General features: G+C 41.7%; 2 protein-coding genes across 10 annotated transcripts; both read left to right on the forward strand.

Moving 5' to 3' along the window:
- The first annotated feature begins 11,339 nt into the window (after positions 1-11,339).
- Positions 11,340-31,478, forward strand: SGPP1 (sphingosine-1-phosphate phosphatase 1). The gene is made up of 3 exons (XM_027716661.2): positions 11,340-12,159; positions 22,787-22,876; positions 25,106-31,478. Exons 1-3 carry the CDS (start codon positions 11,554-11,556, stop codon positions 25,655-25,657), a joined length of 1,248 nt encoding a protein of 415 aa, XP_027572462.1. The 5' UTR covers positions 11,340-11,553; the 3' UTR covers positions 25,658-31,478.
- Positions 31,479-38,743: 7,265 nt separating this feature from the next.
- On the forward strand, positions 38,744-58,926 carry WDR89 (WD repeat domain 89). 9 transcript variants are annotated; one of them, XM_027716663.2, is made up of 3 exons: positions 38,744-38,900; positions 39,897-39,979; positions 54,815-58,926. In XM_027716663.2, exon 3 carries the CDS (start codon positions 54,846-54,848, stop codon positions 56,013-56,015), a length of 1,170 nt encoding a protein of 389 aa, XP_027572464.1. In that variant the 5' UTR covers positions 38,744-38,900; positions 39,897-39,979; positions 54,815-54,845; the 3' UTR covers positions 56,016-58,926. The 9 variants fall into 9 exon arrangements, with proteins under 9 accessions (XP_027572464.1, XP_027572472.1, XP_027572476.1 ...); XM_027716664.2 differs by lacking the exon at positions 38,744-38,900 and adding an exon at positions 39,625-39,800; XM_027716667.2 differs by lacking the exon at positions 38,744-38,900 and adding an exon at positions 39,650-39,686.
- The last annotated feature ends 2,022 nt before the right edge of the window (positions 58,927-60,948 follow it).

Here is a 60,948-nt window from a genome sequence, read left to right on the forward strand (position 1 = left end):
AACAAAAAAACTACCACATCTTCATTACAAGTCTTGCAGGCAGCTGTCTTTTAAACAATAGGGTCTGCCATTTGGGTGAAGTCCTATTTGCCAGGATGTCATTAACATGGCATGCAGTAGCAGCATGATGATGATTAACAATCTCTTGCAGAGTTTAGATGCCATTTCTGTCTAGATACACAAGTTCTGGTCCCATTTTAGTGAGGGCTTTGTTGGAGGGTGGTGATTTTGGACTGAGAAGGTGTTCTTGTTACATATGCACCTGAAATACATCTGTTAGTCATTGTTACACCATGTTTGTCTAGTTCTCTCCATTATTCTTTTGTCACACCACTACTAGCATGAAAGCCAAATCCTGCGGACTCAGCGGGTGGAAATTTCTCTAGGACAGGATGGGAAGTTCTATTCACACACTGGATAATACTCAGAAACCTATGATTCTATCTGTGAAGATTTAAAATTTTACTTGGGCTTTGTTTATGATTTGCTTGTGTGAACAATATTGGATAATTATTGTCATTTTCATCCAAGGACATATGATATACACATCCTCAAGCACCTGTGTCACTCTGTGTCTCCAGTTTCGTAATGAAATCCATGTTCACTAGGAAAAATGAGGAAGAGTCCTGTACTAGGTAGGACTTACAAGCCATATCCCACAACATAATGTCTGTACTAAAGGAGTGATTCTCTCTGGGTTTTATTTTTTCCAGAACAAACCCAATTTTGTCCTTTTTACTGGCATTGTCAAGAGGACTCAGCCAGTGCTTTTCTTCAGCTACCACTTAAAGGGTGAGAAAAATATGGTGAAATATAGTTACATGACCCTGGTACCACCATATGACCAGAAGTGTGAGCATTCCACTGGTGCTGGTAGGATTAAAGAGTAGGACAGAAGTGGTTGCACAGTTTATGGCTGCAGAAGCTGTGCCAGGCATACTATGCACACAAAACCAAAGGGACTTTTAAGATTTCTTCTGACTTTACTCATAGGATAAGTGTCAACCAAACAAATGGAGATAAGAAGACAGACAGAGCTAATGAGTACAAGGCATATTAAAAAAGGTGCATGTGCATACATATGCATCATACCGAGGGGGACAGTAGGACAGTCATAAGGCAAAATCACATTCCAGAATGTGAGCATCTCTAGCCTACAAGAAATAAGGAGAAAACCATCTGATTAGCCAGAAAACCTGCAAAATTTAAGACAAAGTGAGTGTGACAACTCCAGCCCCCTCATGAATAGTATCCTGTGTTCCTTTGTTGTCTGGCTAAGCTGGTTTGAAAAGCCCCTTCATCAGCTGTATGTAGCTTCCAGCACAATGAAGGTGCAAAACTACACAATCCTTAGAACACTCGGGTTCTTCACTGATGAACCTACATTGCAAGTTCCTCCAGTTTTGTTATAAACATCTTTTTTCCTAAAATACAGTGATCAAAAGGTTATGCAGTCCCCTACTGCCTCCAAAATGAATAGCTTCTTTAAAAAATGCGTGTCTTACTATAAATAATCTTTTATTGTTTGCCTTTCAGCAGCCACAGCAGATCACGAGGGTGGTATCAGAAGATGTACCGGCAAACTAACACAGAGCTCCTGCATCCTGAAGTTATGCTTCAAGCACGGTTGCTCCACAGCTCTGTGAATCAGCAATCTTGTGTTCTTGGCCAGTTTCTACCATTTACATATCCTGACTCCAAATCTACAGCTGCATGACTTAGTTGCATGACTAATCTCACTGAACTCCAGGGGCAAGACTGGGGGCCTGCAATACAAGTGTTGCAACTCCCAATACCTGTGGAGTCAGGTTACCTGATCAAGTGCCTCTGCTCCCTTTTCAGCCAAAGCAGTTAAGCTCCATCTGATGTGGACTTCCTACAACCCAATCACCAAACTACATGTCCTGCTGGATCTCTTTCTATTCCTCTGTGTTTTACAGACAGGAGGACTAAACTCAGGAGGAGGGATGGAAGATGCAATTCCCCAGATTATGCCATAATCTAGTGGCTACAGCAGCCTTCTTAGTCATGAGTGGGTTGCATCCCAGCAGGACAAGGTGAAGCTGAATTGAGATTTCCACCCTCCTACATTTATTAAGACATTATGGGAAGGAAGCTCTGGTGCTTCTCTTCCCTCATCTTTTTCACAGAAGCCTCTGGTTTCTCTGTGAACAACACTGGACTCAGCCTTATGAGGCTCCAAGTGTGCACAGTAGCGTAGGTTTCTCCAGGTATTCAGGTGGAATATAGACCTGTCTTTGCTGTGTTCCCGAACCATGGCAGGATTCAATGGGAGCCTGGCCATACCAGTCACTGACACCAGCGCAGTCATGGGCACTCCAGTTTAATGACCTGTGGAACTTTCAGAACAAATGAGTAGGTGGTAGGAATTTTACCTACTTCTAGGATCAGACAGCTGCCACAGCAGAAGATTTATAGGTAGCTTCCTTGAACTTGGCCAGAGGAATCCACCTGAGTCCCATTTCCAGAGCCCAAAGTAAATATTGTAGAATTTACCCATCACGACAATGCACTTATTTAAGGCCTTGAATGTTTGAGGGCAAGTCACATAACCCTGTGTATTTTAACTCAGCACCACAAAAATGTTAATTACTTCCCTCATGATGATATTTTAAGGGTTAATTTACATTTGAGGAAATGGCTCAGGCTTCCCTGGGAAGGGGTCACAGCACCAAGCCTGACAGAGTTCAAGCGTTTGGACAACATCCTCAGGCACATGGTGGGATTCTGGGGGTGTCCTGTGCAGGGCCAAGAGTTGGACCTTGATGATCCTGATGGGTTTCTTGCAGCTCAGGATATTCTGTGATTCTGTGAAATGTCACAGGCACCCACATAATTCTGAGCACTTTCTGTGTCATCAAGAAGAGCAGCAGTGCTCGCTCTACCCTGGGAGCGAGAGGCGGCAGAACCACCGGCTACATCCAAAATACTTGTCATACAGGTTCTGAATCGCCCTGGGATGCACAGGTTGTATTACCTGGAAAAGGGCGCAGCAGTAAGGCAAGCAAGTTGTTCTGAGTGTCATCATGTGTGTTGAGCACACCTGCTCTTTTCCTGAGAACCTTCCCAGGACTGGGAGTATGTAACACCCCGAAGATGGAACACTGAGGGAGGTGCATCACTGGCATTTTCATCAGATTGGAAAACTGGTGATGTCGTGGATGTTCTCAATTCACCTGCAACAAACAGGAGCAGTGAATTAGTATTGGCTATCACATTGTTAAAAGGTCTTAGAAAGGTCCTTCCCAGGCAAGAGCTCTGACCACTAGACATTTACATCAAAAATGGGCATCCTATATTGTTAAAAAGTGAGGTCTATCCCATTATTTATAAAAGCAGTCGTAACTGACTACCATCAGTAGATCCTGCATTGCACTGAATTCAAGGTATCTCACTTTTAGTCCTGCCTGAGGTGTGGGATGGAGCTTCAGAGCCATCCTCCCATTTGGTTTGTTATCAGCCAACTCCACACAGCTCTCTCATCCTCTGTAGATCTCTTCTGTCTGCCAAGGTATCTGCCTTTTCCGTTGAATGATCCTATGAATTACGAACACATTCCCTAAATTGTGGCTTCTCTTCCATCTCAGAATTGAAAATGAGCAAATGTTGTCAGAAATAACCCTAGGGAAGCTTTCACTCCTCCTACTCTACTGGTGAGTAACTTGACACACCCTTGAACATGAATCTGCTCCATTTCATAATCTTGGCAATTCGGGATTTTCCAAGGAAAAAAGTCCAGAACTGATTAAAACACGATCTGTGCATTCTAAGGCAAATTCCCATCAGCTGTGTATCTTATACTTTGCATCCTGATTCTCTCATCATACCAATCCGTCTACCCTAGGGATTTATTTGGCATGTACATGCCTTGCTTAGTTACCTACACATGAACTTTTCAGCCTGATGGTAGGATTTGAACATGCTCCTCCCTTTCATGTCAGGATGCCACAAGGTAAACTCTCTGCTCCTGCTATTCAGGTTGATTCCCATGCATTCCTTCCCATTCCTGTGGTGTGGAGTGCATCCCTTTGATGACTCTCAGGAATCAGAACGGGTCTGGCTTCTTGAAAAGGTGCTTTTTTTCTTTTTGTTCCATGGAGCTGTAACTCCTAGGATGTGATCACTCTGATGGGAGTCCTAGGCACCCCTGCAACTCTATGATGCCCTATGGAGAGGCTTGTTTTCACCCTTGGACTGGGGGTATGCCCTTTGAACAGGGTTCTGCTGCTGGGGAACCAGGAGCTGGGATCCCTGTTACTCTCAGCATGCTCCAACAAGAAGCCTCCTGCTCCCAGGAGTTCTCAGCAGCTGTTTGCCCCTGGAGCACCGCTGGCTTTCAGACACGGATGTAGCTCCCACTCCTGCACATAAAATTTGATCCAATGCGCAATAATTGCAGCTGACTCAGGCCAGCGTGAAAGAGCTCATTCCTTTCTTAAATGAGTAATACGTTTAAGAGATCTACAGAAATCACAGTGATAAAAAGGCTGCAAGTTGGGCATGACCACCAAAGTCCAGACAATGTGTGGAAGAAGGAACCCTCTACTTCTGGGCTCCAGGTTGATGAAAGGCTGTGCACAAGTTTTGGTTGTTTTTTTGTTTAATTCTACCCCTCCTCTGCCGTCTTGCTAGTAATAAAATACAGCTATAAAATAAGGCAGTGATGGCACCCAAACACATGCAGGCACAGGTTAGGAACTTGTCACAGACAAACAGTGTGGATAATAAAGGAAAGCATGGGAATGAAGGCACATTATTCCAAAACAAGCAATTCTATAATTTAATTCCTGGTAGCCAGAGTGAAGAAACAACTTCCAGAAATGAGAGCTTCATGCCCACAACGAGGTAGTTCAAAACCCAAACTTTTGAAACAGCAGGAATCTAAACCTCCTCTTTTTTGACTTCTTGTTTCTGAAAAAGAGCAAACAAACCCCTATCCACCCACAGAGCAACCAGCCTCTCACCCAGTTTCCCAAATTCATTTGTTTTCAATTCCAAATCCTGGGACGAAGAGGCAAAAAGACCAAGGTTTTTTTGTTGCTTTGGGATTTGTTAGTCTCTTTGAAAACCATAGGGGGAAAAACCCCAATCTCCATTTTCTCACTACGCAAACATCAGATTACTAAATTAAAAAATTAAAATTACAGGAACCTGGGAAAATGGAAGAAATGGAATTACAATGAAACTGTTACCCAATCTGTATCTCTTTCCCAGTAGTAAAATTAAGGGGGTGGTAATCACATGTTCCACTCCCTCACAGAATTGTTCTGACAAGCTGCCAATTAATGACTGCAAGACACTCTCATGCTATAATTGAGGATATAAAATACCTTAAGATAATGTTTAAAATGGAATTATCTCATTTTTAACACAATAGAAACGCACCTTAAACAATGTCATCTTATCTGAATTATGTTTAGAATGGTTAAACACATGGATTTAGGTTCAGAGAAGAATGAAAGGACTATAACAACTGCAGTCCTGAAACAACTTTACAGAGGAGACCCCACCACTGCAGTCTCTTGTATTTTCAACTTCTTACTCTTGTTTGCTGTAACAAATCTCGACATTGCACACCTTGCATCTGCATATAATGCCTAGTCACTAAAATTCTGTGCCTGTCCCAGATTATGTGCAATACAGACATGTGAAGAAAATACAAAACCCAACCCAGGCAGGCTGGGCAGACTCTGGAATAATGGGCACACTTGGCTCTCATCTAAATGAGGCAGCAGTATAATAAGAAATACGTCTTGTGACATGAGAACATAACGCTGCTGCGCCACCCCGGGCTAAAATAGCAACACACCAAAGCCACCTGATTCCATTCCCTGGAAAATCCAAGCTTGTAACTCTGAAGCAAAACACCCACCATTTAAACAAAGCCTGTGTTTTCTGCTTTTGTTGCTCATGATGCTATTGCTAAGTTAATGTTATTTGGGCCTTAGCCTTTCAATTTATCCAGGCTGCCAAGGGATCAGATTTCTGAGGTAACTAGTGACCTTTCCCTATCATACCCAAATGCCACAGCATTGTGTGTGCACAATTTAACAGATTTACAAAGTAAATAATACAGGCAAAGTGTTACAAAACCAACAACAACAACAAAAGGCTCTCTTACATACAGAACTTTGAGCATTATCCTGCAGAAATAAATGCATAGCCAGGCTAAAATGAAATCAGGGGATTGCAGCAAGTCATTGAACTAATTTTTTATTCCAGCTGTAAAGTTTTTAGCATAGCAATCAGAATATCAACAAAAAAAGATACAAGAACCAAGCCTTATTCTTTCCAAAATACTGAATCTTTTTTTACCCACGCAGAATAACATAGTTGTTAGACCTTATCTAAAATAATTGGTTCATTAAATACATTTTTACTAAAGACAGCTAAATTCTTTTAAGTTCCATTGAAAAAGCTTTCACTGGGATTCATGAGCAGCAACTTTTACAGAGATAAGCAACATTTTAATACCTGAAATTGCTTACTAAGAAAGTACTGTGCAGAACTCAGGAATGACTGGGTGCAGCATAAATGAGCTGAAAACCCTTTAGCATGTTCTTTCTCCTACTCCTGTAACAGAACTTGTGCAGCTCCTTCACTGAGCTATTGCAATAGCTCATACTCAAGAACAAATTAAAACACTCTTGGGTTTTTTTTTTCCTTACAGCAATAAGTATTAATTGGAAATAAAATCCATTTTTCCTTATTCTCCCATGTATTTTTCAAGACTTAGAATAAACCTTATAATAAATAAATTCTTGCCTTCTCAAATCTGGGCACTCAAGTCACCAATTTCTTTTAAAATCAATAATAAACACTTTATGGTTAGTACATTTTATTCATTTACATTCAAAATCATCTAAAATGAAGCTTTCCTCTGACTGTAGGCACTTTAACATCACTAATAATAATACAAAACACTAGCAGCGTTTGAATAATTATTTCAATGGGAAAGCAGCTCTTCAGACCTCTATGAATGCTCCTTTCCATCCTTCATCATGCTGGGAAATAATCTTAATTCTCTTCACAAAATGCTATCAAACATATCTTTTGCACAAAAAGATGACCAGATTCAAGCTATTTCTGATGCTGACAGAAGTCCTGGAGAACATCCTGCCACCTACTTTAGTTTTACTAGGACAGAAAAACAACTGGCTGCTGCTGACTTGGATAAACTAAGCTGTTAAAAGCTTTACAAGGCAGAACCACGATGTTAAATACACTCAGTAGCCAGTGGCCATCCAAATAGACACCAAGCAGGATGTTCTGCTTCAGAAAGGGACTCCTGGTGCTGCTGCTGTCACACAGGCAGGGCAGTGACAGCAGCAGCTGTGAGTGTGATGTGTTCTGCACCTCATTTGCCGTCGATTCCCACAGCTGTCTTGTCAAATACTCACGGCCTGGAGAACACGGCTGGTTTGCCAGGCATCCTTGGAATTGCCTGTGTTACGGGTGTCATGCTCAGTCAGCCCTTGTGTGCTGAGCTGACACGGATCCAGCACAGCTCTGGGGCCATCTTCTGCAGATGGTACAAAGAAACACGTTCTCTGTCGAAGTTCAGTTTTAGGGTGCGCTCCACACTCCTCTTGGAGTGCCCACTGCAATCCTTATTCACCTTAAAATGCACAAAGGTAATTTAAAAGCTACTTCAGTATTAATGTCATGTAGTTTTCACACTAACAGTTCAAAGTCAAAGTAAACAAGTTTCAACCACACACACACAAACACTTTCTGCTTTTTTAAGTTACCAAGCACATACCATACAGACAAGTCTTGCTTTATCCTTTGTAATCACTGTGATTTTTTTTTCACTGTACAGTTATTCAGATCTCATTCCAGAATTCATCATCAAGTTAATTAACAGATTTCAGTTTGTTCTGTGTTTAAGGGGAGATTGTTTGTGGCTTGACTCTGGGAAAATGCACAAAAGAGGCAGCAGCTTGTTTTTCAGCTCCTGTCTTTGCATTTTCTGCCCAAGAGCCAGGGAAGCATGTAAATTAGGAAGCACATGTATCTTGCAGGATTAGCATTTCTCAGAAGGCAGAGAAATGACAGCACACCTTCCAATCTCAAGATAGAAAAATTGATCATGTACCATTTCAAGGGTGGATTTTTTTCACGTTTCCCTGCCAAGCTGCTGATCTGAAATCTTATTTATATTTCATTCATCCCTCTTTCAGTAACAGCAGCTCCTCTGTTGGTAATATAATTGTTCATATTATAATGCCTCAAGTGAGGTTAAGACTCAACGATGAAAACATATGCCACGTACGAATATACATAATGTACAATATAGGAAATCTATCAGGATTCATTTGGTGCAGTTACCTGAGCACTCTGGATAATAATCCTCTATGAAATATTTCACAATGCGAATATCAAATACGTAAAACTGCCTCAAGGCCAAGAGAATCAGAATGCACCAAATGAATTTTCTTGTAAAGATCTTCTCCTTCAGAAATTTAAATGAAAATGCAGAGAAATTTTTCCAAGTAATCACAAGAGAGTAAATTTAGGAAGGAAAAGGCCAAACCCCTTGTCTTAGTAAGTAAGTTTTGGAGCCAAAAGCTTAATTCAGATCAGCTTTTTTATGGTGCATAAGTATTTTGAGGCAAAAAAAATTGATTCTAATGCTCATGGTTACTAATGAAATGTCTGCTTCTGGCACTTAGAATTTAAAACACGATGGTCCCACTAGATCACCCCGGTGCTGTGCTCACAGACCATCAGATTTTAACCTGTATTCATCCAATAACATAAAGCATAACGTCTGCTCAGCTAAAAAATAATTTTCAGAAATACATCTAATCTTCAACAGAAGACATGAAACGATGGCATATCCTCAGCTTCTCTTGGGAATGTATTCTGGTGGTTAACCATGGAAAAAAGGTATGTCTTATTTCCTATTTGAATTCGTCTGGCTTTTGCCTCTGGCCATTACTTCCCATTATGCCTTTCTTCAATAGATAAAAGAGCCCTTTAATATCCTGTATTTCCCTCCAGGAATGTTCCTATACACCACAATCAAGTCACCTCCCAATTCTCTTTCAGATAACTTTTAACAGCATGAGCTCTTAAAACATTCCAGTGTAATGCATTTTCTCCAACCACCAGAACACTTTGCCTCATTCTTTTGCTCTCTCTTCTATTCCAACATGCTCCTTAAAATCTGAAAACCAGTGCTGTGTGCACTACCCTGTGACAACATTGTTGAGGCCAAACATGAGAGGTAAAATAAACATTTTTTAATTCCTTTGTTTATACATTGATTAATCCTTTTCTGCCGTGGCAACATACAGGAGAGCCCTTATCTGATTGCTTTCTTATCTGACCCTTAAATCCTTCTCAAAGTCACTACCTTCCCAGGCTATAGTCTTCTATTCTCCAGTTATGGCCTCCACACTTGGTTCCTAAGATCGACAACTATATATTTTGATGAATTAAAATTCACTACGTTTGAACAGGCTGCTTCTACCAACTGTTCTCATCAGTGTCCCGTGCTCATCATTATTTACGATTCCATTAATCCTGGAGCCAAATTTTTGCAGCAGCAGCGAAAACTATAGCAGGACACAGGACCTGCTACTGGAACTTTTTTAGACACCATCTCTTTCAACTAAGTGTTTGTATAGCTTTCTTCTTGACACCTGGCAGCAAATCCCATTTGCATGGGTTTATTGGCACAGCAGGCACCTAATGTTAATGAGAATATCATGCAGCACTGAGCCTTGAGTCAAGTACCTCCTCAAAACAGTATTGATATCTATTTTTACCAAAACACTGTGTAGATTTGCATCATTTTCCTTCATTTCAACTTTTCATTACCTGAATTTCACAAAAGATTTTTTATTTTGATTAGGATAACTATGAAGTTAACCAGTCACAGGGGTCATATTACTTACCCTTTTCAAAAATGGCACAAAGTAACATTTTATCACTTGTTTAACCTCCTAATTTTAAGGCAAGAGCTGGAGCATTAGCAAACCACAGATCAGCACCCGTTGGACAGGCCGAAGCATCAGAGAGCAGAAGTGACCAGAGCTTGCATTTCCCACAGCACTTCCAGCATGGAAACCCCAGCAACTGTGGACTTTCAACGTACCTGTTTACAAATATTCCAGTCCTGCTGAACTTCCAGCCTTGCATGCACTCAGAAGGAGATGTGGAAACTATGGAGATGGGTCAGGCACGACTCTGCCTCAGGCATGGCAGAAACCTTCCAAGCAGCTCCACAGCCCTGCGGGTCACTCACTGCCTAAACCGGCCTGACTGCCGGGGCTACGACCACTCGCAGCCTCAGCTTCCACCTCATGTTTACACCACCAGATTTAGGCTTCTGGGGGCAAAGAGGAGGCAGAGGGCAGGGGCAGTAGGCACGGAATTTGGGGGTGCTGAAGCCAGACATGGTGGCTGTGGTTGAGGGCAGCAGCAGCTCACCCTGTGTTAGAATCATAGAATATCCTCAATTGGAAGGGACCCACAGGGAACATCGAGTCCAGCTCCTGGCCCTGCACAGGACCTCCCAAGAATCACACCACATGCCTGAGAGCGTTGTCCAAATGCTCCTTAAGCTCTCTTCAGGGTTGGGGCCATGCCCACTTCCTTGGGAAGGCTGTTCCAGTGCCCAACCACCCTCTGAGTGAAGAACCTTTTCCTAATATCCAACCTAAACCTCCCCTGACACAGCTGGCAGCCTCTTATCATACACATTTCAAAACAAAAGGATGTTTGAATTTCAAGTTCCTCCTGCCTGTAGGTCTACAGAAGGAAAGGCAACTAATTTACTGGGGGCCAACTGCTCTGTAAGTCTGATGCTCAAGTTGGACATTAGGAGGAATTTCTTCACAGAATGGGTGACTAAGACATTGGGCTGCCCAGGGAGGCGGCGGAGTCACCGTCCCTGGAGGTGTTTAAGGAAAGACTGGATGTGGCACTTGGTGCCATGGTCTGGTTGACACGGTAGTGTTGGGTCACAGGTTGGACTCGATGATCTCAAGAGGTCTTTTCCAACTCAACTGATTCTGTAACGAGGAGGAGGAGGAGGACGAAGTGAAGAAGGAGAAGGCTCCAAGGTGCACCCACACAGACCCGCCACCTCCCCGACTCCTGCCCCTCACGCTCGAGGCCGCCTCGCGCCGCCCGCCGCCTCGCGTAGCGCCGGGTCGCGATTGGCTGCGCCGCCCGTGGGGGCGGGACCTCGAGGGGACCGCGGCCAATCCGCGCGCGGTGGGGACGTCCCGGGAGGAGGGTCCCGGCCGCGCTGAGGGGGGGAGCTGCGCGCAGGCGCGGTGGGGCGGGGCCGGCGCGGGCGTGAGGGAGGGAGCGAGAGCGGGGCCGGAGCGGCGGAGGAGCCGCGCTGAGGCGAGGGGCAGCCCCGCCGCGTCCGTCGCTCCCCGGCGCCTCGCCCTCCAGCGCGTTTCTCGTCAGGGAACGGCTCTCCTCCCCCGCGGAGCCCCCGTCCCCTCCCGCCGCCCATCAGGAGAAGTCCCCCCCGCCGCCCTAAGCGCGCCGCCGGTCCCACCGCTCGCTATGTCCGTGGGCCGGCGCCTGGCCCGCCTGGCCGCCCACCTGCAGGACCCGCGCAAAGTGGCCGCGTTCCAGCGGCTCTGCGGCGTGGAGGGGCCCTCGGGCTGGGCCGGCGCGGGGCAGCGGGGGCCGGTGGCGAACGGCGGCCCCGCGGGCGGGCAGGCGCATCCCGCCGGGAACACCGCCGGGAACGGCGCCGTGCCCGGCGCGGCGGGACCCCCGCGGCCCTGGAGTAGGAGGCCGCGCCGCAACTCGCTGACGGAGGAGGAGGACGGCAGCCAGGAGTTCGCCACCCGCAGCCGCTTCCTCTACTATCTTTTCAGCCTGGGCACGGAGCTGGGCAACGAGCTCTTCTACATCCTCTTCTTCCCCTTCTGCATCTGGAACCTGGACGCCTGGCTGGGCCGGAGGCTCATCATCATCTGGGTGTGGGTGATGTACCTGGGGCAGTGCACCAAGGATGTGATCCGCTGGCCGCGTCCCGCCTCGCCGCCCGTGGTGAAGCTGGAGGTGTTCTACAACTCGGAGTACAGCATGCCCTCCACCCACGCCATGTCGGGCACCGCCATCCCCCTGGCGCTGCTGCTGCTCAGCTACGGCCGCTGGCAGGTAAAGCTCGCACCTCCGCGTCCTCAGCCGTGCGCTCTCCGGCCCCGGGGTGTGAGGATGCGACAGTCCTGATTTATTTTGGGAGGGCAGGTGGCTGAGTTTGTTCGGGAAAAATGTGAAATTTGTGCCTTTCCCCCTCCCCCCTTTATTTATATTTTTTTTTTCTGCGATCTAAGCGAGTGCTCAGGTAACAAGAACTGTTTTAGTAATTCTGTCCTGTTGAATGGAAGTCCTGCCGGCTTTGTGGATTAGCTCAGCTGGCACGAAAAGTCTGCGGTAACAATCTGCATTTTGTTCTTATGAGGTTTTTTTCCAACTTGTCCCTTCTTCGCGCGAAGTTTGGATAGGCATCTGATGTTTTTACAGGCATTTGGTTTTACAGAGTGAGAATTTGGTGGAGAGCCAGCAAGTAAAGCACTTTTTGCTGATCGTTCTTTACCACGAGTCACTTTGTAGCCTCAGTCAGTCTGTAGCTTTAGCTTTCCTTTAACGATTTTAGTTTCATTAACGACAAACTGTAAATGATTATTTCTGGGTTTTGTACTTTCAGGCGATCTTACAACCTATCAGTGTGCTCTTAATTAGCAGGAATTGATAATCTCTGATCTTTTCAGCACCTTCATTCAGCAGAATCTCTAAGATCTGCCTGTGGCACTTTGGGTCAATAGATGAAGTTAAAATAACACTGTTGATCATCTGGTTTACGCAAGCAGTGGCGTGTGCTTCGGCACTTGCTGTTAGAAGTACGGCAACAGCAGCGACTCCAAGGGAAGCACATCATGTATCCAGCTTTAAATCACTGCACCAGTGTCAGCAGTAACTGAGGGATAAGGCTTTCCCAGGCAGCAAATGTCCAGTGTAGAGTTTTGAGGACTGTGTGTGTAATGTTGAAGAAGTTATGCAATAATTCCAGTCTTAAGTTGTTAATGTTTACAAATCCTTATTATAATACCTGCCTGGTTTAAGTGGGATGTAATCTCGGCAGAGAGAACTAACGTCTCGTTCTAAGCTTTAGGCAGGGGCTGAACTCTTGTCTTCCCAGTCACTGATAACAATCACCAGTTGTCGGCTGTCACAGGCTGACACTCTGTGGCTCTATCTCAGTGTCTAGAGTGGGTGGCTGAAAGGAAAGAGATAGTTAAAGGTTAGAGATTGTATTTGGCCTCTCTTTAACCAAAGCTTCTGTATCTATTTTCTGCAACGTGATAAAATGTACCCAAAAGAAAGCTATTAGGGATTCATATTCTTTGCTAGGAAAATGTGAAGTATCACTCTGCTAGAGTTGTGCAGGGATAGTAATATATAATATATATATGATATATAAATAATAGTCATGTTTTACGGGTGTTGAAATAAATGATTTTCACTGAGATTGTTAATCTCAAAGTTGTTTTGATCATGTTTTGTCATGATCAATGTTCGATCATTTGAATATTTGATTATTACTTGTTGGGTGTGTAGGGCTGATGTCAGTTGGAAGAGCAAACTGGATTTCTCTTTCTTTGCATGTGGGAAACCTCATTTAGCAGCAGCAGTCGATCAGCTTTGCAGAGACTGATGTCATGTGTGCAGAGGAGAGCCCGTCCCGATTGCTTTTACAGAACCAGCACAGTGACAGTTTGTGAAATGTGTTTTTGCCAATGAACCAAGTTCGATCTTTGGTTTGCCAGCCCTGTGACTGCAGTCTGTGAACCACCGTGCTGATTGACTGAACATATATATAATGAATGCATATTAAGAAATCATAAACATTCAGCCTTGTTACTTGTCCAGAACTGTGCTTAGGAAATGAGGAAACAAAGTGTTTGAGTCTTAATTTTAATTCCTTTTTTCTGTGAAATGGGTATGAATAACAGACCTTGAAGCTTCTACCATTTCAAAATATTCGTGTAAAAAAAATCTCTTCTGATTTTTAAATTATCTTCAAATATTAATCAGAAATTAACCTATGGTGTGTCAAGAATCTCTTGATTCACCTCTGGAGTTAAGCTTTCATCTAATGCTTCTTCTGTTCTTCATATTTTACTGGTGTTGAAAGGGAGTAGAATCTATGTGACATCTTTTTGTCATGCTTTTCTGGAAATAGATGGTGTCAAAAAAGACTGACCTTAGAACTTCTTGGAAAGCTATTAATAATAAATGATTTTTATTTAATTATAAAAATTTAGCAGTAGATACAGATGGTTAGATTTAAACTTTTTGGCAAATGTTGGGGTACAGTCTTTCTGTATATATTCAGTGTGAAGAAGCATTACACGTACCCTGATGGTGACCAGTCCACATCTTGGGACTGCTGGTTGAGAAAATCCCAGTGGAGTGAGGCTGAGTGTGAATTGAAGCAGATACAAGTGTGACTTTCTGCAGGGACTTTATTCTGCAATACAAGTGACTTTGAGTTTGTCACTTTGAAGTTTATACTCAACCAAAGAAAGCTGCTCGTGCTCTAAAAGATGTTATTCCAGTGAGAAGGGAATCTCTTTCCTGTATAGCTTATTTGGAGTTTGCTTTCAGTGAGCTATGACTTCCTACTATTGTGTGATAGTTCTTTTCTATCAAAGACAATCTATTTGAGTCTTTTCCTTGAATAACAGAGAATAGAGCAAATCTGCTGTTATTTTTCTACATATGGCCCAGATTGTCCATTTAAAATCATGTTTTGATTGCAGTAGGGTTTTTTTAACCTGTTGAATTTGTGCTTTCCATGTTTTCAATGACTATAAGTAATGCCGTTACAATTATTTTCCTTTCACATGGTGTTCAAAAGTACCTTTGACTATATACAGTACGAGTGAAATAGTTGCTATAAATGCAATTGCTCAAGTAAAATATTTTCAGAGATGATGTATTTTAAAGATGGTTTGGGCATCGGGAATATTCAATGAAACTTTCAGAGAGAAACAAGTTATATATTGACATAACTTTCATAATGTCTGACTGTTCTGTCCATTGTGGAATAGAATTTTTCAGTTTCCCCTTCTATTATGAGAGCTTACCTGAAGCTTTTGATTCTACTTACATAATCCCTATTTGTTTATTTAATATGCTACATTTCAGCAGGGAAAACCACTTGTTTCAAAGATATTTCAGTACCCTTGAAATATAAAGCTCATGCCAAAGACTCACAAGAGTTTAGGAATGTTACAGATGCTGGTTCTTTTTTTTCCTGTCTTTGATGTTCTGATGCCCTGAAAGAGGAGGACAAACACTTAAAAGGCAGTGGGATTATAATTCTTAATATGATGTAGGAAAAAGTAACCTTTATCACTTTGAGGAAAACCTGCTTTCTTTGAAATATTGACAGTTTGAGCCAGGCTGGCTTATCATGTCCTGAATGGGGAGGAAGAAAGAGTGTGAACTGCTAATTATCTACAAAATCTCCAAAGACTCAGGCTGAGACTACTAGAAAAAGTATTTTTTATATTTTGTTTGATTACATTGAACCACTAATTTCTAATAGATATAAAAACATATTTTATTAGAAATAGTGCTTGAGTTGGGATGGCACCTGAACGTGCCATAACCCTGCTGGCTTATTTTGAGGAGGACAAAAAAAATAGCATCCAGAGAGACAGAAAACACAGTTTTCTCCCATTGTTCCTCCAGGATGCAGCCTGGCTCTGGCAGTAGCTGTCTGCATTAGGAAGTGATGGGTTTGCACTCTTTCCTGAGCTCTGCATTAATGAGCTGAGTCAGGAACTGCTGACTCTCGCTGCAGGCCGCTGAGCAAACTTCGCTCAGTCGATGTTCAGCAGGAGCCCAGAGCCTGGCTTGATGAGTAGCAGTTCCTCTGTAACTAAATGAGCCAACGTTCTTAGCATGGCTTCCCCTGTGAAGCAGCTGATGGTGCTGAATATGACAACACTGCCCTCCCTGTGTACGGGTCTGCCAGTGTTTGATGTGCAAAGCCTCTCATCAGTGACTGTCTTTCCACCCTTCTGGTGCTAATGGTGACCTGGATAAACACCACTGCTAAACCCACAGCAGATGCATTTATTCTGCAATGGTTTCTCTGATGTATTTTTCAGTTTTCAGTTAATTAGTGCTCTGTTGACTCTGTGGTACCAATTGTGTAAAACTGTCACGTGGTACCACATCAAACTCCCTTCCAGAAATCTTTTGTCTGCGCCAAGACTTTTATCAAGGCTGATGAATCTAATCAAATGAGATGGGTTTGACAGGATCTGTATTGGGATTTCTGGGAGATCTGATCGCTCTCTGATTCTGATTGACCACTACTGAGTGTTACCTCTAGAATTGTCTGCCTGCTCTTTCATTTCAAAAGGCTAAATTCCCACAGGAACAGGGAATAATTGATTATTGGGAGTGAATGAATAGTCTAATCACAACATTGCTACAGTGAGAATTTTACAGAAAGGGGCAAATCCTAGTTTTAAGTGTCTGCCCTTGTTGAAAGGCTTTCATTATTAGTGAGATTAATGTAGTCATAAACTGCAAGCTACACACAGGAAGCCATCTCTTATGTACAAAATCTGTGTGTGAGAGCAAGTATAGACTGCTTGCAGAAGGGGACACCTCACCTCTGGGACGAGCCCAAATGGATTTTTGGCTGAAATACTAAAATGTTTGGAAGAAACCTTGGCAAAGAGATGTGTGCTTGTTTAATTGTTTTTCTCTACACATGTTTCTTAAACAGTCAACACTTCTGACATGAGAAGCACAACTGAAGGGATGATCTGAAAACACAGAATTACCCCCACAATCGAGAACACTTGAGAAAGAGAGATTGGAACTTGGAGGGTCTCAACACTGGCCTTGTCTCTTGGATTTGAAATGTGAGGTCTTCTTTTGTGGGCCATATTAATGCCTGAAGTTGGTAAAGGAAGCTAAAAAAAGTTGTGTGGCCTGTTTGATTTAGGTATTCTTAAAAGTTTGAAAAGAGCACAGCCAGTTCTTAGAAATCTCACTGGGGAATCTGTGCCAGAGGAATACAGCAGCCTGTCCTATTAAACCCTGTTGATTGGCATTAAATATATTTTTCAGCTTTGCCTAAGCAAATCTTTAATTACTGTAAAGGATCTTTAGGGGAAATATGTAAAAACAAATGTTGCAAGGTTGGATACAGAGTTTTTGATGAAAAAGGATTCAAAGGAAATAGTTCTCAAGCGGTTTCTTTTTTCTTAGTGGATTGTACACATGTAAAGCACTACTTGTTCTTTCAAATGGGGTGTGTTGTTTAAGCCTGAGAAAACACTTTGCAGAAAAACTATAGTTTTAGGTGTAGGGGCATAAACAGAGCAAGCCATAAGATTCTTGCTGGCTGTGTTCAGAGAAGGGTTATTTTTTAATGACTGCAAGGAAAAGAAGTTAGAGGCTAATTCCTATTGTTACTCCTTAATTTCTTTTCAGATTACATGTGGCAGAAAATTAAATATTTTAACTCCCTGCAGGACTGGCATTGAAAACCTTACCTTGGAATTTAAAGAAGTAGTTCTTGTAGTGACATATAACACTGAGGTCTTCATGCCTTTTGGTATTAAGGTTGGTCAGTGGAAGAAAGAAGGAAATTATTGATAAATGCAGCTTAACCAGTAGTGCTTACCACTTGGCCAATTTTGAAAAAAAGTCTTTGTTTATTTTTCTTAAAATTACTGATAAGTGATCTTTCTAACAATCCTCTTCTCCCTTTTCTTCTGCTCCTTGCACAAAACCGTTTTTATGCTGTGCTTTTTGTACTCCTCTGTCCAACCAGGGTCTCGGAGTCATTCCCATAAACTCTGATCATGGCTTTTCATATGATTGTTGCCAGTGCACGGCCCACATACCTTATTGAAAGCCTGGTGCTGCAAGTGCTGCTTGGATTCTTTCCATGGACTCTGGCCCAAAATAATTGTCTCAAACTCAAGTTGAACTTCTGAGTTATGATACGATTAAAAAAGATCATTGAGTAATAATGTAGGACCCTGAAAATATTAGAAAATGATTTTGGAATCCTTTGTAGGTGCTGGAAACTTCTCCAGTGTAGAATGTGCTTTAAAAAAGTAAAGAAATGAGCATCTAGAGTGTCTTTTAATAGTGTTTCATTATGAAAGAAGAAATTTTCTGACCTAGGTCAAAGCTTTTGGGACAGATTGTTTCCTTACGAGCATTTTTAAACAATAGTTATGTTATTAAGACTCTTGGCAAAAAGTCAGATTAAGGGGAGGGAGGAGGATGGGGAAAGGTTTTGTGAGGAATCCAGTCAGAAGCTTGCAAGCCCGTTTTGGAGGATGTAATGGAATTTTCTATTGGATGGGAATTTTTTGTTAAAAACACAGGGCATAAAATTCTCAAAGACTTCCTGGGAACAGTTTTACTGCTGTTTTCTAAATCCGATGAATTTAATTCAGTTTCTTTGAAACAAGATTCTGGATATGAGTTGAGGTCTGAGAAATGATGAGTAGTTTATTCAGTCAGTTTTATTCCTAGCTTTATCTTAATGTCTGAAGTGAAGAAATCAGTGTGTTTTTTTTTAATTTTAAATAACATGCTTGTTTTTTGGAAGGTTTTTATTTAGACAAAAGAAAGCAGTGTGCAGTTCAAAAAATATCCCTCATACTCAGAATTGTTGAGGTGGCACGATGGCTATGGAGGCATAATGGGTTTTTGAGGATATACTTAAGATGGTCTTAGTTGAGGACAAGGAGACAGGGTTTGAGGTGTTTGTGTCCAAACTGAGCTGTTCCTGAATGTCTGACTGACAGCGACACTAAGTGCGGTCAAGAACGATGATATGACAATTTTTTTATCAAAAAGAACAAGCTGAGAGAATGAAACCTGGTTTTTATGTTTACCTCTCCCAGCTGTGATCTCTGACAGCCTTTCAGGCCGTCACCTGAAAGGACATTTGGTGCCAGTCTGCCTTCTGATGCCTAAATCAGTAAAAACAGCAGTGAACTGGGGAAGAGGGCAGAAGTGCAGCTGTCCTTTGTCCCTCTGTAGGTCTGATTTGACATGCCAGGACCCATGGGAATAAAACTGCTGGAATTCAGCAATTCATGCTTTAATATCTCTCATTTGTCTAGAGCCTGTCAGTGTGTCTACATACAACTATACAGAGAAGATCTAAATGTTTGTACCTCAGAGGTAATTGATAGCTGTTAATTTTCGAATTCATGAATGCAGTATTTTCCAAAATAAGAGACCCAAGTCAAGATAGCAAAATAAGAAAGTGCTTATGGCTTTCTTCCATGAACACTTGAGATAAACTTATACTAAAATTGTCGCCGTGGTCTTTCATAAAATGTGACTATTTTAAGTAAAAAACATAGTAAAAGCTGCTTGTTTCATTTTTTTTTCTTTGAAGATTCAGTTGTGATTAGGAGATAAGTTTTGTGAAATACAGTATTATAAAGAAAAACAAATATTAATACTCTTAAGGTACTATATTAACAGCAAATATTTGTTATTTGGGGGTATTTTGCAGGCCTAGACAGTGGGAGGTTACAGATACACAGCCATGGTATATACCACTATATGTGCAAAATACAGGCTGTCATTTTCTAGATGAAACAACATTTAGGAAATGCTTGCTGGTACCTCAATATTGCATTATTTTCAGACAGCAATTTAGAAGTACATTTATGGCATCAGCTTTTTTGTAAGGATCAAGGTGATGTCCTCTGTTGGTGGTATGACTTGGCATTGCTGCTGAGCACTCTGCTGTGTGGCAGTGTTAATATTCTCCTCTAGTCACCTTGTGCACTTAGCCCTACATGTGAGGAGAAAATACCTGTTTATTTTACCACCCCAAGGCAGAGTTTAAGCAGGTGCTACCAGTCTGGTGTCCTGGGAATTCTCGAACCCAGTGGCTGCCTTGATGAGATATAGTGAAAACAGGCCAAGGAGGAGGCAGAGTGTTGTGCTTTATTTGTGATCAGTACTTAAAGGGCACCTGTAAGAAATTTGGGAGCCAACTTTTTAGGGCCTGTTGTGATAGGAGAAGGGGTGATGTTTTTAAACTAAAGGAGGGTCAGTTTAGATTAGATTAAAAAAAAAAAAAGAACTTTTTTAGAGCGTGGTGAAATGCTGGCACAGGTTGCCCAGAGAGGTGGTGGCTGCCCCATCCCTGGAAACACTCAAGGCCAGGTTGGATGGGCTCTGAGCAACCTGATCTAGTTGAGGATGTCCCTGCCCATGGCAGGGGGGGTTGGACTAGATGGTCTTTAAAGGTCCCTTCCAACCCAAACTATTCTGCTATGTTTTGCTACAGAGGAACTAAGCTGGCCCATATTTTCAGATGGTTTAAAGGGTATTTATTCAGAATTAGAATGAGATATGACAGAGACAAATACTCTTTCCAAAATATTCTTCAAAGTTGGAGTTTCTGACAGTTTCCTTCTTCCCAAACACCCCAGCCTTGAGATTTCTTAACTGAGAGCAAGCATTTATTTTTTCATTTTCAGAATCCTTTCCCTGCTGTTTACAATGACCTGCTCAGGACTCTTAAAACAAGACTCCTCACCTAACTTTTTCCTTCATACTCCTTGTTCTCGGGATCTTGCTGTTAAAGCTGCTCTGACCTCTTCCCTCCCACAATCCCAGCTTCTTACCCACAGGATCATTAACTGCTGTAGCCCTGCTGAGCCTGGCACTGCATTGGTCTTCCTGCTAAAGATCCAGCTTCTGTTTCTGTCAGGTATTTCAGAAACAGGACAAGTCTATATTTATTAAAGAAAATCCTTACCCCTGATTGGACCCTGAAAGCGCCAAAGATGTGTGCCAGGAAACAAGGATGGCCACGTGGTATCAAGGGATGGGCAACTCAGAGCTCCTCTTCATGGGACATAGGGTATAGCTATCCCTGCATATACAGCATTCCTGCTTTGGGAGCCCTCTGGGAGGGAGTGGGGAGCAGCCCCATGCAGGGAGGTTGTGTGGCTTGACTGTCCTCCTGGCGCAGGCAGCATTCCTTCTTTCCTGAGGTCAGTGGCAAGGAAGGGAGAAGCATCATGAGGAAGAGCGATGGGGCTGCACTTGTTGGTACAGGGTTGGTTTCTGTGGGCACCGTAACAACGTCGGCATCTGCTAACCCTGCAATCCTGTCTGAGTGTGACCGAGTCCCTGCTGGTTTGCCCGTTATTAGCACACTTCTGAAAGGCAGGAAACTGGATTTGTTCCTTCATCATTTCAGCTAGAAATGAGTCACAAGTTTGTAATCTTGTTTAGGTCCAATTTGTAGATGAATGTAGTAGAAACAAAGGCAAATATTGATACAGGAATTAGTTTAGCCTGGATGTAACACAACTGTGAGCTGGGCATTTAGAATTTGTTTTAATGTGAAATCTTTATGTGAAATCTAAGCTTAGTGATATGCTGTCAGTTTGAGAAAATTATTTTAGGTTTGTCATGCTAACTTGGTTCTGGAGCTGAGAATTCAAACAACACTGGAATAATGCAGAAGACTGATAATCTTCTCTCAAACCTTTCACTGAAAGACTGATTTAGGAACTTGTCAGTCAGTTCAGTGGCCTTCACAGAGGGCACAGGACTTTCTCCAGTAATGTTAAAGATACTTTCTCTAATTTGTTGGATATTCTACCCTTTAGGTTACCCATAAAAGGGACAAGGGAAAGGGCAAGAAAACTGCCTGTAGTTCTTAGATTTTATCCCTAAGTTTGAGTACATCTAGACTGCCTGTTTATATTGAAAATGATTTATCATAGGAAGTGAAGCAATTTTGGAAACATGCCATTTTGTCTCGTGACTGCTTCTTTTAAAGAACTAATAATTATTTTTAATACAGAAAAAAAGGAAGCTGTATCCTGTCTTGTACAACATTTTGCAATATGTTAGTGGAGAAGGTGTAATATGTTAATATAGCATAGTTTTATCCAAAACCTAAGAAAGTTAAGGAACTAAGTTTCTACTTGTGTTGGCATGTGCTTATTAAAGCAAAGTGTTTCATTTCTTCCTGGTAAACAGTCCTTATTAATAAAAAAAAAATCTATGAGAAGATGGAAATAATTGCAAATACTTATTTGATGTTTTTTGTTTAACAAATGTGGACTGTGAGAGGAAATTTATATGGGTTTGGAGAGAACAAAAGAGATTACTGTTTTAGGAGTTTCATACTGATGTCCAGACGTGGAGTCAGGGATTGCAGAAGCTCTAAAATAAAGGACTGAGGAAGGATTGAATTTATTTGTAATTTTATGATGAGTTCCTCCTTTTCAGGAAGAAAACGTGAAGCCACTAGGTTCTGTCTGGATAATTGCTAAGAATACTAGTATGTGATGTAGCTGCTTCACTCAGTGTAAAACTGTTACACAGTTTATAGCACACACTTGTCTCTTCCCATGTGGCCAATTTAGGGTATCTCAGCATGGCAAGACAACTGCTACAGAGCTGGATACATTTCTTAGTGCTTTGAAAAGGTATGACCCCAGCACTGAAATTCATATATTCTGAATGCAAAGGAAGACAAGGGAGAATTTGAAAGCTTGACTTAACATTTTGAGTTTATGAAAAGCTGCTCTAATAGGCTTGAGGGAAAGGAAAGGGCAAGGAAAAGGGTAAGCATAAGTGGCATTAATTGGAATTAATTATAGAATTCTCATAGAGTGATTTTTTTTGTAATTTATTTTTTTCCAAATTCTAATACAATTTCTCCATTTTTATTCCCTACCAGTATCCTTTTATGTTTGGACTGATCCTTGCACTCTGCTGGTGTTCCTTGGTTTGCTGTAGTCGAATTTATATGGGAATGCATTCAATTTTGGTAAGAAAATAATCCTACTAAGCTTCTGTTTTAATGCTGTTCTGATTTCATAAACTGCCATCACATTGAAGGTTTTACAGTGCAATAATTGTATATAGATGTATTTTTTTGAATGTCCTACCATACAGGAACAGAATACTTACATTTCTTCAGCACAGAAATTGATACAATAGCTAAAAGTGAATATCATGGTTAATTTATACTTGTCTTTTATTAACTCAGTCTGCAGTTGAAACTTAAGAGCTATTTAATATCAGGGTTTAGTGCAGAAATTGATGACTACTCTGAAGTGTAGACTAAATTTTCCTCTACAGAGTAGAAATAATTTTGCAGAATGAGAAAGTGGCTGTTAATGTTCACTTGGGTTCCATCTCAGCCTCTCAAAGCACATTCATTTCAGAGCACCACACTACCTGCTGGGGTTTCACTTGCCAGAGTTTCTAGAACCAAATAACAAAGTTGTCATCTTTGAAAAACAAACTCATTTTTTAAACAGGGTTAACCCCCCCCCCCCCCCAAACTGAAACACAAATGTATGCAATGTTAAAATGGGAAAACAAGAACACTACAAAGGGGTAACTGGAATGCAAGACTGCTAATGAGGATGGTTTTTGAGGATCATGTGCTAGAAGGAGAAAAGCTAACAGACAGAAAAGAGTAAGCCTGGTAGGGAGTAGAAAAGCTGCTAGATGAACACACTGTGAAGGGAGCATGTGAAAATAAGGCAGCTCAGAAAAACTGAATGGCATTTTTGCATCACTAATTAGGAGACTTCCCAAATTAGAACCACTTGTGTGGAGGATGATGTGATAGACTGATAGTTCAACTGACACATAATGTCTTAGAACAAAGTAGTGCAATAAATAGTGACCAGACTGGGTATTTGGCAGTTTCACACCTGAATCCTCTGCAGTGTTTGAGGGAATGCAGTTCACCACGTGTTGCCTGCAAGAAACATCAACCATGGTGCCTGAGTCTGGGGGGAATAGGATGGCAAATAGAGCAGACAGTTGTGGTTGCTTCAGAACTGAGCAAGTCTGATGTTCATATCAGTCAATTGTATTAGAGCTTTTAGCAAGCATTCAGTTAGTGGAAGTGAAAAAAAATGATCCATTGAAGAGGGAGCACTACAAACCCTGCTGATCCAAGTCCCACCTCCTGGCTCATATGGAAGAGCTGCTAAGCATGAGAATGAAGGGGATCCACTTTTTAGTTTTTGGCTTAGTGTAGTGCTTGTTCTTCATTAACAACTAAGGTGACAAAAGTTGCAGATAATTCCATGCAACTGAGTGATTAATCAACAGTAACTGAATTTTAACACTAAATTAAAAAATAGAGTAGTCTTTTAACTAAGAAAAGACTTTTTAAAATCAGTAATAAAACTGAAAATCAAGTATGAAGCCATGGAAGTTACCTCTTCCTCTCCTTTAATAGCTGGAATCAGTTCTCTATTCTTGCCCCACTGTTAATTTTGAAGCTGGAGTGGAAAGTTGAAGCTGCAGTGCCTGGCTGCAGTGGTCCTCAACTGCCAGCGTGCCTGTGGGTTGGCACCCAAGCACTGAGATCCACTGTTGAGCTGTTTCAGCAAACTTAAGTTGGCAGAATGTATTTAGCTGGGCTGGATTTGTGCTGGCTGTAGGTTGGAATGCCCTGACCCTGGACAAGGGCTATTGTTGCCAGCAGACAGAATCCTATAAGAATAACTGGATGGTTTGGGTTGGAAGGGACCTTTCAAGGCCATCTAGTCCAACCCTTCCTGCAGTGAGCAAGGCCATCTTTAACTAGCCCAGGTTGCTTAGAACCTTGTCCAACCTGACCTTGAATGTTTCCAGGGATGGGGCATCCACCACCTCTCTGGGCAACTTGTGCCAGTGCCTCATCACCCACATTGAAAAAATGCCTCCCTTATATCTAGTCTCAGTCTATCCTCTTTTAGTTTAAAACTGTCACCCCTTGTCCTGTCACAACAGGCCTTACTAAAATGTCTAGATCTGCAACTTTGATCATGGATCATTTCATTGTAACTTCGTTCATGATCTGGTCAGGATGCAGGTGACTTGTTAATAGGTGGTCAAATGCAATTCTTTACCTTATCTTTAAAAAGAAAAAAAGGGAATCCACAAGTCACTTTTAGCATTACAGCAGTCTAGGCTCGTGTTCTTGTTAATGTAATTTAAATTATTTTTTTTAATTGTTATTACACTGAAACCATGTCTTTCTCTTCAACAGGATGTTATTGCTGGCTTTCTGTATGCTATTCTTATCTTGGTTGTCTTCCATCCAGTTGTGGACCTGATTGATAACTTCAACTTGACTTACAAATATGCACCCTTAATTATCATCAGTCTCCATTTGGCCCTGGGCATCTTCTCCTTTACCCTGGACACCTGGAGCACGTCGCGAGGAGACACGGCTCAGATCCTGGGCTGTGGTGCCGGCGTGGCCTGCGGCTCTCACGTCAACTACATAACGGGCCTGCAGCTGGATCCTCCTCCCCACGCCTTACCGTTATCCCTGTCCTCTCTCACCGTGACTGTGTTTGGAAAAGCCATACTGCGGCTGTTGATCGGGGTGATAGTTCTGCTGTTAACAAAAGTCGCGATGAAAAAAGCCACGATTCCACTGGCCTGTAAAATATTCCGCATCCCGCACGACGACGTACGGAAAGCACGGCAGCGCATGGAGGTTGAGCTTCCCTATCGCTACATCACGTATGGAATGGTTGGGTTCTCCCTCATGTTTATTGTTCCTTGCCTCTTCCATTTCATTGGTCTTTCCTGATGCAGTTTGAGCACGTTAAATAGGGAGAACAGAGCTAGTTGCTTTTTGGAGGTGCACTAGTTTGCTACGGGAAGGCCAGCGAGCTTGGCTTTAGCAGGGTCTTCACATTAACAGCAATAGAAAGCAGGCAAAGCATTTAGAGGGCTTTGCACATCTCTGGGGATGCTGTAGGGCCAGCAGTCAAGTATCAGTCCAGGAGAGGTGCTGAACTCTGTAAATGCTGTGTCTAGACTTATTGCTGTAACAAAGTCTGTGTGTGTGTGTGCTGCAGTGAATGTATCTGGGATGTCTGTCAGTCTGTACCTGTGTACACTGACACTTTAACAGGTATGTCTGACAACTAATCAGAAGGCTCCATTCATCATCTGTTTGCCATTTCACAGTAATTTACTCAAGTTGTTGGACCATAGACTGCTAAATTTGCTTTCTTCTATTCTTTCCTGAAGTCCTGCTTCAAGATGTTTCAGCTAATAGGTATTTCTAATGGACCAAACTTGTAATGAGGTTGAATTTTTCTAAATAAGCAAGCAGAAGCCTTTTTCTTTAGCCCCCTCTACAGAGTAAAATGTCTCTATTAGCACTGGTAGATATCACTAGAGTATACATAATTCAGGTACTGTATTTTATGGTTTAATAACTGTGCCTTTCTGTTGCTAAATTAAGAAATGCCATATATACTGTGATGTAAAAACGCCTAATTTTTATTTAAAATCTTACATAATTAGGCAGATATTTTGAAATGTTAGATTGTCCATGTTGCTGACATGGTTCAAGTTAACCGGAATATTCAGTTTTGCCTGATCAAAATTGAGTAATGAAATAGCCCAAAAATTGTGTCTGTGAGCTCAAGATGTTGTAAATGAACAATAATCCCTTTTGTAAGTATTTTTAATGTGTATTGTAAGTTACTGGAAGAGGATATATTTTTCTGGAGATTGTTTATACAGTGGACAGATATTCAAAATTAATTATTTAAACGTATAAACAATAAAAACACCCCATTCTGCAAAGAAATGGGCTTCACTTATTATTCCAAACTAATCTAGAAGGACCACTGCTTTTAGGTATTTGGTTAGAAAATATAATCCTTATTCTAGAAAATATATGTATTTTTATGCATTAACATACTATATTTAAAGGTGATAGTCACTTTTACCCAGTTTAGATAGCTATAAGACAATGTAAAGATCAAGTTAAATTTTTAATCATTCTGATTGACAGACTGTGAGCAGTCAAGACAGTATGGTCAATGCATGAACTGTTTGTGCATATCTAAATTTCACAGCTTTTCATGGTCCTTTTTCCAGTGATGAGTAGGATATGACCCTTCAGCTGTAATTTCATGTGCCTATTTCTGTTTCATTTTGTCTTGTTCATGTGTTGCCCGATCTGTTCTTTCCATGTCAGGAACTGTTATTCCAGGGAGCTCTGTCTTAGTGACAGCCACAAATGACTTAGTTTTGTATTGTACGTTTCTTTTTTCAGGAAAAGCATCATTTGGTTGGGAAATACAGTGATTAGATAGAATGCAAAGCTTACATTTTTGGTAAACATTATTTGCAATTGGAAGGGGTTTGTTTTGTTGTTGGTTTTTTGTTTTTTTTTTTTGTATTGGAGATCATATCTCCAAACTGTTACTGTGTAGATTTACGGAATTACCTTCACTTCCTTTGAAGCAGACGAGGTTACGGTACACTGGCACCAGATGATGTGAAAAATAACTTTTCTGATGCATTTCTCCAGTGCATCCCGAATGCACCGCTATGAATGTATTCAAACTGAGGAATTCACAGCTGAGGGGGTGTTGAACAACTTGTGTAGCTGAAAAGACCTTACCCAGTAGAAAATGGTTCCCTTGTTTCTGTGCATATTTCTGCATTTGATTTTTTTTCTGTTTCCCTTTTACAGTTCAATGCTGAATGTGAAGTAAAGGGTAAATTGGTTTCTGAGGTTTTGAGGGTGGGATTTCCACTGGTTTGGCTTTGCACACCAAGATAGCCATTAAATAAATAGCTGGGGGAATGTACACAAAATGCCTTATGCTTAAAGCCCTGAGAAAGTGCTGTAGTTTCAATTATATTAAATTAGTCTGAGGACTGGTGAAAATAATAGGATAGCTTTCTCTGAAGTTTAGGGCATATTCTCCTTAAATATCCTAGCTTTACAGTTTATAGCAAAAAATGTTTAAATTCTAGCACAGAGAAGTGAGCAAAACGAATTTTTAAGGTACATATTGGACTTCTAGATGCTTCAAGTTTACAGCATATAGATTGTAGCTCAAGCTGTCTTTTCTAGCTGTTCTTGCTCTCTTGTAGTATTAATGGAACATGAAGTGTACTGTGGAGGATATAGAAGGGGTGGAAAAGATCACACACAGGTAGAGCTTTCAACAGGCTAAGGAAAATTGCACTGTAGCTTATTCTACTGTTACTCATGAATATATATTTTATATTTTTATACATTACACTGAGTAACTTCAGAATGTCATGTTCCGTGTACCACAGTCTAGTCCCCAGGAAATGTACATCAGAGTGTTTATGCAGCACCTTCACAACTCTGTCTCTTCAGACTCCAACTACTTTACTGAAGTTTACATGAGAAAAAGTTTTACTGTTCTATTTTCATGTTTTATAAGGGGTTAGGCTCAAGAGGGCAGTTTAGCACAAATGTCATGCAATACAAATACTGTTAGAGAATAAAGAATCACAGAAATGCAAACACTTAAAAATCCAACGTAAATGTTTGTATTGTAGTATAATTTTGTTTACTAATAAGCTGAGATTCTTTGAAATTGGGCATAACAAAGCAGCAGGTAAAACAAAGCAGCACTTTTTGCCCTAACCTATTCCTAGAGTTGAACACGAAAAATGTTTCTAGTATGAGCATCAGCTGGTACCAAATGTTTTATAAATAAATTTAACATAGCTTTAAAGGGTAGTTAGATGTCTTTACAGAAGGACAATATGCTTGAAACCCTTCATGAAACAGTGCAAAAACGTATTCCATGTCCCTGCTAGGGAATTCCCTCTGTTCCAGGCTGTATAGTCTTAAGGAGAGAAATTCTACTTTATAGAAGCAGATAAAAACACACATTTATTACAAAAAGCTGCGAGTTAAATTCATCTTATTTAATTACTGTATGAAATAAAACTTAATACCAACAGGCAGGTAGAGAGTGATTTGGCACAAAAGTCTGTTTTCCAAGAGGCTGAAGGGACTCAAATTAGTCTTAGATTGCCATAAAATAAAGGAGCAGGATTTTTTTCCTGACCTGGCCCTCAGTCAGCACTGAGCATTGCATCCTGGGTGAGTTTTAGAATCTATTATTTTGAAAAAAGCTTCATGTTTATGAAAAAGTGATTACTTTTGCATCCCGTACCACGAGCTGGGGTTGATTGAAGCATCCTTCTCCTGTCTGATCACCTGTGAAGCTGTTCAGTCTCTGCTCATGTTTGCCTTACCACTCACCTTGAAACTGTGGGGGAAGGTGGGAGGTGGAAAGGCTACTTAAAGGTAAATTGGCAAACCAAAGGGAGTTGTGTATTGTTTATTTGCTTGGAATTTTTGAAAGGTTATGTACAGCTTTTCTCCAAAAAAAAAAAAAAACAAAACACCATAAAGATGCATTTCTTATAAAATGGCATCTCTAAATGTGATACGTGGCTTTTGTGTTGTGTATTTTTTTCTTACCAGAACAGTGTTACATTGTCTGGATATTAGAAGCAATTATGTTTTCCTTTGCTTTTCTCTTTTTAATTACTACTCTCCGTTTTTTTTTACTCCATTTCTTGCTTATTTCCAAGGGGCTGACCAGAACTTTTGTAAGCAATTGCTACTTATGTGAAGATTGTAATTTTGAACTTGTAAATACTTAAGGGCTGTGAGTGGCTGTTAGCTGCAAAAATGCATAAAAACAAACCTTGCATGCTGTAAGTAAATACATCTGTTGTGCTAAAAGTTGTTTCTGTTTCAGTATTTGCTTTCTCAATACAAAATTGAGATTTTTGACATAGAATACAGATGATATTAAGTAATTGAGTGGTATGAAGGGGCATTGCTGTCAAACTCCTGTTAACTTTACTCAAAGTTTTGCACCTGGTTCCTTCCACATTACACTGAGAGTGAACCCTGAAGGACAAGTCCCTGCTCTGACCTGCCTGCAGACATCAGTGTGTGAAGTGACTTCCCTTCTGAGGTGTGACAGCCTTGCTTTTGAGGTCTGAGAGATTGTTCTTGCTAGAATCACACTTAGCCCCATTTTTACAAGACTTTTAAAGGGCTTAACTTGGAAGCTGTTTCTCAGTAGCTGGAAGTGGTTGCACATTTGTAAGACTTCATTGACGCTTCCCCCTCTGTACCAGAATTGTGTGAATGAGGAGACCCCAGAACAATGTCAGTAGATAAAGTGATGACAGAACAATTGATTTATTGGGGTATTGTGACTCAACTTACTGCAATTGATTCTTGGGTGTTTTTTTTGGTCTAATGTAGAATGTTTGTAGGTTATACAATTTATTTCTGTATTTTACAAACAAGTTTGAGGAAACTGAAACTTTTTGCAGGAGGAAGTCTCATTGAATGGCTTCATGCCAGAACTTTATTCCAGTGGAAAGCTCAAGTGGCCTTTTTGTTTCAGAAAAAAAAAAAGAAGCCCATTTTAAAATTTATTGTAAGTACCATCTTTGTCAAAATGATAGATTAATTGAGTCACTAATGCTGTTTTTCTTCTTACAATACTTCATTAAACAAAGGCAAACAAAGCTGAATTTGGAAACAAAATATGACATTGTGTGGCAGAGAAGATAGAGCTCTTTAGGTGTTCTCTAAAAAGTGATGCTAGATTTGAAGCACATTTAACCATGCATTAGAAAAATTTCTTTGCACTCCATTCTGCACTAGAAATAATTTTCATGTTGGTAAGAGTCCACTTAAGAAAGCAAAGCAGGATGTGTACTATCAGTAACTGTTCCTGTAGGATCAAAGGAGAATAGAGGGTACATGGGATAATACTACCTTGAAGTTATTGACCAGTAAATGTAAATAAGAATTCCCATCAAGTTGGAGAATTTTATTAGTCACTAAACTTTGACTAAATTAGTCACTAAGTTTTCTTACAAGTTTATTTTTGTTAGAAAGTGTAATGAAAGACAAGGGTGATATTGCTGAGATGGAAATTAGATCTTAAGAAAACTCTAGATGTCTAAAGTATCAAAGCTGATAAAGATCAGTTCAGGAGCAAGTAAAGTGAACAGTAAGAGCAGAGTCTGAGGGGGATTTTGTATTAAACTTAATGCACTTAAAACTGATGCCAAAATTTGGCCTATACTTGATTTATATGAAATCTGTAGTACAATATAGATATACATATATATAATATATTGTGTATTGGAGTTTAATTTTTTGTGTATAGATTTTTTTTTCTTGTTACTGCATTCCCTGATAAAAGGAAGTGTTGTTAAAATACAAACCAGCTTTGTCTGTAAAAGGTAAGGCTGTATGTTAGTAGTATTTTGGGAAATAATGCAGTTGTAACCCAATCTCTCAACCTCTTGGAGAACTTCATTAAAAAAAACCACACCACCAGCTTTCAGATGCAATCCCCGAGTTAGCTGAGGATCATATAATGGTTGCTGTATAATAAGTGTACAACTGATGTTTTAAACATCAGTACATTGGAACTTTTTGTTACACTATGGTTAATGATTTTGTACTCGTTGTACACTTTCTGCAGTTGTCAACTAATATTTAAACTCGTATTGACTGGTAACTGAAGTGTTTAACTTCATCTGCAATGAGTGGGTAATAAAGTACTGTTGGATTCCGTTGTGTTCTGCTGTCTTCATTCCTTCCAGTGCTCAGGGACATGTGGTTGGACACATACCACAAGTGTAAAACACTGATCACAAGAAACCTGACATTCATGTTAGCATATAGCAATAATTGGTACAACAATATTGTCTTTTAAGGTGTGGGCTCTAGAGGCAAAAGTTTAAGGAAAAAATAATAAGGAAATACTGAAATGAGAAAGTTTTTTCCACTGCCTTAAAATCTGGACTGTTTAATTTGATATTTTAAAAGCCAACTCAAGCTATTGATCAAACTGTATACAAAGATTGAAGTTTTATCACTTGTTGTGTGCTGATAAATGAGTGTGGAAGCATCTCTTACCCTGACAGGAGACTTGCTCTCTAGGAAAGAGCCTGTTGTGGAGAAGAAGTAGTTTCACAAGCTGTGACACTCCTGAACTTTGGGTGTCCAGCAAATACCTGATGGCTGCCTTGGCTTGCACTGCGGGGTCAGTGTAATGAGATAGCCCAGTTCTTATTTCCTCTCAGAAAACAGCCATGCAATTTGTATCCTGAGGGGTCACGTTCCAGTAACTTCTGCTCATCTCCCAAATCTGCTCTGAAAATCAGCCAGCTGTATCTTTTTTTTTCTTTCCAGACTCATTTTCATGGAATGTATGCAGACAGCGTATTTGCCTGAGCTTTGTTTCTTAGGAAACCAGGCCAGCTGAAGAATAACATTAATTCCAAACTTTGTGGATTTTGTTTTACCTGGTTCCAAGATGCTTTAACTGCTGTGTGATAGGCAAGCATGAGAACGTGTTAGTTCAGTTGTATATTTGTATTAACTTTAAGTAGTCTTAAGTTACTTGGAGAAGTGTAGTGAAAAACATTAGTGAGCACAACTCTTGCTTCCTCTCTTCCTGCAGCTGTACAGCACCCAGTGAGGAAGAAGTCTGAGCAGTTGAGTGATGTATGTGAAAGGTGTTGCAGAACACAGAAGAGGAAGTGGGAACTGCCCCTTGAAAGGAAGCTGTGAGGCCATTGCAGATCCATTTGTTGGGCACTGCACAGTGTTCCTCCTTGTTTTGCTAAATGGAAAGATTTACGTGGCACTAGTGCACAAAATTGTACTTTTTACATAAGGTAAGAACTCATCCATCATGCTCAGAAAATCTGGAACTTGCAGAGATTCTTTTTTTTGTTGTTTTTTTGGCCTGACAAGGCCTTTTTATCGTTTTGTAGAGCTGTCAGAAATGTAGATAACCAGGATGCTAATTCCAAGGACTGCAGAAATAAACAAACTGTTGGTTATTAGTTCTAAGTTTTGAGATAATTTTGCAGATGCTGAGACAAAACCCAACCAAAATCACTCAAGGAGCCCCAGAAAGGATAACCTCAAAAAAAAGTACATGGTGGAAACCTCACCAAGTGTAATTAAATAACACCTCTTTGGTGAGATTCTGTTTCTCATTCCACTGATATTTGTAATTGTTTATGGTCTTTGCTGAGGTCTTTTCTAAGTCTTTATAATTAAATCCTTGTTTCTAAAACAAATCTCCGGTCCCTTTCTTCATAAAATGACTCATATGTGCTCGGTCTTTCTAATTCTTCATTCTGAATAAAATGATTTTGAAGGGATTTGGGGTAAGCATTCCTCCTCTGCTTAAACAGCTGATGGAGCTTAATTGATAGACTCATGGCAGTTCTAGTTTGTGCCTTGAACTGAAACCAGAAAGGTGTGATTGAAACACTTTTGATCAATCCTTCCTGGCCAAGTATTACGGATAACAATCTCCGTAGACCTGAGATTTGGATCTTCCTCAGTTGCGTATTGTTGCTCTTTCCATGAGACTTTTAGATCACAAGAGAGAAATGGATAGAGGAGAACTGCATAAACCCTTACAGGTAAAAATAATCTGTAATGAGTTTAGCTCTGATTTGCATATAGATTGTCTAATTTGATTTGACTTTTTGCTTGCTAATTACTTTGCAGAAAGTAAAAGCAAGTTCCTGCCCAAAAGCTTAAACCTGCAGTGCACTGGGAATTGTCCCTTCCTCCTTTTTATATTTTTTAATAGAGCTTTAGTCTGTGAAGAACAGATGGATGTGGAGAAACTTGTTTTTCTTTTCTGAAGGATTTTCTTATCCTTTAATTGTCAGATATTTATTACACCTTTTATTATTGACTTAACTGAATGCTCAGGCTCCATACAAGTGGCATATTCTGACCTCATGCAATAACTTTTCTGGTTGATGTGGCAAATACTTGGTTTACAGATGATGTGGTTTGGATGTATGGCTGGTAGGCTTGCTTTGATGTGCCTCTGATGTTGTGACCGTGCCTTCCCCTTCTGGGACTAACACTTTCTCGTGGTTATCTGTTATGGGAGCTGGAGAATAGTCTATCACCTGTACTAATTCTAATTAAGTTTGATTGCAGGTGGTCTCAGATTTGAGTTCGTGGGTGGATTCAAAACCCAAAACCAACCCCCAAGTTTGTTTCCTGAAAGTTCTTTTCCCCTTACGTGTGTAAGGCTGATTTGATGTGGTAGTTTAGCAAGCATAAGCAGAAAGCACATTCTGCTTCCATATCAGTTAGAGATAAAAAAATTCCCCTGAATTATTTAACCCATTGTGTGTTTGATCATCTCTCCTGGTATGCTGGTATCCATATGTGGGTGGTAATTCCTGCTGTAGAGAGTTCAGTCCTGGTGGCTAATCAAATCCACAACTGCCTTGGGAAGATTACCAAAATAATGCCTGTAATGAAGAGTTCCTTTGCAACAGCTTACCTCATGCTGTTAGGCAAAGGGATGTAATCATATTTGCCTCGTACAGAATGATTACATTCCAGAACACGATGACCCAGATTTCTGCAAACTTGCAAAGATTTTTTTTAAACTGAAAATTCAGAGAGGCTGTCAGCTATGCTCCACTGTGTGCAGCAGGTACTTTAATCATTTGGTTTTGGGGATTTACTGTTTACAGCGCTATTCATGCTGTGATGGCTCCTGATTGCTCAGTGGGCATTGCTGTGGACTCCACTGGATCGGCTGCAGATGCTGGAACTATAAATTAAATAAGGCTTTCACTCAAGTCGGCACTTTCTGCTTTAAGAGCTGGAATATTTTCCTCTGAGCTGATGTCTATAGGACATAATGCTTTCTCTGATCATTTTTAATAAGATTTGAAGGCGTAAAAGTTGCCAATATCTTTAAGACAGTGATGAAAGCACAGAGTCAACAGGTCTGGCATTCAGACTGATTTCATACCGATGGTAATTAGCACTGCACTGTGCTTGCCTTGCAGCAGCAGTTCAGTTCTTTCCTGATGCATTGGCTGTGTGTCAGTATTGGTGTTGTGTCTGGACTAACTAGTCTGGCTGACTAACCTCACTAATGTGTAGTTGAAATTAAAATTAAAAATGCTTTTGGTCAGGTTTGACTCTTTTCACTCAACAGGCCTGTCTTGGAACCTTTTTTAAACATCTGGTTGCTGCGTTTTCATTCTCGTCAATGCAAATAAACATCTATTTCAGAGTTTATATACTATTTATAAGCCACTTCAGTAGTTATGTAAACACCATATGAACAGCAGTTCTGAAATATGCATCTGGTCTGTTGGCCCAGTACTTCTCTCTCCCATGAGCTCGGACTTCTGGGGGTACAGTTTTCTGTAACTGATCTCGGTGTCAGCCAGTTTCAGTTGGGGTTAGAAGACCAGACTTCGAAGCAAAATTAAAGATGGCACCTTCCCAACAAAAAAGTGCACGGCGTGTGGAGGCTGACAGACCCACTCTCTTAGGAACTCGCCCCCCAAAAGTCGGCAAGTAGCAGATCTGAGCTGCTTTGTAACACACCTGTTGTATTCGGGAACCTCACCTGTGGTGGTTGGCTGAGTTCTTGGGAAAAGCCAGGAAGAAGGGGAATGGCTCAGGCTCGGCTCTCCTGTTTCACCTCTGTACAAATACAAAACCAACTGGCAATGGTTAAGTGAACTGTGCTCTTTGGGTGCCCTCTGCTACCCCTGAGGTGGAAGGGAGGGTCCTGCTTTAGCGCCCAGTTTGGTCTTTCTGCTTCAGGGAGGAATTGGGAATTCTTGCCACTAACAAAATTGCCAATTAAACCCCAAATCTCAACACGTACAGCCCTAGCAGGGGTGTTCATTCATTATATGAACACCAGGACAAGCAGGAAAACAATACTTGTGTTCAGTCTGTTTTCCCACCTGAACATGCCTGGAACATCCATTCAGCCTTTTAGGAATAGCTAAAGGAAACAGCTGGGGAGGCTGAGGAAGAGCTCACAGCACCTGGCCCAGTTTTCTGCTTTCAACAGGATCAAACATAAAATCTTAACCTGGCACCCCGTGCAGGTCATGAGAAACTGTGAGCACTGCTACCAACAGCAGCATTGTTAAAATTGAGAACTGCTGCAGCAAAGAGCTGATGGACACAGCTCTTCCTACTGCAGGATGCAGGAAGGTAGCTTCGGTTTTGTGAACCTAGGTACTGTTAACTCTGAGCTGACCTCTAAAAAATGGTGCCCCTACCCAACAGCTTGACTTTGCATTCAAAACTTCTTTTTACTGTACTATGTAATTAGAGTATATAATTTAAATGAGCCTTTGATTTTGGTTTATTAAATGCTTATTCAGCACTAAGAGGCAATTAAGCATTAAAGTACCTTCTATAAATCCAGAAACTTGATAATCATCAGTCATAATAAATTTGCCTCATTTCTACATTTTGTTTCAAGGTCTGCAGATAGAAATGCAAAAAAATGATTGATAGAGGTTTTCCAAGTCTCTGTCCCCCTAATCTCCAACAAAGAGATGAGAATTGAAAATGAAACCTATATACCTTATAAAGATATTCAAAATAAACCCCTTTCTCCAGCAAAGCACATTACCTTCTACTGCTTCAGCAGCAGGAATCTGCTGATGGAATTATGTTTATTGATCCCTGGTTTGTAACACTTTGTCTACATGCACATACGAGCTAATTACATATTGTTACACTGTAAAAGTTGGTATAGGTGGCCAAAATATACTGCCACAAAACTAGCCTTGACACACAAGACAGGTAGCCAAGTAATTAGGGTACAACTGCTTGATTTGATTGCCTTTAACTGAATAGTTCCAGTTAAAACTGTAACGAGCATCACTGAGAATTATCAAGCCCTACGAACATTATTTATGAAGGGGCATCTTACAAAAAGTAATTTCAACTACATCTAGGTACCTTAATTTATTTCTTTGCTTTGTGTAGTACATGACTCTAAAATAATGGCTCTTCCACCCCCCCTCCCTTTTTTAACTTTGCTGGGAGTGCAGGGGGGAGAAGAAACTGTTCTCGCTGACCTGTACCTCACACAGTGCAACCCAAGCAAAAAAAAAAAAAACCATTGAAGGAAAACAAGATGCAGAAAGTATTTCTGATGCATCATGGCAGCATGCAGAAGTTGCTGGCTATACCCAGGGACAGTTGTGTCACAAATTATGTTGTATTCTTATGCAAACATGCAGCAAAAAATTCTCATTCCAGGCAACTTGCTGTTTTTTGACCTCGGTCCTAGAGTACATGACACTGACACTCGGATTTGTTTAGGCTACTTCTCTTTCTTTTAAGGTGAGGCTCTTAAAGATTCCTTTGTCAAAATGCCTTTTATGTCTGTGAAGTAACTGTCGTGATCTCCGGAGCATCTGCTGTGCACTTACTGTGGTGAACTTCACAGCAATACGCTGTGACTCAGCAGTGTTGGATGTGCTACCAAAAAAAAAAATGGTACTTCCTGTTAATACAGCTGGGTTCGTCTGGGAGTGCTGGACACCAAATCCGTGGCTGTACAACTGTGTCATTCCAGCGGATCTTGCAGCTGTTTTTACCACGTGAACAATGAACAGAAGGTATTTGATGAATTTGTGGCAACACGAACAGCCCTGGGGAACTCAGATGAAAAACTAATAACTAAAGTTGTTATTGTACTATTGGCATTTGCAATACAGTGTTATAGTGCATATTGTGTCTGCAGTGAAATCACATGCCTCCTGTTTGGGAATCTTCATAAGGACTGTCACCGGTGTGAGCAGAGATTAGTGCTGGGAGACAGCTCCAGTGGGATCAGACTTCACAGCGAGGGAAGGTATTTACTGTGAAAACACCAAGTGTGTGATTTGGGGATTTGTGCTTTGATGTTACGTGCTCAGATATTTTTCTATGTTCGGTGCACCATGCAGGAAAAAAATGGCCCCTCAATAATTGTTAAGAAGCCAAAATAAACAAAAATAAAAGGGCACTTTTTGATGGCAGTTGGTGAATTGGTCTGTCCTGGGTGATACCTGCTTGGCTAAAGGGTTCAGTGACCTGTGCACCTGTGACTCCCCACAAATACAAATATCTGGTTCTAATAAACTATTTAGAGGGGAGACTTTAAGCTGAAACAAGATAAATTATCAACGCAACTGTGAGATACAAGTAGTCTCTCTCACAGTATTGCAGAGTGATCACAGGGAAGGGTAATCTCTACGTGCAGAAAGATGATTGTGCCGGCAGGAACATAAATACATGCATTATTTATGTACCTACATAAATTGAAGTAATAAAAATAACAGTAGATATACTGGAGCATGTAGAATTAATTAAAATTTTGCACAATACTATTGGCAGGCAACTGAGATTGTCAGTACTTTGAAGTATCTTTTGAATTTCTGCTTTAGGGTGGCCATTAAACTGAGGTACAAGTTGTGGTTTTTACACTGCTCTGTGGTTGTTGTCCATGTGACTTGACCACATCCCTGGGTTTAGATAAAGCTCTTTTTTATCCTGCTAGAAAAACTTATACTCACTTCAACTGTTTAGATTTTAATTTAAAAAAAAGCCAGTGGAAATGTTAAATAATTTCAAGAAATATTTTAATCGATATCGATAGTATTATTTTTCACAACTTACAGCATTTATCAGAAAAGACCACAAATGCGATTTTAACCAGTCCAAAAATAAAGATACAAATTATTTTTATCACTAAATAACATCCGAGATTATGGGCTGATGCAGTATTTGTTAGTGCTGAACAGTAAATTCAGAGCAGAACAAAGAATTCTGAATTATAAAACTTGGGGCAGTATTAAGTAAAATGTTATAAGAAGCAAACGTTAATTATGCTGTTCTTCTAATAGCCTGGATGTGTCAGCCTATTAAATGGTAAGTAAAAAAAAAAGGGGGGGAGAAAAATACTGTTTGGAACTTTAATTGGAAAAATAAGGGTCTGGGGAAAATGTAACAGCAAGCTGAAAAAAAAAGGAAACCTAATTAACCTTCCCTTGTCTGGACCCCTCAAAGGAAATAATCCCTCTGTGTTCCTGCTTTCCTGGAGGATGCAGCTCCATGTGACACCCCTGCACAGCCCTCGGACCTGCCTCTCCACAGGTACCACCGACAGCGTCAGCTCCTGCTAGTAAGTTGTAAAGGGAAATTCAGCCCCTAATCCTGCTGACCTCATCCGATCCCATGTGCTCTGGAGCAAACTCCCCGTTTCCTCGCTGGCCTTTGAGTGACTTAACCCCGCTCCGCCCAATGTGACATCGTTCTCTTTGCGAGGCTCGCTCGGTTCCATCGAACCAGGGGCAGGTCCAAGCGCAGGCAGGACTCCGGCCATGAGGCCATGAAAGTCCCTCCCTGCCTTGTCACCCCGGGCGGTGACACCCTCGGGCGGTGACACCCCCAGCTCTGACGCCCAGCGCCGTCACCGCCGGGCGCCGCAAATGGCGGCGGCTCCTCCACCCCCCGTGAGGCACGGCGGCCACGGGGCGGGGCTTCCCCGAGGGAGCCAATCAGCACGCGGCGAATGACGTTCAGACACGCCCCTCTTCCGCCTGCACCAATCCTCTTTCTGTGCGTCACCAGGAAGGGAAGATGGCGGCCGGAGCAGCCAATAGGGTGGCGGGGAGGGCCCGGGGGGCGGGGCTTGCAGGGCGCGCACGCGGCGGCGGCTGGAGCGGCTCTGGGGGAAGAGGGACAGGGACCCCCTGGAGAGACCGGGATAGGGATCCCGGTAAGGAACACTGGGGACACCGGGCCAGGGAACCCCTGGAGAGACCGGGATAGGGATCCCCCAGGTAAGGAACACTGGAGACACCGGGCCAGGGAACCCCTGGAGAGATCGGGATAGGGATCCCGGTAAGGAACACTGGGGACACCGGGACAGGGAACCCCTGGAGAGACCGGGATAGGGATCCCCCAGGTAAGGAACACTGGGGACACCGGGAAAAGGACCCCGCGTAAGGATCATTGAGGGGGCTGGACGAGGATCCCGAGACAAGGATCCCCTGATGGGCTGCTGTGACAAGGACCCTGGGTAAGGAACACTGGGGACACCGGGATAAGGACATCGTGTTTGGGCATCTCTGGGTGAGCTGCCAGCCCTCAGCGCTGCCTTTTCCTTCCCCGTCAGGCTGAGCTGGAGCGTCTCTGGCTTTGCTGACAGGCGGTGCCGTGTCGCTGGTGAGATGTGAATCGGAACACTCGACTTGCTCCGTGAGTTTATCCCGTTACTCAGCGAAGCCTGGGAGCTTTGCTCCCAAAACAGGGGCACTCCGGGCAGGGGATGGAGGGCGGGCACTGGCTTGGTCACCCTTTCTTCCGCAGCTTTGATGCTGTGTCTGGAACAGAGTGGGCTGGGATTGATTTCTGGCGTGAGAACTGGGTCAGCGTATTGCTAAATTCACGGGCACAGCAGATGAGAGTGACAGGGCAATTAGCGGCTGTCAGGGTTAAAATTAGGACTGTATTGGCTAATAAGTCCGATGAGGAGCAGCTGAGGAAGCTGGGGAAGTTTAGCCTGGAGAAGAGGAGCCTCAGGGGGAACCTTATCGATCTCTACAACTCCCTGACAGGAGGGGGTAGCCAGGTGGGGGTCGGGCTCTTCTCCCAGGTAACAAGTGACAGGATGAGAGGAAATGGCCTCAAGTTGCACGAGGGGAGTTTTAGATCAGATATCAGGGAAAATTTGTTCACCTTAAGAGGGTGCTCAGGCATTGGAACAGGCTGCCCAGAGAGGTGGTGGAGTCACCATCCCTGGATGTGTTCAAAAACCATGTAGATGTGGTGGGCTTGGCAGTGCTGGCTTAATAGCTGGACTCGATGACCATAAAGGTCTTTTCCAACCTTAATGATTCCGTGATTCAATAAAATACATCTGTGAGGAAGTTATGCAGGTAAGTACCAGCTGACCTCACCTGGGTTTGGTGAAGGTGGGGATCTTTATTAATAAGAGTAACAACCTAAAACAAAAGAACTAACAGATCTGGAAACGCTTAGAAGAAGAAATTAAAGTTTTGATTTGAGTTTTTTGTTTGGTTGGGGTTTTTGTTTGGTTGTTTTATTCCCTTTGGAAAACAGCGAAAAGAAACTTTTGAATAAAAAAAGTAGTTAGAGAAACTACTGCCCTCTGCCAGTTTGAAGCCATTTCCCCTTGTGCTGTCACTCCCGTTCCTCCCCATGTTTTTTGAAGGCCTCCTCAGGCACTGGAAGGCCTCAATTAGGCCACTCTAAAGCCTTTTCCAGGCTGAACAATCCCAATTTTCCCAGCCTTTTTTTTGTTGTTGTTGTTGTTTTCCTTAAAATGGTTTTTCTTTCACTGCATCAGGCCTGAGGACAAGAGCCCTTTGCTGAGCAGCCCAAGGATCTGTTCTGTACCTGACTATGTGGGAGGCCCTGTGTAAAACCAGATGGTTGTTACGTGCTGGCAGCACTTCCTGGCTGGGTTCTGCAGCTTTGCTGTGCTTTTACTGGAACCATACAAATAATGGGCTTCCGACCTTTAAGGGGGATTGGGGGAAAGCAAAGCAGAGGGAGATCAGCTCTACCATGCTGACCAGCTGTGTTGATATCAAGTTGCCTGTGCAGACTTCTAAGACTTGGTTTTATTGGGTGAGTGAAAGACATTTTCTGTGTGGCTCAACTTCTCACCAGACATCACAAGTTGAGACTTGTGAATTGGAAACTTGGCAAGGCCAGGTTTTGGAAATGACTGTGCTTTGGGACTTGAAAGCAGTTTAGGTGCAGGATGGACAGTGGAGGACATAAGAAAGGCAGGAAAAGAGTGTGTTGCCTGTAGCCATGTGGGGTTAGGAAGTTCAGGTTCAAACATACCTTTGACCTCCTTCAGCCTGACCCACTACTCACTTCTCCCTCAGCTCTTCCCCTTCTTATGTTCCTGTACTGTCTCTTTTCCTTTAATCCAAGGGTTACATGAATTGTTACTGGTGCATTTTCTTCTCTTATTTCCTCTTGCATTTAATTTAGGGCTGGTTAGTTAAATATATGTGGAGGTAACTTGTGGACATGACTGACTAGGGAGTATTTATTGGCTTCCAAAGTAAATGGGAGGCAGAGGGACTGGGAAATAGTGTAGAGAAGATGGTTTCTTTGGGAGATAAAGCTTTAGACTGTGAGCAAAGGATGTCTGATGCCAAAACGTTGCCCTCAAATTAAATTGAAGTAGTTAGGATTAATTGGTTCTATGATGTATTTTTGCGTTAGCTGATATTTCGATGCAAGTTTTAACAAAATACTTCAGTGGGAACAAAGCAGGAGACGGAGAAGAAGAAGAAGAAATGGAAGAAGAAATTAAGCCAATCTATAGCTCTGAGAAAATCAGGCTGAAGTTGCAGGACAAATTCTGAGTAATTCCATTAGGCTGCTTCGAAGGTCCCAGCATAGAATGTGTTTTCTGTCCTGTTTCTTTGTCTTACAGGGTATTCGAGTCTTTTCAAAAATCAAAATATTTTGCAAGTAGTGTCAGGAAGCAAATATTGTGCAGCTGTTCATTTTAACAAGTTCATATTTTCCTATGAACTCTTTTCCATCTCCTATGTTTTTATTCTGTTTCTTATGTCAGGTGCTAAAGTTCTAATGGACTATTACATCATAAAGGCAGATCTCCTTTGCAACATAAACCATCTGTATTGCTGTTTATACCCTTTACAGACATAAATTTATCTCCCTTTTTCACATTAATCTGAAGGCACTTCTTGCAGATCGTCAGTATTATCAGGTTTTCATAACTAGTTTTTATCACACTTTTTGTATTGTTGAGAAATGTTTTGAGGTAACCTTAATGTTTAGTTTCAGACTAAATTTGCAGCAGATAGAGGAATGAAAGTGTTTTAAAATCTAAACCCTACAAAACCCTATTGTTTTGCTCCTTGAGACTTGTTTTAGATGATTGCACTGTGGCCTTATAAGGGCACTTGCTATTTTTTTTAATTCTCTAGTTTTCCAGCTAAATGAAAGCTTAATGAATGATCAAAACTAAAACTATTTTGTTTAATAAAGCAACTGAATTTTATCTGTGAAAAAACAAGTGCATTAAGATACTCATAGTTCTTATGCTTAGTTATTAAACTAACTTATTAAAACCCGAAATTAGCTTTAAAGTACGATTGTTTTTCTGTCTTGTTAATAACCTTTCTTGCTATTTCTTTCTTTTTTCTTCAGTGGAATTTTACTCTTTTTTTTGTGTGTTTTTAGCTGATAAGCAACTTCTGACTTGCACCTCTCTCTGCATCCAGCCATAACTACGGAAGTATTTCTTTTCCTCCCCCACCTATTATTTCAAGTCTTGTTAAAAATAAGATGCCAAAGTGCTGTACAATTGCTGAGCAGTGAAATTGGTGAAAAGACAACCAAGCATGTAGCTAAAATTGGCAAACTGCTTGCTAGAAGGAGTTATATGCTGGCAGTACCTGGAATAGGAAGCTTCATATATTGCTCACTCTTCCATAATTTGAGAATCTTTTCATAATAATAATTTGTGTATCTTTGTTGTCATGGGAATGACTGAGAAAGCTGGAATTAAGTGTCATTACTTCTTTGTGCAATCAGAAGGGACGAGGAGATAGTTGTGAAAGCAAAAATTCTTGTTTAGAAACAGGTCTTTTACTAGCAATCCTGACTTACTCAAGGTTTTATATGGTTTATGAAGGAGATTTTTGTGTCTGTTAGAATATCGAAGGAAGTACATGACTCAGTTTTGAAAGGGAGAAAAAACAGATTTAAGGAAAAATTTAGTTCTGGTGGTTTCTTGTCTTTGGTAACGATCACCATGTATGTGTATTGAATGTTCCTGCTTCGGGAATGTTTATAGCAGCCAGATATGAGATTGAGAAGGGGAAGGGGTTTTTAGTTGTTGGGTTTGGTTTGTTCACCCCTCCTCCTTGGGAAAATTTAGTGTCGAGTTTTTTGGACTCGTTTTTTTGGACTTGCTGGATGCTAAAAGAGCAAATACAAACACAAGTCATTTGTTCCCAGTAGGTGCAATGCATGGAAATATGAGTCTCATCTTGCATTATCGTGAAGTCTGAAAGATAAAAAGCTCTGACTTGAAGTCACAAAATGAGACTTCCAAAAAGAACGTGTGTATATTTTTAACCTCTGACAGATCGGAAAGAAAAGTTGTGGTGTAGTTGAATTTGGCTGGGTTTTTTCCTTCTTAATTTTTTGGTGCTAGACAGTTCTAAGCGAAGGCTGTGATTTTTTTGATTAATGGTCTGATTTGAGGAACTGAGGCTCTTAAAACGATGAGAAAAATATCAGTACCTTAATAACATGCTTTGCAGTACTCCAGGCTGCGTGTTTATCCTCTGCCTCGCACTCCAGATTGATTTTTGTTGTTGTTGTTGTTGTTGTTTCCTTGGATGCCGCTCTGTTAAGGAGACAATTAGCGGATCGTACCCGAGTAATCGTAGTGGAGCAATATAAAGATGTAATAAGGAAAGGGCTGTGATGTGAATCGCGACTGAGCCGCTCCGGGTGACGGTCACTGGCGACATCCAGTGGCCAAGGGCGGAATTCATGGCTGGGCTTCGCGAACGAGGATTTGGGAAGGGCTCTACCCACGTTTGTTGCAAGCGCGTTGGTGGCTAAAAAGGCCAATACGAGACAGGCACGTCCGGTTGCAAAAGGCACGGCAGAAAGACTCCTTGGATGGTATATAATGCAAGGCACGATTCTTTCTGCGTTGTCTTTTCTCCTCAAGGGTGATCCTGCGTGCGTTCTCAAAGGCATCAGCAGCGCTATAGATGGAGCCAAGTGCGGAATAACACCCGCGGAATAACCTCCTCTGTCCCCCCCCCGACTCCCGTGTCCCAAACTTCTCGGGATTTTCCGCCTCAGCAAGTAGATGTGGCCGTGTGGAAGGGCAGGCGCAAGCCCTTAGGCTGTTATCCCGACAACTCCGGGGTGATGGAGAGAGGAGGCTGCCTTAAGCTGGAAGTTGCCTTTCTCTCTGAGCATGTAGATGCCCTCTTACTGCGGTCTTAATTCTGCTTTTGCTGTGGAGTAAGCAAATGTTGTCTTGCTATTGTCTGCCCGGCAACTTGGTATCTTCCATGAAGAAATAATGAGCCAGCTTATCTCGGAGTTGCTTGTTTCTCAGTCTGCCTTCCTATTTTTGTGTTCCTTGCTGTGCAAGGACAGTAGTGGGTGCCAGGCTGACGGGGTTATAAAAGCAGATGAAGGCAGTTTAAAGGTTTTGCCCCCACTGTTCTAATTGGAAAGTATTTCGTAAGATAAACTGTATAATTTCTGCTCCATATTTTATTTATGGCCAGTTTATACTCTTAAACTCTCATGCCAGTATTGTTCTTGAGCAGCTCCCCTCCCTCCTCAGCCTTTATTCCTTTGATGTATTTGTAGATAGTAATCGTATCCCCTCTCGGTCTCTGTCTCTGCCAAGCTACACAAGGCAAAGCATCCAGCTACTTCTTGTAAAATAAACAGTCCATTACCTGGATCATCTAACCCTTCCTTCTCTGCCCTTGATTATGGCTTAGATAGCAAGAGATTGACCTCAGCAAAGAGCACTGCTGGGAGCCTGCTATGACCCTGTGAAATATGGGTTTACTAAAGCATTGAAAACAAACATGGTTTGAGAGCAGGGCTATTAAAATGCATAAAGCTCTCAACTTTGCTTTTTAGCCATGTCTTATGTTGGGGCAACAAGCTGCTGAAGATGTTGGAAAGGTGTTTGTGGATCTCAGAAAAATAAATTCCCCACACAGGTCTTAGGGGTTCATGGGTGCTAACAAAAACATACAGTTTTTGTTACGATTTGATGATTTGTCAGCAGGGATCGTGTTGCTGCATGCAGAAGATCTCTTGATCAGAAGGTCTGGAGTATCAATACCTGCACACTTCCTCCTTCTTTCCTTCCTTTTCACGATTCTATTTCTTAGGACTGAGTCCTAAAGCACTTTAAGAGTGAAAAAGCAGTTGAACTTCAGTGCAGTGTGGAAAACCACTGTGCACTTGGGTGTTACAAAAAGGGAAAGCTGATTTTTTTTTTTTGTCTGTTATGGCATTAGTGAGGCTGCTGTTGGAGTGCCGTGTATGGTTCAAGTGTAAGCACTGTCTAAAGGCTCTTGAAAACAAAGAGCTGAAGAGAATGTCTTGCATGGGTTCAATGTGCACATTCCTGATTCCTTAGCATCTTTTATGGAGACTCAAAAGTAAATTCTCTTGAACAGGATGGAGTCAACATAGCTCTGCAACCCTTTATTTCAGCCTCTTCCATCCTCCTGTTGTCACTTAAATGACATCTTTTCCTTTTGTCTGCTACGAAGCATTGAAAATTGAGCTTAGGGCATGATAAAGATTCATCAGAGCCTCCAGCTGTCAGACTGTGCACAAAGAGCATGTTTTGGAAACTGATAGTCTCTGAACTGTCATGGGCACACAGAGATCTCCAGTTTCTGTTGTTGCTTTGAAACTGGAGAGGGTCTGACAAATTACCTTGATATGGGGATGTTCTGGATTAGATAAATATAAAAAATGGATATTGTAGGGATATCACTGGCAAAGACACCTTAGTCATCTGCATGTTCTGGGGGAGCAAATGAGGGAAATGAGGAGAAGTTGTTTCCCCTGCTTAGGCTTGACAGATGTTTGTGCCTGTGCAGTACATCTGGAACTTCAGACAGTTGCTTGGGCAGTGATATTAGAGTAGTGTTCAAAATTGCCAAGCACACAAATGCTGTGTGTGTTGTATATATAACTGCACATGTAGGGGAATATCTTCTTACCTGTTCCCCAGCAACAGGTTTAGGGTAGGGTTTTTAAGAAAAGAGTCTTGAAAACATAATAGTCTTGTGATTTGAAGAATGAGCTCTGGTAATGAAGTGTACCTAAGCTAAATTACTGTTGTGAAAGAATTTCTAAAATATTCTGGTAAATACAACATTTTGTGCCATTGTAGGTATTTTGGCACCAGTGTGTGGGAGTAGGAGCTATTTTTCCAACTGTAATAAACTTACTTTATATCCTTTTATTATGGTTGCTGCTAAATTTAGGCTGAAATTTCCCAGGCTTCCTGTAGTGTAGAAACAAATTATTTGGAAGATTTTCAGCAAAATTTATTAATATTTGGGAAGAATCTTCTTACTCGTTTCCAGGTTTCTTTTGTATGAGGATGTTGGTAGCAAGTGGCAATGTCTAAATGAAGGAAATAAATGGTGTTGTTTCAGAGTCACTAAATTATTCATGCAGCTGCATAAGTAATTCTTTCCTTTCACCTTTCTCTGTAGGGTGGATTGTTGGGATTGCCCGTTCAGGTGATGGTTTTGTTCTGCTTAAAATGGCCCTGAAAATCATCGCTCTTGGAGTCCTTTCCTGTAATCCCAAATTTGAAAGGGCATCGGAGCACTTTTTAACTGTGGAATTTGCAGGTGCATTGCTCCTGCGATGACTTTTGCATTTTATCTTGCAGTGTAGATGTTCAGAACAAGGCTTTTCCTTTTGAAAGTCTGCTGCTGACTGTACTTACTAGTGTTTGTGTACACTAATGTTTGTTTGGGTTGGGCAAATACTGTCCTTGTTTCCCTGATTGAGAAAGTAAAGAGTGAATGTTGCACCTTGCTGGGAATATGCTCAGTGAGCTGTTCTGCCACGGTCAGGACCAGGAATTGCTTGTTGGCCGGGCTCTTGTTCAAATGCACTCAGATAAACAGCTTTATTTCTGTCTTCCTTATCTGTGAGATGACCATCTTGGTGCTCAGCTCTAGTGCCAAGTCAGAGAGTGAGCTGTTGGACCTTTTAACAAAAGAAAGTGCTGTTGTAACACGAGGAGGTGTGTGAGGAATAGTTCAGAGAAAGGCATGAACCTTCTCTGAGCTGCTCATGGCTGTCTTGTGGAAACGTGAATGGAGAAAAACTTAATACTACACACAGGAGAACATTGTGCCCTACGTGTCTGATTTCCAGCAGTTGTTGTCTGTGTGTTATTTGAGAGGCTGATTAGTTCTGTATCTTCTTTCCTAAGTTTGTGGTTACAAAAAGTCATGTCAGTATGATGCGTACGGTGGGAGGTGCTCGCGGGAGAAAGGAAATGACTGACTTTTCTGTGGTCGCTGTGGTCTGATGAGATAAGCACAAGTGCAGAAGGCTGAGACTTGGATTCTCTTCAAGTTTTGCAGCGGGTTGGCTGGAAGGCTGTGGTTCCACTGCAGGCAGACACCAGCACACAGAGGTGCTGTGTCCTGAGGCTGTGAGTGGTCTGGCATCTTCTGGAGTCGGGAGCGCTGGGTGTTTGTGTAGAACTGGGACAGTGAAATCTTCTGGAGCAGTTGGGGGCACACACCATCAACCTTCTGTTCCTTGTGGTGGAGGTGCTGACAGATATCCTGGATCCCCTCGTGGGAGGAGGTGGTTGTTGGAGACAAGGAGAGTGTCACAGCTGGTCGTGGTTGCCCTGGTAGATGTGTACTGTTCTTTTAGAGGGTGATCTGGATGCCTCACCCCACACGTTATTATTGTGCTGGAGTACAGGTCAGCTGAGCACTGTTTGTGCCTGGGAGGACAGGGGAGAAGGAGGAGAAAGGGGCACAAACCTCATATTTGACCCCCATCTCAGAGCCTGCTCAGTGCAAAAGCCAGGGCCCAGCACTAGGATAGTTTTCCTGTCCTGTAGAATCCATCCAAGGATGCAGCAGTTGTTGTTTACCTGTTCAGAGGCTGTGAGTGTGCAATTTAGGCACAGATCAGCTTTCACAGACCATTTATAAATACAGTATGCTTTACCCCAAAAAAAAAAAGATAATATATATAATTTAGAATATAAATATCCCAGTATCTCTTTCTGTAATTTACCCTTTGCCTGGGACTCTTTCGGATCTACCTGTATAAAATAGGATTGCTTCTGCTGCAGCTTCTGTCAGCTTGATCTGAGAATAGCCATGAGAGTAAAATAGAGCATCTCTTATCCTCTTATTACTCCTTTATTGGATGACCACCTTATCCACACCTGGACGCAGTAGCATCCTCTGCCTGGTGAGGTCACTATGAGGAAACCTCCCCCCTCCAAGGAAGTTCTCACTTGGGTCCAGCTGCTCGTGGCAGGGTGGGATTTCAGTGGCAGAGCTTCCTTTGTGACTCCTCTGTTAGCGGGTCTGTGTCACCAGCAAGGAACTGCATGAAAAGAGAAGACTGAAAAAGGAAGATTCTCAATATGTTTGAAATATTGTTTGACATAGCTTCTTAGAGTAAATAGAAATAATGTTTCCCATGCTCTATGTCAGGGAAAATTGTTCTAGAGAAGGTAGTTTAGCCATCTGAGCATCAGATTTTAGTAATTTTGCCTCAATTTTGAAGCCAAAATTAGTAATTTGACCATTTTTATAGTTTTGTGTAATGCTTTCAAGCTTATTTGAATTTTTTATTTGTACATTGGATTGCTCCACACTTAGATTTTTCTTCTGATGATTTGTCTTCTGGATCCTTTGCAGATTTTTGCCATTTCTTTGGTTGAAGGATTTATATTGATAAGCTCTCAGTTACTCAAGTTTGATTGTTATTTCATTGCAATTTGGCTCTGAAGGTATGCCTAAATTTTCTAAATCTGTCCTCTTTTCACCATATTTTCCATGGTTGGATGCAGAATCAGGATAGATCTTTCTAGTTGAAATAGAGAATCTTACACACAAAAACATATTGAATGTGTGTTTTTTATTATTTATGCATTTAAAACCGTGCTTGGTCAAATCCAAAAGTTGTTTTTGAGATCTCTCTATGGATGTCCAGTATAATATTCAAAAAGAGGTTTTGTTTCTGTATTGACGTGAATGCCTGTTTATGCCCCCAAAAGATGAGTTCACAAAAGTTGTAGTTTCCTTTTTTAATTTTTTTTTTTTTTTTTTTTTAGATTATTGAACCCCAAAGCACTGGGCACCTGGGCCTTTTTCCCTTTGTTCTCTCCTACCTCTGACTCTTATTTTTTCTGTCCAACCAATACTGTTGTTTTAGGCCATTTCCTTGGTTCTGTCTCCCACCTACAGCTCCTCTCTCCTGTTGCTGAACAGGATTGTACCCCCAAGGTCATTACTGGTGGGAGGGTAGGAATTGATTTCATGGAAGGCAAGTAGCTTGGCAGACCTAATTTTTTTGATCTTCCCATAGACTTTGTTGCTGCAGTGTTTTATCTCTTTCCTCCTTTCTGTTCTCCTGATATAATTTTCTCTGTGCTGCAAATGAAGGATTACATGGAGTTTCTTTCTTGCTGTGCTTTACATTTGGAAATGAGATGTAGCTGATTTGAGAGGATGAAATAATTCTCTTGGCAGTTACATCTTGTCTCTGCACTTTAGCGTAGCCTCTCGTGCATCTTATTCCCTTCCTGCCTGATGACTAAATGCTCTTCTCTCCGCCTTAACAACGGCTTTGTGGGAATGTTGGAAAAACACCTTATCTCTCTGCTTTGGTAAAACAACACAACCAGCTCTGGGAGTGTGTATCCTGGAGAAATGAAGCATTCCCGAGGGGTGCTCTGTGTCTCCCCTCAGTGCTTAGGTCGTTTGCTGATCCGTCTTGTGCTGGGAAGTGGTGCCAGTGAGGAGAGGTCTCCGCAGGCTCCTGCATTAGTGGAGAGCGGAGCACTAATGTGTTCTCCTCGGCCAACCCCGCCTTGGCAGCTCTGCTCTGAAATGCAAACCACATGTCATGTTTGCGTGCACGAGCTGCTTCCCACTGCCCAGAGCTCCGGGTCTCTGTTCTTAGTCTCTGTGCTCGAACATGTAATAATTGTGAAAATAAAGGGAGGGTCCGTTTGTATCGTTTGTAGTAGGAAAGAACAGTGCAAGATTTCATCTGCTGCTGTTTGGATCCTTTGCTATTTTTGGTATTTGACCTCTTCGGAGAGGATTGCCAAAACTACAGGTTGTTTTCATTTTTATTACGTGTTTCTGCCCTCCTACTCGTAAGTTACTCTTACGTTGCTGATTAAATCTTTGAGAAACTGCTGTTTCTCCACATTTTCCGTTGTATTTTTCAAAGGTAAATTTATATTTCTGTATGTTTTTGAGCTAACATTCCCTTTTGGAGAGGAGAACTGTGCAATTTGGCAGCATCTTCTGTACACCACTAAAAGGAGAAGGAAAATAACTTCTGAGTTCCTGGTTTATCTTTTGAAAAACTTTCTGGATTAGAAGAAGACTCAAGCTTGTTGGCTTGAACTGAGGCTGCACAAACAGCACAGCAGTATGTGCTGGGACAATGTTAAATGTTTAGTTTGTGCAGATAGGTGCTTGCTTTTCATTCCTCCATCATTGGAAAGGGCTGCTTTCAGCAAAACGGTTTGCTTCTAGTTTGGCTGTGTGGTTGTTTCCACACTCCACCAGCGAGAAACACATGACAAAGGCATCTGAAAATCCTGTCCTGCCTCTTTGGCATCACTTCCACTTTGTGCCTGCTGTTCTAAACATTGAGCTTATTTCTTTTTTAGAGGAGCCTTGTAGGATGCCCTGGAGGTCAAAATATTTTAGGTTATTTCAGACAACTATGTTTATTCTGAGTTCCCAAGATGTAATGAGTTTTGAGTGTCCTTCAAGAAGCTTTTCTGGGAGTTGTGATATCCAGGAGAATGTGCAGGGGTTGCAAATAACTGTGAAATTAATTCATAGAGCAGATCACATGAGGGTAGTACCAGAGGATAGATACAGTGACACAGAAGTTTCAGGGTTAATTTGTAAGATGTGGCTTTGTCTTGCTCAGGGAGTGCAGGTGTGGATGCAGCTGAAAGGTGCAGCTGTTCCATATGAGGAATGGTGATGACCAAAGATGGGTGATGACCTCTCTTCCAAACACAGGTGACTGGCCATAGCCAGACACCTTCAGCCACAGACTTGTGTGCCCTACAGAGTCTTTGTGCCAGAGTTTGTCACGTTAGCAGGAGCAGTTTTCCTCACAGGTCATCACAACTGGCTGTTGTGCTATATCCACAGTATGTCAGGTTTCAAAGACACTGACTTTGCCAAAGGATTCTTTGTGGCAGGAACAAAACAGATAACTCTGTTGTTGAACTTAAGGAGTGCTAAACTAAAAGTGCTTCAGTGCAGAGGACCATGTGCTTTGTAGGTGGCTGCAGTCCAATGCTTAGTTATCTTCTATTGTGTTTGGAAGACCATTGTTTCCTATTTGTCTCATAAATTTAACACAGATCCTATTCCTGCCATTTAAACATTCCCATCAAAATACAACAGTGACTTCCCCTTCTGAAAAGGAAGGGCTGGCAGCTACACCCTGAAGTTTGAGCATGAATTGTTTATATAACCTTCAATCACAATTTCATAATAGTCTGAAGACTTTCTTACTAGGGCAGACATTTTACCGAGTTTTTAGCAAAAACCTGGCTGTCATCAAATGCAATTTTAAGGCTTCTTAGTTGTTGCAGTGGAAATACAATTGAAAACTGAACCCTCCAGCTTCCTGATGATAGAAATTGCACTTCTGTCTGAAAACATGAACAGCTTTTTCTGGAATTTCAGAATAGCTGTGCTTATGTCAATTGGGGTAAAAGCTTAAGAGCTGTCTTGGGCTAATTTTGTATCTCAAAAAATATTATTAAATCTGAATGAACTTCTCGGTACTTCTAGAGTTCCCTCACCCTCCCCAGCAGTAAAAGCTCTGACATGAGTGTTGCAGAAACTGCTCATTGAATGATATTCTCTATCAAAGTCAGTAATATTTAAACAACTGCAGCTCGCTTTCCAAATGGATGACATTTGTCAGGAACATGTCTGTTTGAGTTTACTTGGCCTTTTGAGTAGAAAAAGCCTGAATATTTAGAGCTTAAAATTCAGGTCAGCTTGGAAAACTACATTTTTCTTACAAAAAGTTTACAGAGAGAACCTGATTTTCTTAGTCACCACAGCTCTACAGGAAAGCTGTTTTACAAAAACTCCTTTCTCTACCCTCAAGCATGTGTGTTTGAAACTGTATTTAAATTGAAGCTTCCATTGTAATTCTTCAGTAAATTGGATTAAGTAGAAGTTTTCCTTCTTAATGACATTAAAATGTTTTATTTCTAAAATTTATATTATTAATTTGCATGGGAGTTTAACACTTTTGTGTTTAAGCAGTGTAGCAAACGGCGTTTGAGAACAGTTGGCTTTGTGTAATAGTTCTAGTAAAATCTTATTTCATTTGAGGACATACCCAGGAAAGTAAGGAAGGAGCAAGCTCTGTGGGCAGGCTGTACACAGGGTAATGCCAGAAAACATGTTGAACTTCTTGTCTTCAGAGGGGAAAGGAGTTTCCACAGGATGTCTGCTTTTTGTGGCAAAAATGACTTGTAGATGTGCTCTGAAAGGTTGCTTTGATGTAGAAGATTAACCTGGGGACCTCATTGTCAGGATATTACCGAGGCAAATCGCTTAGTGAGATTATTTGTGACTTGGGAATTAAGTTTTTATGTGTGCCTACTTAAGCTGTTTCTTAAGAATTTGCTCCTCTGTCACGTGGTGTCATGAATATTTGTGAGTACCAAACTGGAGGAGGGAAAGCAAAGCCTGAGACTACAAACAACACCAAGGAGAAAAAAACCAACAAAACAGAATGCAGTTTCGTCATAGCAACTTTTCCTTTGTTTTTAGTCTCTCGTGGACAATTAAAATAATTACTACTAAAACAAGTAATGCATGGAAACTTGCACATTCCACCCCTAAAACTCCAGCCTGAAGAATTTGCAGAAAAATTGATGATAGGGCAGCTGGGAAGGCATGAGAATATTTTCTTGCGTTCTGGGTCTTCCTGATTTTTACACCATTTCTGTTTGGATTTTTTTTCAGAAGGGTCATTTCATGCCTGTAGTAACTGGAGTGTTGACCCCTGAGAACCTGCTGTGATTCCCTCAGTATTTGAGTTTTGATCTTTTTTTAAACACAGAAGAGTGGTCTAATTGAACCTGTGATTTTTACAGAAGTCACTCTTGGATGGCTGTGCTTAACATACTCCACCTACGTCTTCCTTTAAAAAATGGTTGTAGCTTGTGAAGTCACTAAAACCACGTATTGTTCGTGGTAGCAAATATCTCTTTAAAATTTAAATGCTTCAGTGCTTTTTCTGACTCTGACTTGATGGAAACCTTTACTGAAATTACAGAATTGAATTTTCCTTTGTGTTACAGAAAGGAGCACTTTTTTTTTTTTTTTAGGGCATATTTTAGAAGTGAATCAATGTGTGAGAGGATCAAGAGCATATTGTTTAATGTTGGCTTTGCTTGGTAAAGTTTGCACTTATGTGCATGGCTGAAATAGTTTGGGTTTCTAGGAGGGTTCAGTAGTGCTAGAGAAGAATTGCCTCTGAAGAGAAGATTTTTATCAGCTGCACTAAAAGCCAGTGTTATGTGGTTTTATAGGAGGCTCAGAAAACATTGAGGTTCTTGGGAGAATTGATGAAAGAGGCAAAGATAATTGCAGTGAATTCCACTGATGTCACGTAGCCTGTTTAGGTGGTCCCTGATATGCTGACAGGTGTTTCTGTGCGTCATTGGGCACCTAAATACTTGCAAAATTATCTCATCAGACCATTTCAGGCTGTAGTTCTGTGTAATTTTGGTCTTGTTCTCTGCCTCCCCTGTGCACGTCCCTCAGCACAGAAGTTCACTTAAGAACTCTCCTGCAGCTGTACTGATGCAGCTATTTGTGGGCTCTGCTTCCTAGAACAAAACTTATTCCTCTTCAGGTAGTGGTGATGACTTCATTTTGTTCCCAATTGTGGAGAACATCACGTTACTTTATAAAAATAATAAGGCAAATTTAGCTAAGTGACTCTCCTAGGATTCACAGGTAGGCTGTTTAATCTGTTAAGGGGATTATCTGGTGTAGTGCTTACAGACATGAGAGACTGAACTCCTTAACTCGGGGAGCCCTTTCCTGTTCTCTGGTCTGTGAATGAAGTTGTGGTGGGGAAGGACATGAGGGCAATTGAATTTTGGCTTCACTCATCACTTCTGCGCGAGACCCTTTTTCATAGGTACTTTTAAAGCTAATACTAATTCATAACTTTATAATTAAAACTCTCCTTGGATTTTATTTATTCCAGGTTTCTGGCAAGTTTGGGAACAGCCTTTGAGATGGCTGCAGTGGAGAAGGTCGAGGAGCAGCTCGCGAGCCTGCGCATAGCCAAGCGCTCTGCGCCGAGCGAGGAACCTGCTTACCTGCTGGACATCGACCTTTCCAGACCTGCTCAGTCTGAAAACAGTCGATTTGTGGCAGTTTCCTGTTCCAATAAGTCCATTAGGGTGTACAACAGAGAAACATTACACTTCCTGAGGGAGTACAGCAGCCATCCCGGGATACTCAGTGGGGTCAGATTTGCACGCGCGTGTGACAACACGGTGTTCTCAGCCTGCAGTGACGGTACAGTGAAGTGCTGGGATGTTCGTTCAGCCACTCAGAAACCTGTGCAGGTATTCAGTGGATACCCTTCCAACGTTTTCATCAGTTTTGATGTCAATTGCAGTGATCTCATCATTTGTGCTGGGACAGAAAAAGTTGAACAGGACACATTTCTGGTGTTTTGGGATGCAAGAGGCCTTACAGACTGTGCCAGCTCAGCTAAGGAACCCTTGGGAGTCTATTCTGAAAGTCACAATGACGACATCACTAAAATCTGTTTTCATCCTGTTGAACCCAATCTAGTAGTTTCCGGGTCAACTGATGGGTTGGTCAATGTGTTCGACATCAACAAGGATAACGAAGATGATGCTTTGATATCAACTTGCAATTCAGATTCATCAGTGAGTTTTATTGGCTGGTCTGGGAGAGATTATAAACAGGTCTACTGCCTGACACACGATGAGGGATTCTGCTGGTGGGACACGGCTCAGCTGGACACCGAGGAACCGATAACCCTGTTGCGTGTCCTGGATGTCAGAGACTCGGTCTGCGCTGAAAACCGGAGCCTGCATTACATGGTGGGGGGCTTGTACCACGAAAAGGCAGAGAAACTCTTCCTTATTGGGGGAACCTCCACAGGAAACATCCACCTGATCAGCTGTGGCACCGAGGGGCTGAGCCTGGTGGGGACCCTCGGCGGGGGCCACTCCGCCACCGTTCGCTCCTTCTGCTGGAACCTGGCGGATGAGTCTCTGCTGACGGGTGGAGAGGATGCTCAGCTGTTGCTATGGAAACCCAGAGCTGTGGAAAGGTCCCTCACAAAGAAGGCATCTCTGAAGATTGCTTCTTCCGTGCAGAAGAGAGTGAGAGTTCACAACAGCTCCCTCAAAAGCAGGAAAAAGTAAAATGCTGGAAGTGGGAATCTCTGCTCTGTCGAGTTCTGGTGTTTCATCTCTCAGGCAATGCTTGGCTGTGCTTTATTTGGAGGTATTCTGTGGAAAGAACTATGGTGCTTGAATTCCCCCTGGGAATGTATTTCAGTCATCAGAAGAATGTCTCTTATTTTTTTAAAGTTGCTAACGTTAATCAGAAAAGAGTAAACGTCTGCTCTTGAGTTCTCGAACAACAGATGTTAAATCATATTATGTAAAACTGTTTCTCTGGTTATTTGACGTCTCAGGCAATGTTTTAAATGTGTAATATAGGCCTGTGGCTTGCAAAGTTTGTTACCTTCCCAGTGAAATTCCCTGGCACACTTGAAAAGCTTTTGTATTTCATGCTGTATTTTGCTTTCTTTACAGAAAACATAATGAAATTGCTCAATTTAGTAAAAGATTTTATGTCACATCTTAATGCTTGAGGGAATTACTTATTGATGAAACAGAAAATAAGTAGTTTTGCACTGTCACATCACTGGTTTAGAATGAGCTCATAAAGAAGGAGTTGATAGAGCCGTATTTTTCGTAGCAGATATGAATGTATTCAACCAAAGAGGAGCACATGATTCCAAACAGCTAATTTGTATGTGTATGAGAACTGTTAAACTGGCATTATTTAGGGCATATTTCCTGCATGAAAATACCCAAGAATCTTGTAAGCAGCTTCATTCTGTCATGGTAAGTGCACCTGGAAGACTGGGGAGATCTTTGGTGGGTTAAAGACATTGACAGGTGTAATTATACCAGTGGTGCTTAAATCCCAAATCCTGACTTTTGAAATAAGCTGGTATCACATGGTAAGTGGGAATGTTGTCCTGGAGTTCAGAAATGGTTTCTGAAGTACAGAAGATACCTCTGGTGTATGGTTACAGCTGTGCTGAAGATGCCTTAATCATCTGTGGAAGTGAAGCCTTTTCAACCACAAGTATTGGGTTTCCACACAGTGTTTCACAAACTGTTAATGTCCTTTAGCCACAACTGTGAATCCATTGTTGTTTTGGCTTTGCCTGTTGGTGATAATTAAGATGAGTCACTTGTTTTTGTTACTGCTGGTTATTTAAAAGTGCAGCTTCAATTCAAAAATCACATTTCTCTAAAGCTTTTTTTTTTTCCTATTACTTTTGTACATTCAAGTTACCCCCAACATCCACATATTTTCAAATGCCTTTCAGATTAGTTTGTGCTATTTTGAGACAAGGTGGGCAGCAAGTCTCAGGACTGCAATGCACTTGGATCATGTGCCCTCTCCAGATTTACCCTTGACAGGTCACTGGCTGTTTCTGTGGAACACAAAGTTCTGTAACTGAGTGGACCAGAAGCTTCAGACCCCTCTGCTTCACTGTAATGCCCTCACGGGCCTGAATTGGTTCGGTACCAAGTTGGGGGTGGGGAACTAAAGGATGATTCTGAGACCTGTTTCATTGCAGGTACAATATACAAACTGCTTCTTAGATGTTTATCCACTCTTTCCCTGGTATCTTGACACAGTGGAGTCGAGTCATTGGATCTGTTTGATGCTTGATTTCTTGAAGGCAGTTTTGTGTTCCCATAGAGAAATGCACAGAGAGGGAGCTTGTGGTGGTCTCCACTTGCTTTCAAGTGTCTGTTGAGTGAAATTCTGTTGTGCTCTGCCAGCTGTCTCTGAACTAAAGCAGCAGAGATGGGAGTTCTGGTACCGAAGTTTGCAGTGTGCAGCCCTATCTGTTACCTTGTTTCTGAATTAGGTGGGTATCGATTTGTTCTGTACCAGTGACAGTTAAAGTCGTGATTTTCCCTGTGAAGCTGATTTCTCCCTTTTGCCTGCACAACGGAAATAGCAACAGAAGGGGTAAAACGTGTGTATGTATCTTAAAATTCTGCAAGAGCACAGCAGCTCTCACGAGACTCAGGCTTGTGTTGCCTCTGAAAATACTTGGTTTTGTTGTTTTTCTTCTGTGTTGACTCAATTTCAGGTTAATACCCATAAAATAAACATAGATGGAAACCACATGTGAACGAGTGATCAGCATGGCTTGGTTCTGTAAGCTGCAAACACTGTTTCATAAACCACAGAGCACTGGCAGAATCCATATGTGATCACATAAATAATAATAAGAGGCTTGACGTTAGGCAGGTTAACTTGTCTGTATTTAATCTCTTATTATTTTGATGTCTGTAAGTTGGCTTCAGCATTTTTAAGAAACTTAATATCATGGAATCAGAGAATGGTGCAGCACCTTGCACTTGGCCTTGTTGAATGCCACAAGATTCCCGTGGTCCCACTTCTGGAGCTTGCTCAGGTCTCTCTGAGTGGCATCCCGTCCTCCAGGAGTGTCAACTGCATCACTCAGCTTGGTGTCACCTGCAAACTCGCTGAGGGTGCACTTGATATCATTACTGAAGTTATTAACCATTACTGGTCCCATTACAGACTCCTGAGGGACCCCGCTGACCTCTGGACGTGGAGCTGCTGACCACTACCCTCTGGATGTGACAATCCAGCCAATTCCTGACCTGTTGAACAGTCCATCCATCAAATCCATATCTCTGCAATCCAGAGAAAGTTGATGTGGGGGACTGTGTCAAAGGCCTTGCAGGACTCCAGACCTGACCTTTATAAAACTTACGTAATTGAAACTATGTGCAAGTAGCATTCGGAAATCATCACTGTGTGAATTGTTTAACCCCAGGGGAAGCTTTAATTCCGGAAGCAGGATCAGATTTCTTTTCCAGTAAATGAGAAGCAAAAATCCAGACAGACTACTTAAATGCAGAAAACAGTGTCCATCTTTATTCCGAGTTGATAGTAAACCCGTTGTACAATATATCTGAGTAGCAGGAGATTATCCTGCTGTGAACACATGAAAATAAACTTGCATTTGGCACATTATTAAATTTACTCTTTGTTTCTGTTTCTTTTCTTTATAATTAAAATCCAGTACTTGCACACTCACAGTTGCTGCCGTTCAAGTAAATGATGTATCAGGATAACATTCCACAGTTTAGGAATTAATTTGAGTGGATGATTTTACCCACACCTTGGGGTTGCAGTGGAAATTATTTGACAAATCTAAAGGTGTGAATTCATTTCTAGGTGAAATTTGTTTAGCCAGTTAAAAGCTATTTTGTGGACAGATTGTATGTGGCACGTGTCCTATGTACTCAAACTGTGTATCTACATTAAAATATCCCTTAGCAAAGATGCTGATACACTAAAACATTTTAAAGGCATGAAGTACAAGCTGTATGCTCTGTTTGGAATGACAGCTTCGTCTTGGCTAGTGACCTGATCTGGATCTGTAGGTCAGGGTGTTGTTTGAAGCAATGAGTTTTGTCATGGGAAGTGCTGACTCAGCACCTGCACACTCCTGTAGCTGCATCTTGTGTTTTACAGACTTAACAGACTGGTTGGGGTTGGAAGGGACCTCTAGAGATCATCTGGGCCAACCCCCTGCTCGAGCAGGGTTTGAATATCTCCAGGGAAGGAGATTCCACAGCCTCTCTGGGCAGTGTGTTCCAGTGCTTTGCCACTCTCACAGTAAAGAAGTTTTTCCTCATGTTCAGATGGAACTTCCTGTGCATTAGTTTCTGCCTGTTGCCTCTTGTCCTGTTGCTGAAAAGAGCTTCTTGACACGTATCCTTAAATATCTGTGTTTTGGGGTGAGCCACCCTTCTGTCAGGAGCCCAGCCATGGGGGTTGGGTATGGACACAGTTAATTGCAGTGTCAGTTAATCAGCAAAGCTTTTGTACTCCTGGAAGAACTGACACTTTTGCCCACCTCCTAAAGCTCATCTGCATTTATCATGGTTAATTTGGAATTACTTCTCTCCACCCTTTCAAAATGGTCTTCTGTTATTTGGTTTCTTGGTCTTTTTTGGGTGGGGGGGGAATAGTAGTGAGTTGTGTCATGGTACCTGCTTTTCTCAAGGGGGATGAGTCCTTTCCCTTTTGTCTGGGAGCTCTCTTGTCCTGTCCATGGGCTGCTGGACTCTGCAGTTCTTATCACACCGAATGGAGGGTGGAAACCAGAGAGAGAGAAGAAAAAAGGGAGGTTGGTTCCTGCTGACCCTCTGACAGGGCATCTGTCCAGGGAAGCTCCTCAACGAGGAGCTGGACCCTCTACCTTTTGAAATATATGTAAGGGCTTATTCTTGAGCTTGTTGTAAGCAGGACAGGACCTCAAATAAATTATGCAAGACATAAACACCCTTCAAGCATAAAAGCCAGTTCCTGTTTGTCTGTGAGATGAACAATTTGGCAGTGAAGCGTGTAAGAGGCAGAAGGTGTTCGCTTGCGGAGGCCGGCTGTTCTTAACTTCTGTGAGCAGTGAGGAGAGTCACTGGTTGAGCCAGTGCTGCTCCCTCTGCCCTGCAGGAACTGATGGATTTGGGGATTCCAAGTGCCATGAAAAAAAGGAAGGCAGGAGTGAGTGTGGAGATGACAGCTAAAGGTAGCAATTCAGTCTGTGAATTGCCGCTGTTACGTGTTCATACACCACTCTCTTCCTTGGTTCCTTATCAGAGTTATTTGCAGATAACTTAACCAATTCTGAGGATCTCTGATAACTTCTTGGTTTCTGTTTCCTTTTTCTATGCCATTTTGTGACCTGGCACAGGCATTTTGGCTAATGGGAGTGGGGTTGCCTTCAGCTTGCTGTCAGGCTGTTCTGTCCGGCTGGGATTTCAACATGTGTGTTTCTTCCAGTCTTCCTCCTCATGCCTTTGGATACTTTGAAATCTGTATTTTGAAAGTTTTCTACTTTTCTGGAAATAGAATGTCAGAAAATACTATTCTATATACTCCTCCTGCAATCTTGGCACCAGTATCTTTATGGGAATAGATTACGTTTTTGATATCAATTTCAGTCCTATTCTCTCGTGCTCTGACTGAAGATTTGATAGTGCTCCAATCCCATAAAGG

The sequence above is a fragment of the Pipra filicauda genome, unplaced genomic scaffold (genome assembly GCF_003945595.2).
Source record: "Pipra filicauda isolate LSUMZ 115617 unplaced genomic scaffold, ASM394559v2 scaffold151_size3305965_pilon, whole genome shotgun sequence".
Classification (NCBI taxonomy): Eukaryota; Metazoa; Chordata; class Aves; order Passeriformes; family Pipridae; genus Pipra; species Pipra filicauda.

Coding starts and splice junctions, on each gene's coding strand:
- WDR89 (XM_027716662.2), top strand. CDS start 39,775: ATGGGCTGCTGTGACAAGGACCCTGG. Junction 39,801..54,814: donor TGCTGTGACAAGGACCCTGG/GTAAGGAACACT, acceptor TATTTATTCCAG/GTTTCTGGCAAGTTTGGGAA.
- SGPP1 (XM_027716661.2), top strand. CDS start 11,554: ATGTCCGTGGGCCGGCGCCTGGCCCGCCTGGCCGCCCACCTGCAGGAC. Junction 12,160..22,786: donor TCAGCTACGGCCGCTGGCAG/GTAAAGCTCGCA, acceptor ATTCCCTACCAG/TATCCTTTTATGTTTGGACT. Junction 22,877..25,105: donor TGGGAATGCATTCAATTTTG/GTAAGAAAATAA, acceptor TCTCTTCAACAG/GATGTTATTGCTGGCTTTCT.